The 72,089-nt window shown below is 44.8% G+C and overlaps 1 long non-coding RNA gene and 1 pseudogene across 11 annotated transcripts; one reads left to right on the forward strand and one right to left on the reverse strand.

The window, feature by feature from the left end:
* Nucleotides 1-13,377: 13,377 nt before the first annotated feature.
* On the reverse strand, nt 13,378-48,483 carry LOC123171295 (2-oxoglutarate-dependent dioxygenase DAO-like; annotated as a pseudogene).
* A 410-nt stretch (nt 48,484-48,893) lies between these two features.
* LOC123165409 (uncharacterized) lies at nt 48,894-54,649 on the forward strand. 11 transcript variants are annotated; one of them, XR_006482965.1, is made up of 8 exons: nt 48,897-49,276; nt 49,369-49,579; nt 49,639-49,813; nt 50,164-51,531; nt 51,756-51,820; nt 51,901-52,037; nt 52,528-52,664; nt 53,244-54,099. It is a non-coding gene; the product is annotated as an uncharacterized lncRNA (long non-coding RNA). The 11 variants fall into 11 exon arrangements; XR_006482966.1 differs by having other exon boundaries at nt 49,369-49,411; nt 49,493-49,813; XR_006482968.1 differs by having other exon boundaries at nt 48,898-49,276; nt 49,695-49,813.
* The last annotated feature ends 17,440 nt before the right edge of the window (nt 54,650-72,089 follow it).

The following is a 72,089-nucleotide window of genomic DNA, read 5'->3' on the forward strand; positions in this document are numbered from 1 at the left end:
ATTAATCTATTCGGTAAAGTCATTTGAAGCACTCTTAGTTCAGAACAGAAATCATCTAAATTAACATCTGACGAGCTACCATGAGAATACGTATTTGAAAATTTAGTGCAACATTCTGTAAGTTCTTTATCATCCAAAGACTTCAACTTTTTGGAGTTGAACAAGAAACCAAATATACTTTCAAATGACTTCAAATCCTCAAATCTTTTGGTTAGTGAAGCAATCGCTACATCTATCATGACTAGAAAATATTTAACTCTAAACGACTCCTCCTCGGCTGCTTGTGCTTCTGCATTTATAACATTTTCTTCATCGTCATTATTTTCATCAAAGTGTCTTTTTCTCGTAACACGACGTTTCGTCAGAAATCTAGGTTCAATATCCATGGCAGATGCAATAGATTTTGCAATATTTAAGCTAGATGTAAAGCCATCAGTTCTGTACTTCTGGAAAAATGAGATTGCACCTTCAATTTGCTTAAGGGTAATGTCAATGCAAACAAATTTAGACTGCAACTTCTTACTTATAGTGTTTATGGTAAATAAAACGTCATGCCAAATGACCATACCAAGTAAAAGTTCAAAATTCTTAAGTGCAGTAACCAAAGAATGTGCATCGCTCTTAGTTTTTGGGTCATCACTAGAAGTTCTTTCCAATTCCAATAAAGCTAACAATATCTGAGGAGCTTGATACCGAATAGCATGGACACTTTTTATTCGACTCTCCCAGCGAGTATCACACAAAGGTTTCAAAGTTAGATCTTTAAATTTATTAACCAATACCTCCCATCTTTTAGTAGAACCCGAAAACAATGTATAAATTCGTTGCACAACTCCAAAGAAGGTCATAGCTTTGCTACATGATTTTGCCATGTCACAAAGTGTAAGATTGAGGCTATGACAGGAACATGGCATGTACAATGCTCTAGGATTTATTTCAAGCAAACGTGTTTTAACACCTTGATGTTTTCCTTTCATGTTAGAACCATTATCGTAGCCTTGACCTCTAACATCATTAACATTCAAATCAAGAGATTTAAGGGCGCCTACTAACTCATTGAAGAGTCCTAGTCCAGATGTATCATCTACCTTCAAGAACTCCAGAAAATACTCTTCTATTTTTGTAGTGTTACTGGACATGTTTACACACCTCACAATTAGAGTCATTTGTTCTTGATGGCTTACATCAGGGGTACAGTCTAGAATTACAGAGAAATATTTGGCATCCTTAATTATCCTTATGATAGTGTTTTTAACACCTTGTGCAAGAATATCAATCAGCTCATTTTGAATCTTATGGCCAAGATAGTGATGATGAATTTCACTATTTTGAATACGCCTAATATGGTCCTGCATTATAGGATCAAATTCTGCCATCATTTCTATTATTCCCAAAAAGTTACCATTGTTATCTTGATAAAGTTTCTCATTCGATCCTCGAAAAGCCAAATTATGTTTAGCAAGAAACTTCACAGCAGCAACAATTCTTATTAAAACTTGTCTCCATCGCTCTTTTTCTTTTGCAATTTCTTGCTGCAAATTTTTGTCAATTGTTTGATTTTTATTTAGTCTCAGCCTTACCTCATTCCAAGTATTCATGTTAGTGATATGCTCAATACTATTCTCATGAAGTTTGAGCCTCTGGCTAAGATGTTGCCAATCACTTAGTCCCTCAGATGCTAACAGACTTTTGTTACCTTCCGATTTGAACAATTTGCAGCAAAAACAGTAAACTTTATTCGCATCCTTAGAGTACACCAACCATTTCCTATCACTAACCTCCCCATTACTTAGATTTCTTGAGTAGTAGGCATTTGAAAAATGCCTACCGTTATCATCTGGATGATACACAAGATTTAAATCCCTTGTAGGCCCTTTCTCTATTAGAATGTCTCTTGATTTATTGTCAAGAATTTCCCAAGTTCTAGGGTCATAAATATCTAAACTAGAAGATTTGTGTTCATCTTCTTTAGGATTTTCAGTATCAGAAACATTTTCATGGCCACCCAAATTTGTAGAATCGTCAATGTCAACATTTTCCTCGACTAAGTTTTCATCAAATTGTTCTTCTTCAACACTATGAACAGCTAATACCTCTGGATTCTCGGCAGTGGATTTTTTAAAAACGAAATTATGAATAGCACCCTTTTGAGTTCCAATGAATTCATCTACAAGTTTCTTCTTTTTTCTTTTCGCACAACCAGATAAATGCTTTTTTTGCAACATGGTTACAGAAAAATGGAGAGAGAACACCTGAAATCTTGTCTTCTTGAATCCTGTTCTTGGCTTGGAGTAAATAGAAGAAATCCCAGTATCCCACGCTGCTCTACACTGCTCTAGATTGCCATGGCCGGCCCTAGAATCAAGCAGGTTAAACATCAGCACATCAATCCATCATAAACAGAAAATAGACAAGGGGAAAATTGAGATGCAAAAAAAAGGGGGGGGGGAGGGAATTGAGATGCAAAAAATTAGGAGGACGTGCCTGGACTCCACCTCCACGTCTCCACTATCCACCGCCGGACAGTTGGATCTTGACCGGCTCGCCTCTGCGGATTCGTGTTCCTGCCAGGGCACAGGGTGTGTCGCCGCTGGCCGGCTTGCCTCTGTGGATCCCTTCGCCGGGGCCCTTGGGGTATTTGTAGGATGCAAAGAAACCCACTGAAGTGTGATACTAACGGAAAATACATTAATTAGCTTGGGGAGTTGGGGTCGTGGCCTCTTAGGAACTCGGGCAAGGGGCAATGAATTGGATTTGGGGAAGAGGAAGAAGTTGAGAATGGGAAGGAGTCGAGCCAGAGTTAAGGAGACGATTGGTTTGCAGCTGGCGGCGTGTTTCTGGGGGACTGGCAGAGACGGCGTGGCTGCTCCCTTCTTCATGGGCTGGGCTATTTCGCCTGTGTACTAGTACTATTTTTCTTTTTGTGAATATACTGTATATACTATACATGCACAAGGTATGGGCCCCTGCTCGGGCTGGGCCCTAGGCCGTCGCACTCGCCGCCATGGCCCAGGGCCGGCCCTGCATGGTCTTGATATAGGGAAAGAATGTCCATGGTCTCATCTCGGAGGGAATACGCCACGTGATAAAGTCCTGGTGTAAATCTCGCTGATCTCGGTGTTGATCATGCATGTTCAAAACGATGGATATCTACCTGCACCAACCAGCAAGTAAGTTATAAGTACGACGACCCAGTATTTATTTTTGCTTTACTATTATTTTTTGTTTCTTACAGATTTGGGGAGGTTATGCATCACAATGATGGAACAGATGTGGGGCTACCTATATGCTCAATACATGGTGGTCCATATTCGATACCAACAATCATGTAATTAGCTGACCAGGGTAATCTTCCTATGTTTTTTGTATTGTGTTATTTTCTCAGTCATTTTTTCAATTCTTTCAAAAAGAATGCGTGTTGAATTGGCTGCATGTTTGTCCATATATAGGAATCTTTTGGGCTCACTACGAACTTGATTACCTTATAGAAATATTATTGCATATCTAATTATCTATTATAAATCAATAAAGGCCTCACCATCACCTTGATTCCCCTAAAGAAACCAACTGGCACAGACTGCATGTAGGTGGTCGAAGGGCTGCATGCTAGGCAATCTGCTCTTCGACCATGCATTTAAGATCGGGCAGAAAGCTCAGCACATGTTTCACTTAGGTCTGAAGATTGGATAACATCAGTGCAGATGGTTTAGGTTCTCCAAAATTATCGACAAGTTGGGATCGATATATCCATCTGCAGTGCCGAACATGGTTGGTGATCCATTTTCTTTGCCTTCTGTGCTGACAATAATTTTATATGTATCTGACCAATATTTCTCTCCATAACAACAGTTTCATTTTAATATTTTTGCTTGTGGATGAGAGATGGGAACCAAATAATGATGGTTCGAATTATTCAGAAGTAATACTGGAAAGTCGATAACGAAAAAGTAACTCCAGCAGTAAAAATACTCGGTTTTAGATATCTTCTGCTGGTGGATGGAGTAGTTAATCCTTTAAAAGGATCCTCACAGATCTTCTACTATTCCTTTTGTATATTCCGTTAAGATATTTTTCCTTTTTCATACAGCGGGGTGCTACTAATGGCAGCCAACCTGGAGGTGTATGTGTTCAGTACACTGATGGAGATCAAAATGCAAAATTATCCAGCACCCTGGCTGCAGGAGGGAAATGCTGGAATTTTATCTATTTATGGGCCTAGCCCAATAATAATTTCAGAAATTTCTAATAAATCCTAGAGGCCCACGCAGCCCATTCGTGCAAGGCAAGAGGTGGAACAAAAGTTTAGTCCCACATTGCTAGTTTAGAGGGAGTTGGACCTCTTTATAAGGGAGGTTCTTTCCCCACTTCTATGAGCATGAGAACAAGAGGGACATCCACTCGCGCTCCTCCTCCTCCGCCTCGTCCCGACGCGCCGCGGGTTGCGTGTTGCGCCGATGTCTAAATTTTTGCCACGCACGACGGGTATACGAAAGGTCACGCGGGAGCTGAAACGTTTTCTGTAGTGGACACTGAATTCGAACGGCGCGCCTCTTCGGCCGCTGCCTGTTCGTTTCGTCTCCCTCAGTTGCTTCACCTCCCGCCGCAGCCTGTTCGCGTCCTTCTCCTGTGCCTATATAAAAGAGGTCGCTCCTCTCCAGAGAGACACACCAGAAGCTCCTTTTCCTCTCGCCACAAAGTTCCGAGCACTGCGCTGCTGCTACGTTCTTCCCCATCCCGGCTTGCGGCGTGCACCGCAGGTCGGGACAGTAGGCCTCTGGAACCGCACCTTTTGAGTCCTGTACGGGAGAAGGGTGATAAGGTTTTTGGGGAGCGCTCCACGCGACTACTGGCTTCTTCATCACGGACTCCGACGACTACTTCCCCGACGACGACTTCTTCCCCGACGTCGACTACCTCAGCAACGACATGGCTGGAGAGGATGTCGACCCCAAGTCCAGTGCTTCTGCTGCTGCTGTCCCGTACGTGTTCTTACTCTTTCTGTCACAGTTCTTTGCTCTAGTTTCTGCCCTACATATGATAGGTTCTACTTCATATATATGCAACTTCATCTAGTGTCTGTTCTAGATGTGTTTAGTTCAAGTTCATATATGCAGATGCTATTTACTTTCTCTCCGTCAGATTGCATGACTTGCTTTATCGCGGCTATATTAGTCATGCTTTATCTAGTATTTCTGTTAATAAAATAATTTTGTAAATTGCTCATATTTCCAACAATCCAAAAATCTTATTATAGGCAATTTACCCCAAGTGGTTTTGCTGCTTCCATGAGACCTCCTATGTTTGAGGGTATCCACTAAAAGAGGTGGCGCGTGAGAGCAGTCTTATGGTTTCAAACCATGAGTTGCTATGACGCCACTCTTGGCAAACCTGAAGGGGAGCTTGATGCTCAACAAGCACAAGCTTTTCAGAAAATGGATACTCTTTTTAAGGCTGCTCTCTTGAGTGTTCTTGGTGAGAACATGGTTGATGCTTATGCATCAATTGATAATGGAAAAGATATGTGGGATGCACTCGAGGCCAAGTTTGGGGTCTCGGATGCTGGCACGGAGCTGTACATCATGGAGCAATTCTATGATTACAGGATGACTGAAGAGCGCTCCGTGGTTGAGCAAGCTCATGAGATACAGTCAGTTGCTAGAGAACTTGAGCACTTCAGTTGTATGCTACCGGACAAGTTTGTTGCCGAAGGTATCATCAATAAGCTTCCTCCTTCATGGAGGAACTTTGCTACCTTACTGAAGCATAAGAGGTAGGAGTTTTCTGTTCTGGATCTCATTGGCACTCTTGATGTGGAAGAAAAGGCAAGAGCAAAGGACACACGTGCTCGAGGTATTGAGGGAGGATCTAGTGCCAATCTGGTACAGAAGAAGAACTTCCAGCCCCACAAGTTCAAGAACAAGGGCAAGTTTGATGGTAAAGCAAAGTTTAATGGGAAGAACAAGGCTGTGCAACACACGAACTTCAAGAAGAAGAATGACAAGAAGAAAGGTGCTTGTCATGTGTGTGGGGATCCTGATCATTGGGCTCCTAGTTGTCCTAATCGCTATGACAAGCGTCACCCTGGGAAAGGCGGCAAGACCGCTAATGTTGTCATTGGAGACACTGACATGAAGGATGCTGGGTATGGTATATTCCCCACTATTCTTTCAGTATGTCATTCTCCTGATTGGTTGATTGACACGGGTGCTAATGTGCATGTATGCGGTGATATTTCCATGTTTTCGTCTTGTCAGACCGCAGGGACTTCAACCGTGCTGATGGGCAACGGTTCAAGTGCTTCTGTTTGTGGTGTTGGCACGGTCGATCTGAAGTTTACTTCGGGGAAGATCGTGTGGCTGAAGAACGTGCATTATGTCCCCTCCGTCAATAAAAATCTTGTTAGCGGATCTCTTCAGTGTAGAGATGGCTACAAGCTTGTCTTTGAGTCGAATAAATTTGTAATATCCAAGTATGGAACCTTCGTTGGTAAAGGCTATGAGTCAGGAGGTCTGTTTCGTTTATCCTTATCAGACGTTTGCAATAAAGTTGTTAATCATATTTGCAACAATAGTGAATCAAATGTGTGGCATTCACGTCTTTGTCATGTTAACTTTGGTTGCATGTCGCGACTAGCGAAGTTGAACTTAATCCCTAGTTTCACCACTGTCAAGGGATCTAAGTGTCAAGTGTGTGTGCAAACTAAGCAACCTCGTAAGTCTCACACGACTACGAAAACGAGAAATCTTGCACCACTCGAGCTCATACATTCAGATCTATGTGAAATGAATGGTGTTTTGACAAAAGGTGGAAAGAAATATTTCATGACATTAATTGATGACTCCACTAGATACTGCCGTGTGTATCTTCTGAAATCTAAGGATGAGGCTTTGAACTTTTTCAAGATCTATAAAGCTGAAGTGGAAAACCAACTTGATCGAAAAATCAAGAGGCTTAGGTCCGACCGTGGTGGAGAGTATTTTTCCAATGAATTTGATGCTTTTTGTGCGGAACATGGTATAATCCATGAGAGGACGCCTCCCTACTCACCTCAGTCAAATGGGGTGGCCGAAAGAAAGAACCGTACTCTAACTGATTTGGTTAACGCCATGTTAGACACATCGGGTCTCTCCAAGGCATGGTGGGGGGAGGCGATATTGACGGCATGTCATGTCCTAAACCGAGTCCCCACAAAGAACAAAGAGATAACTCCATTCGAGGAATGGGAGAAGAAAAGGTTAAAACTCTCTTATCTGCGAATATGGGGTTGTTTGGCGAAAGTCAATGTTCCAATTCCAAAGAAGCGGAAGCTTGGACCAAAGACTGTGGATTGTGTTTTCCTGGGATATGCTTTTCATAGCATTGGCTATAGATTCTTGGTTGTAAAATCCGAGGTACCTAACATGCATGTCGGTACGATCATGGAGTCGAATGATGCGACTTTCTTTGAAGATATTTTTCCCATGAAGGATATGTCTACCTCGTCTAATCAGGAGATACCTAGTTCATCGAATCAGGAACTAGTTACAATTACCGAACCTGCCATTTCGATGGAACACTTTGAAAATTTTGTGGTGGAGAACAATGAAGTTCCTACTAGAAGCAAGAGACAGAGGATTGCAAAGTCCTTTGGTGATGATTTTCTTGTGTATCTCATAGATGACACTCCCAGTTCTATTTCAGAGGCCTATGCATCTGAAGATGCTGACTACTGGAAGGAAGCGGTTCGTAGGGAGATGGATTCCATCTTGGCGAATGAAACTTGGGAGATAACTGATCGTCCTTATGGGTGCAAACCTATAGGATGCAAATGGGTATTCAAGAAGAAGCTTAGGCCTGATGGTACTATTGAAAAGTACAAGGCTCGGCTCGTGGCTAAGGGTTATACCCAAAAGGAAGGTGAAGACTTCTTTGATACTTACTCACCTGTGGCTCGACTGACCACTATTCGAGTTCTACTTTCACTAGCTGCCTCACATGGTCTTCTCGTTCATCAAATGGATGTTAAGACTGCTTTCCTAAATGAAGAGCTGGACGAGGAAATTTATATGGAACAACCAGATGGGTTTGTAATAGATGGTCAGGAAGGAAAAGTGTGCAAGTTGCTGAAGTCTTTGTATGGACTCAAGCAAGCACCCAAACAGTGGCATGAGAAGTTTGAAAGAACTTTAACAGTTGCAGGCTTTGTTGTAAACGAAGCTGACAAATGTGTGTACTATCGCCATGGTGGGGGCGAGGGTATTATCCTTTGCTTGTATGTTGATGACATACTGATTTTCGGAACAAATCTGAATGTTACAAGGAGGTCAAGGATTTCCTATCTCGCTATTTTGAGATGAAGGATTTAGGAGTGGCTGATGTCACTCTGAACATCAAGTTGTTGAGAGACGATGATGATGGGATTACATTTCTTCAATCTCACTATGTGGAAAAGATCATGAGTCGCTTTGGCTATAGTGACTGCAAGCCCTCTCCAACACCATATGATGCGAGTGTGTTACTTCGAAAAAATCGAAGAATTGCTAGAGATCAATTGAAATATTCTCAGATTATTGGCTCGCTTATGTACTTAGCCAGTGCTACAAGACCTGACATCTCTTTTGCTGTTAGCAAACTGAGTAGGTTTGTCTCAAAACCAGGAGATGTGCATTGGAAAGCTCTAGAGAGAGTTTTGCGTTATTTGAAAGGCACTGCGAATTATGGAATTCACTACACTGGGCACCCAAAGGTGCTTGAAGGGTATAGTGACTCAAACTGGATCTCAGATGCTGATGAGATAAAGGCCACGAGCGGTTATGTATTCAGTCATGGAGGTGGCGCTGTTTCTTGGAAGTCTTGCAAGCAGACCATCTTAACGAGGTCAACAATGGAAGCAAAACTCACAGCACTAGATACAGCTACGGTCGAAGCAGATTGGCTTCGCCGGCTCTTGAATGACTTGTCGGTTGTTGAGAAACCTGTACCGGGTATCCTTATGAACTGCGACAATCAAACTGTGATCACGAAAGTGAGCAGCTCAAAGGATAACATGAAGTCATCAAGACACGTTCAGAGAAGGTTAAAGTCTGTCAGGAAAATGAGAAACTCCGAAGTTATTGCATTGGATTATATCCAAACGTCTAAAAATCTGGCAGATCCTTTTACTAAGGGTCTATCACGTAATGTGATAGATAATGCATCGAGGGAGATGGGTATGAGACCCACAATATGAGTTGTTCACAGTGATAACCTATTCTTTGTGATCGGAGATCCCATGAATTAGATGTGGAAGACAAGCTGTTGATCAACTGAGAGGAGAGTATCCTTACTATTAACAATACCACTTCATGAAGATGCAATACTCTCCTAAACTGTATGGCAGGTTGATGTATATCTTAATGTGTTCTAAGTGGTTCATTTAAGCAGAGATGTTGTCCTGCAGAACATCTTTTGAAGAACACACCTATATGAGTCTGATTGTTAAACGTCGCAATCTATGAGAGTAGGGTTCTCTCTAGTAAACTCATGAAAGGTCTCGGAGTATGATGCATAAGCTCCACCCGCCGGGAAGACCCACGGTAGCCACGTATCGGTCAAGGCTTTATGTGAAGCTAGATTCGCAGAAAACTTGCCGTTCAAGGCCCAGTCCACTGTTCAAGTTGCTTACTAGTGTAGCATAGAGTTCTAGGTGGAAGTTCAACTTAACAGTCTCCACTGCAGTACCGGTATATAAAATAGTGTTTTGGAACTAAAGGCAAATTCTATGTGCCTCTAGGATCTGGTGGGGATTGCTGGAATTTTATCTATTTATGGGCCTAGCCCAATAACAATTTCAGAAATTCCTAATAAATCCTAGAGGCCCACGCAGCCGATTCGTGCAAGTCAAGAGGTGGAACAAAAGTTTAGTCCCACATTGCTAGTTTGGAGGGAGTTGGACCTCTTTATAAGGGAGGTTCTTTCCCCACTTGTATGAGCATGAGAACAAGAGGGACATCCACGCGCGCTCCTCCTCCGCCGCCCGCCTTGCCACGCCTCGTCACGACGCGCCGCGCCGCGGGTTGCGGGAATGAGCTGATGTCTAAATTTTTGCACGCACGACGGGTATACAAAAGGTCACGCGGGAGCTGAAACGTTTTCTGTAGTGGACACTGAATTCGAACGGCGCGCCTCTTTGGCCGCTGCCTGTTCGTTTCGTCTCCCTCAATTGCTTCACCTCCCGCCGCAGCCTGTTCGCGTCCTTCTCCTGTGCCTATATAAGAGAGGTCGCTCCTCTCCAGAGAGACACACCAGAAGCTCCTTTTCCTCTCGCTACAAAGTTCCGAGCACTGCGCTGCTGCTACGTTCTTCCCCATCCCGGCTTGCGGCGTGCACCGCAGGTCGGGACAGTAGGCCTCCGGAACCGCACCTTTTGAGTCATGTACGGGAGAAGGGTGATAAGGTTTTTGGGAGCGCTCTGCGCGACTACTGGCTTCTTCATCACGGACTCCGACGACTACTTCCCCGACGACGACTTCTTCCCCGACGTCGACTACCTCAGCAACGACATGGCTGGAGAGGATGTCGACCCCAAGTCCAGTGCTTCTGCTGCTGCTGTCCCGTACGTGTTCTTGCTCTTTCTGTCACAGTTCTTTGCTCTAGTTTCTGCCCTACATATGATAGGTTCTACTTCATATATGCAACTTCATCTAGTGTCTGTTCTAGATGTGTTTAGTTCAAGTTCATATATGCAGATGCTATTTACTTTCTCTCCGTCAGATTGCATGACTTGCTTTATCGTGGCTATATTAGTCATGCTTTATCTAGTATTTCTGTTAATAAAATCATTTGGTAAATTGCTCATATTTCCAACAGGAAATGGTGAAGAAAACGATCAGATTGAGTGTCGATTTCGGGCAGAAAAGGATCGACGAACTGGGATTAATATGGTATTCAACAGGCAACCGCATGGACTGAAACTAGAAGGAAGAAAATAGCAGGATTGATTATAAGGTTTAGTTGCTTCGATCTCCCTCCTCTATATGGCGCTTCTGTCCCCCTACCCATGTGTCTATATTAGGGAGATAGGATATCGAATAGCAAAAAGCAGATAGCCAATATAATATGCTCAACCATGTATTGGTGTTTTAATGCACGCCTTGCATGCATGTCTAGATTTTTCTTTTTATTTCACCAGATGGAATAGCAAAGAGGTGCAAAGAAAGATCGAATATCAAAGAGAAAATGATGTAACCTTTAAGAAGATGAGCATCAAGTATTGCTGTGGTGGCGGTTGGTGTGTACCATCACCACTAGGTTTCACCTTCAGAGTTCATTTTCCCTTCTAATTTTCTTATTGTGGGATGTAAGTTGTTATCCATTGAGATTACCTATCAAAAAAATTTCTTCGTTGAGATTTCACATTTGTCTTACAGGAATTTCTAGACGCAAAAGACAACCTCTAGGATTTAAAGCTTCAGATTTTATATTTCACGTTCAGAATACAAAATTCAGTGCGTTGGAATTGCATCATACTGATTTATAGTGATGATTGGGAGTCCTAGCAAGTATTAAAATTAGTATTGCACGACAAGTGGGAATTAACCTGCTTTCAGAAGACAAAATGAGTCCTGAGTAAGTATAACATGGACGCCCTGAAGATTGTGTTTATATATAGGAAGTTGATTTCCGTCATAGCACGACAATACTGTGTTAGGATACAAATGAAACAAGAAAGTGTGAATGATATTCTTAAATACATGCAGTGAAACTTAAATTAGTTGTTTAAGATTGTCAAGAAAATATTCTGGTGAATATAAGAAGTTAGCAGTTTTCCATTACCTGTGTACGCCGATATTTTTGTGTTATTTTCGTTCAGATGATATACAAAATACTCGGTTCGCATCAAAGCATGGTAGTTGCATAATATGTACTATAATAATCTAAAAAGCATGTTGGCTAATGCTTTGGTCATGATGTTCGTTAATATGATTCTTTATATGCAGCAACATTACCCAATAGACTGGCACATTACATTGAGATTCTGATAAGATTTACTATTTGTTAATTAGTACTGCAACACTATGTTTGAGATAAGATTTTTTGTACAGAGCCAAGTGTAGAAAGAACATTATTTCTATTATTTGGTATCTTCGAATTGTATGTGATGAAATGACTAACATTAGGAGTTTTATGTAGTACAGATTATCATTCTGTGGTACCACTTTGGGATTATCTTATGGCATGCTACTATAACATCACTATCTGTTTTGGACTATATGTTATAGTATGATATTGGTTTCTTAATAGTTCAATTTATGTAAAGAGCAATATATACTAGCCCGTGTGAATGCACGGGCCGTCGGCTAGTTGTAAATAATGGCGGGCAGGACATGTCACCCGTCACTGTTAATTTTTCAAAAGAGCAGTGGTGGTTGACAGGACATGCTCGTCGCAGTTACGGGCATATGTGTGGCGAGCGTTGGCCAGCAACCGCTACAACTAGGCTCTTTCAAATATTCTCACTAGCTGAAAACTGTAGTGGCGAGTGCGAGAAAAGTGCCCGTCTTTGGCGTGTGGGTAAGCAGTAGGCGCCCGCCACAACTGTATTTTGGCAAGCGCGTCAATTAAATCAAATTTTGGATAAGTTTGATGTGACGGGTGCTTGTTATTGCCTGCCACTGCTCTCGACGGACAATTCCACTTCTGCGCCCGCCCGTAACCGTCCACACACCAACATTCATTTCCACTGTTTCGTCTTTCTCTCTGCCATTTCCTCTCCTTCATCCCCTTCCTCGCCGTCCTGCGGCTCGACCGCCACCGCCGTCCCTTCGACCAGCTGGCGGCGCCTTCCACGTGTCTGACGCCGTGAGCACCACCGGATATTTGCTCGCCCCTCCGACGGCGAAAGAGCAGATAAGACATTCTCCTCTCATGGTTGGTCCGCTATCACATGCCCATCCACCTCGATGTAATCCTGGCGAGTTGATGGCTTTGTTAATTCAAAACCGGACGAGGTTCGAGCCTTTTCTATGGCAGGGCCTGTGCCTTTCCCCTAAATGATCGAGGGATGAAATTCTTTGTGCGAGTCCGTTAGCAAAGGCGTGAAACAGCTTAGTGTCCCTATCCATTCTCAGTCTCACTGCCACCTATTTCCTTGCCCTGCCGCCGCCACCTCCGGTGGACGAACACTAGATGTGAGGTGAGAATAATAATTGGCTTATATATAAGAGAGAATGACCGTTGTGAGCAAAAGAAAGCCAGATAACTGTGCTTCAGGGGAGACCATAGTTTGCAGTTTTCACCTGTTGCAATTCGCACAAGATTTTATTGATTGAAAACAACAACAATTCACAGCCTCACTCAGCTGTGTGAACAGCTAGCTGATCATTACACTCTCGAGCCTAAACATGCCCCGCCAGATACCTAAGCCACGCCGCCATTCGAGCGAGCGCGCTCGCCGGTGGACAGCCGGAGCTTCCGGTAGTCGTCGTAGTAGAACGGCTGGAACCGGCGCGGGTATTGCGCGTTGACGAACGCCTCCGGCGCTTCACACCCTGTCGTCCTTGGGCGCGAGCAGGAACAGGGCGATGGAGATGTGCGGCACCGCCGCCACGCACTTCACCCGGTGCTTCACGGTGTGCAGCCTCCCGTTGCTCCACGCCTGAAGCACAAGACGGGTTGCTCACTCGGACAAAGAGTCTCAGCGCACCGGACGGAAACGAAGACGCCAAGAATTTTTGTTAAACATAGGATTTGTGGAAACTGGCTCAACCCTCTTGGGGTGGCCTATCACATATATTTATAAGGTTACACAATATACAGATTACACAGTTGGGCTACGTTACAAAGTCTAACACCCTCCCTCAATCTCAACTGACTCGTGATGCATCTAGGAGGTTGAGATTGCGCCTACAGACCTCGAACATGGGAGAAGGTAGAGGCTTGGTGAAGATGTCGGCAAGTTGATCCTTCAAAGAGATAAACTTGATCTGTAGTAGGTTCTGTGCAACACGTTCCCTCACAAAATGATAGTCAATTTCAATGTGTTTGGTTCGTGTATGGCACACCGGGTTTGTCGAAAGAAACGTAGCACCGATGTTGTCACACCAAAGAACTGGAGGATGCGACTGGGAGGTTCCCAGCTCTCGAAGTAAAGACTCGGTCCAGATAAGCTCAGCAGTCACATTGGCAACTGCTTTGTACTCGGCTTCTGTGCTGCTGCGAGAAACAGTGGTTTGCTTGCGTGCACTCCAGGCGATCAAATTAGGATCCAAAAATACAGCATATCCCCCCGTGGATCGCCTGTCATCCGGACACCCAGCCCAATCAGCATCTGAAAACGCAGATAGAACGGCAGAGGAACTAGGTCGCAGATGAAGACCATAGGAGACAGTGAGACGCACATAACGAAGAATGCGCTTCACAGCAGACCAGTGCACATCAGTAGGTGAATGAAGATACTGGCATACCCTGTTAACCGCAAAGGAAAGATCAGGGTGTGTGATCGTCAGATACTGCAGGCCACCAACAATACGCCGATACTCCGTGGCATCCGTAGGAGACAGAATAGTACCAGCAGTAGCCGAGAGCTTGTCAGTGGAGGACATTGGTGTGGGGGATGGCTTACACTTGAGCATACCAGCGCGCCGCAAGAGGTCAAAGGAGTACTTCTTCTGGGTGAGAGCTAAGCTGCCGCGAGACTGATGCGCAACTTCAATACCCGAGAAGAAGTGTAGCTGTCCCAAATCCTTAACCGCGAAATCTCTGCCAAGTGCAGTCACAAGAGAGTCAGCAGCCGTTGCAGAGGAGCTGACCAGAATGATATCATCCACGTACACAAGCAAATACACAGTCACACTGGGGCGCTGAAATAAGAACAATGAGCTGTCAGCTATCGACGAAACGAAGCCATGAGTACGAAGAGCCGAAGCAAGGCGAGCATGCCAGGCACGGGGCGCCTGCTTCAGTCCATAGAGAGCCTTCGTCAGACAACAGAGATGATGAGGCTGAGCGTGATCAACAAACCCTGGTGGCTACCACATGTAAACCTCCTCTTCAAGCAGCCCATGAAGAAAAGCATTCTGCACGTTGAGCTGTCGAAGAGACCAACCACGAGAGACTGCAAGAGACAGGAGAAGCCGAATAGTAGTAGGTTTTACAACGGGGTTGAATGTGTCCTCATAGTCCAGACCCTGACGCTGTTTAAACCCCTTAGCCACAAGACGCGCCTTGTAGCGCTCAATAGATCCATCTGCATGTCTCTTGACTTTAAAATGTTGGAAATATGCCCTAGAGGCAATAATAAATTGGTTATTATTATATTTCCTTGTTCATGATAATCGTTTATTATCCATGCTAGAATTGTATTGATAGGAAACTCAGATGCATGTGTGGATACATAGACAACACCATGTCCCTAGTAAGCCTCTAGGAGACTAGCTCGTTGATCAATAGATGGTTACGGTTTCCTGACCATGGACATTGGATGTCGTTGATAACGGGATCACATCATTAGGAGAATGATGTGATGGACAAGACCCAATCCTAAGCCTAGCACAAGATCGTGTAGTTCGTTTGCTCAGAGCTTTTCTAATGTCAAGTATCATTTCCTTAGACCATGAGATTGTGCAACTCCCGGATACCGTAGGAATGCTTTGGGTGTGCCAAACGTCACAACGTAACTGGGTGGCTATAAAGGTGCACTACAGGTATCTCCGAAAGTGTCTGTTGGGTTGGCACGAATCGAGACTGGGATTTGTCACTCCGTGTAAACGGAGAGGTATCTCTGGGCCCACTCGGTAGGACATCATCATAATGTGCACAATGTGACCAAGGAGTTGATCACGGGATGATGTGAGTTACGGAACGAGTAAAGAGACTTGCCGGTAACGAGATTGAACAAGGTATAGGGATACCGACGATCGAATCTCGGGCAAGTAACATACCGATAGACAAAGGGAATTGCATACGGGATTGATTGAATCCCCGACATCGTGGTTCATCCGATGAGATCATCGTGGAACATGTGGGAGCCAACATGGGTATCCAGATCCCGCTGTTGGTTATTGACCGGAGAACGTCTCGGTCATGTCTGCATGGTTCCCGAACCCGTAGGGTCTACACGCTTAAGGTTCGATGACGCTAGGGTTATAGGGAAAGTATGTACGTGGTTACCGAATGTTGTTCGGAGTCCCGGATGAGATCCCGGACGTCACGAGGAGTTCCGGAATGGTCCGGAGGTAAAGATTTATATATGGGAAGTCCTGTTTTGGTCACCGGAAAAGTTTCGGGTGAAATCGGTAATGTACCGGGACCACCGGGAGGGTCCCGGGGGTCCACCAAGTGGGGCCACCAGCCCCAGAAGGCTGCGTGGGCCAAGTGTGGGAGGGGACCAGCCCCAGGTGGGCTGGTGCGCCCCCCCACCAAGGCCCAAGGCGCATGGGAGAGTGGGAGGGGGCAAACCCTAGGTCCAGATGGGCCTTAGGGCCCATCTAGTGGGGCGCCCCCCTCTCCTCCCCTTGGCCGCCCCCCTTGATGGGATCTAGGGCTGGCCGCCTCCTCTTGGGGGTGGAAACCCTAAGGGGGGCGCAGCCCCCTCCCCCCCTATATATAGTTGAGGTTTGGGCTGCCCAAGACACACGAGAACGTCTCTCTTTCGGTGCAGCCCTACCCCTCTCCCTCCTCCTCCTCTCCCGCGGTGCTTGGCGAAGCCCTGCGGGATTGCCACGCTCCTCCACCACCACCACGCCGTCGTGCTGCTGCTGGATGGAGTCTTCCCCAACCTCTCCCTCTCTCCTTGCTGGATCAAGGCGTGGGAGACGTCACCGGGCTGCACGTGTGTTGAACGCGGAGGCACCGTTCTTCGGTGCTTAGATCGGAATCAACCGCGATCTGAATCGCTACGAGTACGACTCCCTCATCCGCGTTCTTGCAACGCTTCCGCATCGCGATCTACAAGGGTATGTAGATGCACTCCCCTTCCCCTCGTTGCTAGATTACTCCATAGATTGATCTTGGTGATGCGTAGAAAATTTTGAATTTCTGCTACGTTCCCCAACAGTGGCATCATGAGCTAGGTCTATGCGTAGTTTCTATGCACGAGTAGAACACAAAGTAGTTGTGGGCGTAGATGTTGCCAATTCTTCTTGCCGCTACTAGTCTTATCTTGTTTCGGCGGCATTGTGGGATGAAGCGGCCCGGACCGACCTTACACGTACGCTTACGTGAGACAGGTTCCACCGACTGACATGCACTAGTTGCATAAGGTGGCTAGCGGGTGTCTGTCTCTCCCACTTTAGTCGGAACGGATTCGATGAAAAGGGTCCTTATGAAGGGTAAATAGAAATTGGCATATCACGTTGTGGTTTTACGTAGGTAAGAAACGTTCTTGCTAGAAACCTATACAAGCCACGTAAAAACTTGCAACAACAATTAGAGGACGTCTAACTTGTTTTTGCAGCATGTGCTATGTGATGTGATATGGCCAGAAGATGTGATGAATGATATATGTGATGTATGAGATTGATCATATTCTTGTAATAGGAATCACGACTTGCATGTCGATGAGTATGACAACCGGCAGGAGCCATAGGAGTTGTCTTTATTTTTTGTATGACCTGCGTGTCATTGAATAACGCCATGTAAATTACTTTACTTTATTGCTAAGCGCGTTAGCCATAGAAGTAGAAGTAATCGTTGGCGTGACAACTTCATGAAGACACAATGATGGAGATCATGATGATGGAGATCATGGTGTCATGCCGGTGACAAAGATGATCATGGTGCCCCGAAGATGGAGATCAAAGGAGCAAAATGATATTGGCCATATCATGTCACTATTTGATTGCATGTGATGTTTATCATGTTATGCATCTTATTTGCTTAGAACGACGGTAGTAAGTAAGATGATCCCTCACTAAAATTTCAAGAGACGTGTTCCCCCTAACTGTGCACCGTTGCGAAGGTTCGTTGTTTCGAAGCACCACGTGATGATCGGGTGTGATAGATTCTAACGTTCGAATACAACGGGTGTTGACGAGCCTAGCATGTACAGACATGGCCTCGGAACACATGCAAAACACTTAGGTTGACTTGACGAGCCTAGCATGTACAGACATGGCCTCGGAACACAAGAGACCGAAAGGTCGAACATGAGTCGTATAGTAGATACGATCAACATGGAGATGTTCACCGATGATGACTAGTCCGTCTCACGTGATGATCGGACACGGCCTAGTTTGACTCGGATCATGTATCACTTAGATGACTAGAGGGATGTCTATCTGAGTGGGAGTTCATTAATCAGATGAACTTCATTATCATGAACATAGTCAAAAGGTCTTTGCAAATTATGTCATACGCTTTAGTTCTACTGTTTAAGATATGTTCCTAGAGAAAATTTAGTTGAAAGTTGGTAGTAGCAATTATGCGGACTGGGTCCGTAAACTGAGGATTGTCCTCATTGCTGCACAGAAGGCTTATGTCCTTAATGCACCGCTCGGTGTGCTGAACCTCAGCGTCGTCTGTAGATGTTGCGAAACATCTGACATACACGTTTTGATGACTACGTGATAGTTCAGTGCGTAATGCTAACGGTTTAGAATTGTGGCACCAAAGACGTTTTTGAAACGTCGCAGAACATATGAGATGTTCCGAAGACTGAAATTGGGATTTCAGACTAGTGCCCACGTCAAGAGGTATGAGACCTCTGACAAGTTTCTTAAGCCTGCAAACTAAGGGAGAAAAGCTCAATCGTTGAGCATGTGCTCAGATTGTCTGAGTACCACAATCGCTTGAATCGAGTGGGAGTTAATCTCCCAGATGAGATAGTGATGGTTCTCCATAGTCACTGCCACCAAGCTAGTAGAGCTTCGTGATGAACTATAACATATCAGGGATAGTTATGATGATCCTTGAGCTATTCGCGATGTTTGACACCGCGAGAGTAGAAATCAAGAAGGAGCATCAATTGTTGATGGTTAGTAAAACCACTAGTTTAAGAAGGGCAAGGGCAAAAGGGATACTTCATGAAACAGCAAGTCGTTTGCTGCTCTAGTGAAGAATCCCAAGGTTGAACCCAAACCCGAGACTAAGTGCTTCTGTAATGAGAGGAACGGTCACTGAAGCAGTACTACCCTAGATACTTGGTAGATGAGAAGGCAGGCAAGGTCGACAGAAGTATATTGGATATACATTATATGAATGTGTACTTTACTAGTACTCCTAGCAGCACCAGGGTATTAGATACCGGTTCGGTTGCTAAGTGTTAGTAACTCGAAATAAAAGCTGCGGAATAAACGGAGACTAGCTAAAGGTGAGATGACGATATGTGTTGGAAGTGTTTCCAAGGTTGATGTGATCAAGCATCGCATGCTCCCTCTACCATCGAGATTTGGTGTTTGCGTTGAGCATGATTGGATTATGTTTATCGCAATACGGTTATTCATTTAAGGAGAATAATGGTTACTCTGTTTATTTGAATAATACCTTCAATGGTCTTGCACCTAAAATGAATCTCGATCGTAGTGATACACATGTTCATGCCAAAAGATATAAATAGTAATGATAGTACCACATACTTGTGGCACTGCCACTTGAGTCATATTGGTATAGAACGCATGAAGAAGCTCCATGTAGATGGATCTTTGGACTCACTCGTTTTTGAAAAGATTGAGACATGCGAACCATGTCTATTGGTATATATGCATGAAGAAACTCCATGCAGATGGATCGTTTGGACTCACTTGATTTTGAATCACTTGAGACATGCAAATCATACCACATGGGCAAGATGACTGAAAGCCTCGTTTTCAGTAAGATGGAACAAGAGAGCAACTTATTGGAAGTAATACATTTTGATGTATGCAGTCCAATGAGTGCTGAGGCATGCAGTGGATATCGTTATGTTCTTACTTCACAGATGATTTGAGTAGATGCTGAGTGTATTTACTTGATGAAACACAAGTCTGAATTATTGAAAGGTTCAAGTAATTTCAGAGTGAAGTTGAAGATCGTCGTGACAAGAGGATAAAATGTCTGTGATATGATCATAGAGATGAGTATCTGAGTTACGAGTTTGGCACACAATTAAGACATTGTGGAAAGTGTTTCACAATTAATACCGCCTGGAACACCATAGTGTGATGGTGTGTCCGAACATCATAACTGCACCCTATTGGATATGGTGCATACCATGATGTCTCTTATCGAATTACCACTATCGTTTATGGGTTAGGCATTAGAGACAACCGCATTCACTTTAAAAGGGGCACCACGCAATTCCGTTGAGACGACACCGTTTAGAGAAACCTAAGTTGTCGTTTCTTAAAAGTTTGGGGCTGCGATGCTTATGTGAAAAAGTTTCAGGCTGATAAGCTCGAACCCAAAGCGGATAAATGCATCTTCATAGAATACCCAAAACAGTTGGGTATACCTCCTATTTCAGATCTGGAAGCAAAAGTAATTGCTTCTAGAAACGAGTCCTTTCTCGAGGAAAAGTTTCTCTCGAAAGAATTGAGTGGGAGGATGGTGGAGACTTGATAAGGTTATTGAACCGTCACTTCAACTAGTGTGTAGCAGGGCACAGGAAGTTGTTCCTGTGGCACCTACACCAATTGAAGTGGAAGCTTATGATAGTGATCATGAAACTTCGGATCAAGTCACTACCAAACCTCGTAGGACGACGAGGATGCGTACTACTTCAGAGTGGTACGTGATCCTGTCTTGGAAGTCATGTTGTTGGACAACATGAACCTACGAGCTATGGAGAAGCGATGGTGGGCCCATATTCCGACAAATGGTTAGAAGCCATGAAATCCGAGATAAATGGATCTTTGAGAAGAAGACGGACGTGGACGGTAATGTTACCGTCTATGAAGCTCGACTTGTGGCAAAGAGTATTTCCACAAGTTCAAGGAGTTGACTACGATGAGATTTTCTCATCCGTAGCGATGCTTAAGTCCGTCGGAATCATGTTAGCATTAGCTGCATTTATGAAATCTGGCAGATGGATGTCAAAACAAGTTTCCTTACCAGTTTTCGTAAGGAAAGGTTGTATGTGATACAATCAGAAAGGTTTTGTCGATCCTAAGGATGCTAAAAGGTATGCTAGCTCCAGCGATCCTTCCATGGATTAGAGCAAGCATCTCGGAGTCAGAATATACGCTTTGATGGAGTGATCAAAGTTTTTGGGTTTATACAAAGTTTGTTAGAAACTTGTATTTACAATAAAGTGAGTGGGAGCGCTACAACATTTCTGATAAGTATATGTGAATGACATATTGTTGATCCGAAATGATGTAAAATTTCTGGAAAGCATAAAGGGTTGTTTGAAAGGAGTTTTTCAAAGGAAGACCTGGATAAAGCTGCTTACATATTGGGCATCAAGATCTATAGAGATAGATCAAGACGCCCGATGATACTTTCAAAGAACGCACACCTTGACATGATTTTGAAAGAGTTCAAAATAGATCAGCAAAGAAGGAGTTCTTGGCTGTGTTACAAGGTGTGAGTATTGAGTAAGACTCAAGACCTGACCACAGCAGAAGAGAGAGAAAGGACGAAGGTCGTCCCCTATGCTTTAGACGTAGGCTCTACAGTATGCTATGCTGTGTACCGCACATGAAGTGTGCCTTGCCATGAGTTGGTCAAGGGGTACAATAGTGATCCGGGAATGGATCACATGACAGCGGTCGAACTTATCCTTAGTATCTAGTGGACTAAGGAATTTTCTCGATTATGGAGGTGAAAAGGAGTTCGTCGTAAAGGGTTACGTCGATGCGAACTTTGACACTAATCCGGATGACTCTGAGTAGTAAACCGGATTCGTATAGTAGAGCAATTATTTGAAATGGCTCCAAATAGCGCGTGGTAGCATCCACAAGATGACATAGATATTCGTAAAGCACACACGGATCTGAAAGGTTCAGACCCGTTGACTAATAACCTCTCTCACAAGCATAACATGATCAAACCAGAACTCATTGAGTGTTAATCACATAGTGATGTGAACTAGATTGTTGACTCTAGTAAACTCTTTGGATGTTGGTCACATGGTGATGTGACCTGTGAGTGTTAATCACATGGTGATGTGAACTAGATTATTGACTCTAGTGCAAGTGGGAGACTGTTGGAAATATGCCCTAGAGGCAATAATAAATAGGTTATTATTATATTTCCTTGTTCATGATAATCGTTTATTATCCATGCTAGAATTGTATTGATAGGAAACTCAGATACATGTGTGGATACATAGACAACACCATGTCCCTAGTAAGCCTCTAGTTGACTAGCTCGTTGATCAATAGATGGTTACGGTTTCCTGACCATGGACATTGGATGTCGTTGATAACGGGATCACATCATTAGGAGAATGATGTGATGGACAAGACCCAATCCTAAGCCTAGCACAAGATCGTGTAGTTCGTTTGCTCAGAGCTTTTCTAATGTCAAGTATCATTTCCTTAGACCATGAGATTGTGCAACTCCCGGATACCGTAGGAATGCTTTGGGTGTGCCAAACGTCACAACGTAACTGGGTGGCTATAAAGGTGCACTACGGGTATCTCCGAAAGTGTCTGTTGGGTTGGCACGAATCGAGACTGGGATTTGTCACTCCGTGTAAACGGAGAGGTATCTCTGGGCCCACTCGGTAGGACATCATCATAATGTGCACAATGTGACCAAGGAGTTGATCACGGGATGATGTGAGTTACGGAACGAGTAAAGAGACTTGCCGGTAACGAGATTGAACAAGGTATAGGGATACCGACGATCGAATCTCGGGCAAGTAACATACCGATAGACAAAGGGAATTGCATACGGGATTGATTGAATCCCCGACATCGTGGTTCATCCGATGAGATCATCGTGGAACATGTGGGAGCCAACATGGGTATCCAGATCCCGCTGTTGGTTATTGACCGGAGAACGTCTCGGTCATGTCTGCATGGTTCCCGAACCCGTAGGGTCTACACGCTTAAGGTTCGATGACGCTAGGGTTATAGGGAAAGTATGTACGTGGTTACCGAATGTTGTTCGGAGTCCCGGATGAGATCCCGGACGTCACGAGGAGTTCCGGAATGGTCCGGAGGTAAAGATTTATATATGGGAAGTCCTGTTTTGGTCACCGGAAAAGTTTCGGGTGAAATCGGTAATGTACCGGGACCACCGGGAGGGTCCCGGGGGTCCACCAAGTGGGGCCACCAGCCCCAGAAGGCTGCGTGGGCCAAGTGTGGGAGGGGACCAGCCCCAGGTGGGCTGGTGCGCCCCCCCACCAAGGCCCAAGGCGCATGGGAGAGTGGGAGGGGGCAAACCCTAGGTCCAGATGGGCCTTAGGGCCCATCTAGTGGGGCGCCCCCCCTCTCCTCCCCTTGGCCGCCCCCCTTGATGGGATCTAGGGCTGGCCGCCTCCTCTTGGGGGTGGAAACCCTAAGGGGGGCGCAGCCCCCTCCCCCCTATATATACTTGAGGTTTGGGCTGCCATACACACACGAGAAAGTCTCCTTTTGGTGCTGCCCTACCCCTCTCCCTCCTCCTCCTCTCCCGCGGTGCTTGGCGAAGCCCTGCGGGATTGCCACGCTCCTCCACCACCACCACGCCGTCGTGTTGCTGCTGGATGGAGTCTTCCCCAACCTCTCCCTCTCTCCTTGCTGGATCAAGGCGTGGGAGACGTCACCGGGCTGCACGTGTGTTGAACGCGGAGGCACCGTTCTTTCGGTGCTTAGATCGGAATCAACCGCGATCTGAATCGCTACGAGTACGACTCCCTCATCCGCGTTCTTGCAACGCTTCCGCATCGCGATCTACAAGGGTATGTAGATGCACTCCCCTTCCCCTCGTTGCTAGATTACTCCATAGATTGATCTTGGTGATGCGTAGAAAATTTTGAATTTCTGCTACGTTCCCCAACAGTGGCATCATGAGCTAGGTCTATGCGTAGTTTCTATGCACGAGTAGAACACAAAGTAGTTGTGGGCGTCGATGTTGCCAATTCTTCTTGCCGCTACTAGTCTTATCTTGTTTCGGCGGCATTGTGGGATGAAGCGGCCCGGACCGACCTTACACGTACGCTTACGTGAGACAGGTTCCACCGACTGACATGCACTAGTTGCATAAGGTGGCTAGCGGGTGTCTGTCTCTCCCACTTTAGTCGGAACGGATTCGATGAAAAGGGTCCTTATGAAGGGTAAATAGAAATTGGCATATCACGTTGTGGTCTTACGTAGGTAAGAAACGTTCTTGCTAGAAACCTATACAAGCCACGTAAAAACTTGCAACAACAATTAGAGGACGTCTAACTTGTTTTTGCAGCATGTGCTATGTGATGTGATATGGCCAGAAGATGTGATGAATGATATATGTGATGTATGAGATTGATCATATTCTTGTAATAGGAATCACGACTTGCATGTCGATGAGTATGACAACCGGCAGGAGCCATAGGAGTTGTCTTTATTTTTTGTATGACCTGCGTGTCATTGAATAACGCCATGTAAATTACTTTACTTTATTGCTAAGCGCGTTAGCCATAGAAGTAGAAGTAATCGTTGGCGTGACAACTTCATGAAGACACAATGATGGAGATCATGATGATGGAGATCATGGTGTCATGCCGGTGACAAAGATGATCATGGTGCCCCGAAGATGGAGATCAAAGGAGCAAAATGATATTGGCCATATCATGTCACTATTTGATTGCATGTGATGTTTATCATGTTATGCATCTTATTTGCTTAGAACGACGGTAGTAAGTAAGATGATCCCTCACTAAAATTTCAAGAGACGTGTTCCCCCTAACTGTGCACCGTTGCGAAGGTTCGTTGTTTCGAAGCACCACGTGATGATCGGGTGTGATAGATTCTAACGTTCGAATACAACGGGTGTTGACGAGCCTAGCATGTACAGACATGGCCTCGGAACACATGCAAAACACTTAGGTTGACTTGACGAGCCTAGCATGTACAGACATGGCCTCGGAACACAAGAGACCGAAAGGTCGAACATGAGTCGTATAGAGATACGATCAACATGGAGATGTTCACCGATGATGACTAGTCCGTCTCACGTGATGATCGGACACGGCCTAGTTTGACTCGGATCATGTATCACTTAGATGACTAGAGGGATGTCTATCTGAGTGGGAGTTCATAATCAGATGAACTTCATTATCATGAACATAGTCAAAAGGTCTTTGCAAATTATGTCATACGCTTTAGTTCTACTGTTTAAGATATGTTCCTAGAGAAAATTTAGTTGAAAGTTGGTAGTAGCAATTATGCGGACTGGGTCCGTAAACTGAGGATTGTCCTCATTGCTGCACAGAAGGCTTATGTCCTTAATGCACCGCTCGGTGTGCTGAACCTCAGCGTCGTCTGTAGATGTTACGAAACATCTGACATACACGTTTTGATGACTACGTGATAGTTCAGTGTGTATTGCTAACGGTTTAGAATTGTGGCACCTAAGACGTTTCTGAAACGTCGCAGAACATATGAGATGTTCCGAAGACTGAAATTGGGATTTCAGACTAGTGCCCACGTCAAGAGGTATGAGACCTCTGACAAGTTTCTTAAGCCTGCAAACTAAGGGAGAAAAGCTCAATCGTTGAGCATGTGCTCAGATTGTCTGAGTACCACAATCGCTTGAATCGAGTGGGAGTTAATCTCCTAGATGAGATAGTGATGGTTCTCCATAGTCACTGCCACCAAGCTAGTAGAGCTTCGTGATGAACTATAACATATCAGGGATAGTTATGATGATCCTTGAGCTATTCGCGATGTTTGACACCGCGAGAGTAGAAATCAAGAAGGAGCATCAATTGTTGATGGTTAGTAAAACCACTAGTTTAAGAAGGGCAAGGGCAAAGGGGATACTTCATGAAACAGCAAGTCGTTTGCTGCTCTAGTGAAGAATCCCAAGGTTGAACCCAAACCCGAAACTAAGTGCTTCTGTAATGAGAGGAACGGTCACTGAAGCAGTACCACCCTAGATATTTGGTAGATGAGAAGGCAGGCAAGGTCGACAGAAGTATATTGGATATACATTATATGAATGTGTACTTTACTAGTACTCCTAGCAGCACCAGGGTATTAGATACCGGTTCGGTTGCTAAGTGTTAGTAACTCGAAATAAAAGCTGCGGAATAAACGGAGACTAGCTAAAGGTGAGATGACGATATGTGTTGGAAGTGTTTCCAAGGTTGATGTGATCAAGCATCGCATGCTCCCTCTACCATCGAGATTTGGTGTTTGCGTTGAGCATGATTGGATTATGTTTATCGCAATACGGTTATTCATTTAAGGAGAATAATGGTTACTCTGTTTATTTGAATAATACCTTCAATGGTCTTGCACCTAAAATGAATCTCGATCGTAGTGATACACATGTTCATGCCAAAAGATATAAATAGTAATGATAGTACCACATACTTGTGGCACTGCCACTTGAGTCATATTGGTATAGAACGCATGAAGAAGCTCCATGTAGATGGATCTTTGGACTCACTCGTTTTTGAAAAGATTGAGACATGCGAACCATGTCTATTGGTATATATGCATGAAGAAACTCCATGCAGATGGATCGTTTGGACTCACTTGATTTTGAATCACTTGAGACATGCAAATCATACCACATGGGCAAGATGACTGAAAGCCTCGTTTTCAGTAAGATGGAACAAGAGAGCAACTTATTGGAAGTAATACATTTTGATGTATGCAGTCCAATGAGTGCTGAGGCATGCAGTGGATATCGTTATGTTCTTACTTCACAGATGATTTGAGTAGATGCTGAGTGTATTTACTTGATGAAACACAAGTCTGAATTATTGAAAGGTTCAAGTAATTTCAGAGTGAAGTTGAAGATCGTCGTGACAAGAGGATAAAATGTCTGTGATATGATCATAGAGATGAGTATCTGAGTTACGAGTTTGGCACACAATTAAGACATTGTGGAAAGTGTTTCACAATTAATACCGCCTGGAACACCATAGTGTGATGGTGTGTCCGAACATCATAACTGCACCCTATTGGATATGGTGCATACCATGATGTTTCTTATCGAATTACCACTATCGTTTATGGGTTAGGCATTAGAGACAACCGCATTCACTTTAAAAGGGGCACCACGCAATTCCGTTGAGACGACACCGTTTAGAGAAACCTAAGTTGTCGTTTCTTAAAAGTTTGGGGCTGCGATGCTTATGTGAAAAAGTTTCAGGCTGATAAGCTCGAACCCAAAGCGGATAAATGCATCTTCATAGAATACCCAAAACAGTTGGGTATACCTCCTATTTCAGATCTGGAAGCAAAAGTAATTGCTTCTAGAAACGAGTCCTTTCTCGAGGAAAAGTTTCTCTCGAAAGAATTGAGTGGGAGGATGGTGGAGACTTGATAAGGTTATTGAACCGTCACTTCAACTAGTGTGTAGCAGGGCACAGGAAGTTGTTCCTGTGGCACCTACACCAATTGAAGTGGAAGCTTATGATAGTGATCATGAAACTTCGGATCAAGTCACTACCAAACCTCGTAGGACGACGAGGATGCGTACTACTTCAGAGTGGTACGTGATCCTGTCTTGGAAGTCATGTTGTTGGACAACATGAACCTACGAGCTATGGAGAAGCGATGGTGGGCCCATATTCCGACAAATGGTTAGAAGCCATGAAATCCGAGATAAATGGATCTTTGAGAAGAAGACGGACGTGGACGGTAATGTTACCGTCTATGAAGCTCGACTTGTGGCAAAGAGTATTTCCACAAGTTCAAGGAGTTGACTACGATGAGATTTTCTCATCCGTAGCGATGCTTAAGTCCGTCGGAATCATGTTAGCATTAGCTGCATTTATGAAATCTGGCAGATGGATGTCAAAACAAGTTTCCTTACCAGTTTTCGTAAGGAAAGGTTGTATGTGATACAATCAGAAAGGTTTTGTCGATCCTAAGGATGCTAAAAGGTATGCTAGCTCCAGCGATCCTTCCATGGACTAGAGCAAGCATCTCGGAGTCAGAATATACGCTTTGATGGAGTGATCAAAGTTTTTGGGTTTATACAAAGTTTGTTAGAAACTTGTATTTACAATAAAGTGAGTGGGAGCGCTACAACATTTCTGATAAGTATATGTGAATGACATATTGTTGATCCGAAATGATGTAAAATTTCTGGAAAGCATAAAGGGTTGTTTGAAAGGAGTTTTTCAAAGGAAGACCTGGATAAAGCTGCTTACATATTGGGCATCAAGATCTATAGAGATAGATCAAGACGCCTGATGATACTTTCAAAGAACGCACACCTTGACATGATTTTGAAAGAGTTCAAAATAGATCAGCAAAGAAGGAGTTCTTGGCTGTGTTACAAGGTGTGAGTATTGAGTAAGACTCAAGACCTGACCACAGCAGAAGAGAGAGAAAGGACGAAGGTCGTCCCCTATGCTTTAGACGTAGGCTCTACAGTATGCTATGCTGTGTACCGCACATGAAGTGTGCCTTGCCATGAGTTGGTCAAGGGGTACAATAGTGATCCGGGAATGGATCACATGACAGCGGTCGAACTTATCCTTAGTATCTAGTGGACTAAGGAATTTTCTCGATTATGGAGGTGAAAAGGAGTTCGTCGTAAAGGGTTACGTCGATGCGAACTTTGACACTAATCCGGATGACTCTGAGTAGTAAACCGGATTCGTATAGTAGAGCAATTATTTGAAATGGCTCCAAATAGCGCGTGGTAGCATCCACAAGATGACATAGATATTCGTAAAGCACACACGGATCTGAAAGGTTCAGACCCGTTGACTAATAACCTCTCTCACAAGCATAACATGATCAAACCAGAACTCATTGAGTGTTAATCACATAGAGATGTGAACTAGATTGTTGACTCTAGTAAACTCTTTGGATGTTGGTCACATGGTGATGTGACCTGTGAGTGTTAATCACATGGTGATGTGAACTAGATTATTGACTCTAGTGCAAGTGGGAGACTGTTGGAAATATGCCCTAGAGGCAATAATAAATAGGTTATTATTATATTTCCTTGTTCATGATAATCGTTTATTATCCATGCTAGAATTGTATTGATAGGAAACTCAGATACATGTGTGGATACATAGACAACACCATGTCCCTAGTAAGCCTCTAGTTGACTAGCTCGTTGATCAATAGATGGTTACGGTTTCCTGACCATGGACATTGGATGTCGTTGATAACGGGATCACATCATTAGGAGAATGATGTGATGGACAAGACCCAATCCTAAGCCTAGCACAAGATCGTGTAGTTCGTTTGCTCAGAGCTTTTCTAATGTCAAGTATCATTTCCTTAGACCATGAGATTGTGCAACTCCCGGATACCGTAGGAATGCTTTGGGTGTGCCAAACGTCACAACGTAACTGGGTGGCTATAAAGGTGCACTACAGGTATCTCCGAAAGTGTCTGTTGGGTTGGCACGAATCGAGACTGGGATTTGTCACTCCGTGTAAACGGAGAGGTATCTCTGGGCCCACTCGGTAGGACATCATCATAATGTGCACAATGTGACCAAGGAGTTGATCACGGGATGATGTGAGTTACGGAACGAGTAAAGAGACTTGCCGGTAACGAGATTGAACAAGGTATAGGGATACCGACGATCGAATCTCGGGCAAGTAACATACCGATAGACAAAGGGAATTGCATACGGGATTGATTGAATCCCCGACATCGTGGTTCATCCGATGAGATCATCGTGGAACATGTGGGAGCCAACATGGGTATCCAGATCCCGCTGTTGGTTATTGACCGGAGAACGTCTCGGTCATGTCTGCATGGTTCCCGAACCCGTAGGGTCTACACGCTTAAGGTTCGATGACGCTAGGGTTATAGGGAAAGTATGTACGTGGTTACCGAATGTTGTTCGGAGTCCCGGATGAGATCCCGGACGTCACGAGGAGTTCCGGAATGGTCCGGAGGTAAAGATTTATATATGGGAAGTCCTGTTTTGGTCACCGGAAAAGTTTCGGGTGAAATCGGTAATGTACCGGGACCACCGGGAGGGTCCCGGGGGTCCACCAAGTGGGGCCACCAGCCCCAGAAGGCTGCGTGGGCCAAGTGTGGGAGGGGACCAGCCCCAGGTGGGCTGGTGCGCCCCCCCCACCAAGGCCCAAGGCGCATGGGAGAGTGGGAGGGGGCAAACCCTAGGTCCAGATGGGCCTTAGGGCCCATCTAGTGGGGCGCCCCCCCTCTCCTCCCCTTGGCCGCCCCCCTTGATGGGATCTAGGGCTGGCCGCCTCCTCTTGGGGGTGGAAACCCTAAGGGGGGCGCAGCCCCCTCCCCCCTATATATAGTTGAGGTTTGGGCTGCCCAAGACACGAGAACGTCTCTCTTTCGGTGCAGCCCTACCCCTCTCCCTCCTCCTCCTCTCCCGCGGTGCTTGGCGAAGCCCTGCGGGATTGCCACGCTCCTCCACCACCACCACGCCGTCGTGCTGCTGCTGGATGGAGTCTTCCCCAACCTCTCCCTCTCTCCTTGCTGGATCAAGGCGTGGGAGACGTCACCGGGCTGCACGTGTGTTGAACGCGGAGGCACCGTTCTTCGGTGCTTAGATCGGAATCAACCGCGATCTGAATCGCTACGAGTACGACTCCCTCATCCGCGTTCTTGCAACGCTTCCGCATCGCGATCTACAAGGGTATGTAGATGCACTCCCCTTCCCCTCGTTGCTAGATTACTCCATAGATTGATCTTGGTGATGCGTAGAAAATTTTGAATTTCTGCTACGTTCCCCAACAGTGGCATCATGAGCTAGGTCTATGCGTAGTTTCTATGCACGAGTAGAACACAAAGTAGTTGTGGGCGTAGATGTTGCCAATTCTTCTTGCCGCTACTAGTCTTATCTTGTTTCGGCGGCATTGTGGGATGAAGCGGCCCGGACCGACCTTACACGTACGCTTACGTGAGACAGGTTCCACCGACTGACATGCACTAGTTGCATAAGGTGGCTAGCGGGTGTCTGTCTCTCCCACTTTAGTCGGAACGGATTCGATGAAAAGGGTCCTTATGAAGGGTAAATAGAAATTGGCATATCACGTTGTGGTTTTACGTAGGTAAGAAACGTTCTTGCTAGAAACCTATACAAGCCACGTAAAAACTTGCAACAACAATTAGAGGACGTCTAACTTGTTTTTGCAGCATGTGCTATGTGATGTGATATGGCCAGAAGATGTGATGAATGATATATGTGATGTATGAGATTGATCATATTCTTGTAATAGGAATCACGACTTGCATGTCGATGAGTATGACAACCGGCAGGAGCCATAGGAGTTGTCTTTATTTTTTGTATGACCTGCGTGTCATTGAATAACGCCATGTAAATTACTTTACTTTATTGCTAAGCGCGTTAGCCATAGAAGTAGAAGTAACCGTTGGCGTGACAACTTCATGAAGACACAATGATGGAGATCATGATGATGGAGATCATGGTGTCATGCCGGTGACAAAGATGATCATGGTGCCCCGAAGATGGAGATCAAAGGAGCAAAATGATATTGGCCATATCATGTCACTATTTGATTGCATGTGATGTTTATCATGTTATGCATCTTATTTGCTTAGAACGACGGTAGTAAGTAAGATGATCCCTCACTAAAATTTCAAGAGAAGTGTTCCCCCTAACTGTGCACCGTTGCGAAGGTTCGTTGTTTCGAAGCACCACGTGATGATCGGGTGTGATAGATTCTAACGTTCGAATACAACGGGTGTTGACGAGCCTAGCATGTACAGACATGGCCTCGGAACACATGCAAAACACTTAGGTTGACTTGACGAGCCTAGCATGTACAGACATGGCCTCGGAACACAAGAGACCGAAAGGTCGAACATGAGTCGTATAGAGATACGATCAACATGGAGATGTTCACCGATGATGACTAGTCCGTCTCACGTGATGATCGGACACGGCCTAGTTTGACTCGGATCATGTATCACTTAGATGACTAGAGGGATGTCTATCTGAGTGGGAGTTCATTAATCAGATGAACTTCATTATCATGAACATAGTCAAAAGGTCTTTGCAAATTATGTCATACGCTTTAGTTCTACTGTTTAAGATATGTTCCTAGAGAAAATTTAGTTGAAAGTTGGTAGTAGCAATTATGCGGACTGGGTCCGTAAACTGAGGATTGTCCTCATTGCTGCACAGAAGGCTTATGTCCTTAATGCACCGCTCGGTGTGCTGAACCTCAGCGTCGTCTGTAGATGTTACGAAACATCTGACATACACGTTTTGATGACTACGTGATAGTTCAGTGCGTAATGCTAACGGTTTAGAATTGTGGCACCAAAGACGTTTTTGAAACGTCGCAGAACATATGAGATGTTCCGAAGACTGAAATTGGGATTTCAGACTAGTGCCCACGTCAAGAGGTATGAGACCTCTGACAAGTTTCTTAAGCCTGCAAACTAAGGGAGAAAAGCTCAATCGTTGAGCATGTGCTCAGATTGTCTGAGTACCACAATCGCTTGAATCGAGTGGGAGTTAATCTCCCAGATGAGATAGTGATGGTTCTCCATAGTCACTGCCACCAAGCTAGTAGAGCTTCGTGATGAACTATAACATATCAGGGATAGTTATGATGATCCTTGAGCTATTCGCGATGTTTGACACCGCGAGAGTAGAAATCAAGAAGGAGCATCAATTGTTGATGGTTAGTAAAACCACTAGTTTAAGAAGGGCAAGGGCAAAAGGGATACTTCATGAAACAGCAAGTCGTTTGCTGCTCTAGTGAAGAATCCCAAGGTTGAACCCAAACCCGAGACTAAGTGCTTCTGTAATGAGAGGAACGGTCACTGAAGCAGTACTACCCTAGATACTTGGTAGATGAGAAGGCAGGCAAGGTCGACAGAAGTATATTGGATATACATTATATGAATGTGTACTTTACTAGTACTCCTAGCAGCACCAGGGTATTAGATACCGGTTCGGTTGCTAAGTGTTAGTAACTCGAAATAAAAGCTGCGGAATAAACGGAGACTAGCTAAAGGTGAGATGACGATATGTGTTGGAAGTGTTTCCAAGGTTGATGTGATCAAGCATCGCATGCTCCCTCTACCATCGAGATTTGGTGTTTGCGTTGAGCATGATTGGATTATGTTTATCGCAATACGGTTATTCATTTAAGGAGAATAATGGTTACTCTGTTTATTTGAATAATACCTTCAATGGTCTTGCACCTAAAATGAATCTCGATCGTAGTGATACACATGTTCATGCCAAAAGATATAAATAGTAATGATAGTACCACATACTTGTGGCACTGCCACTTGAGTCATATTGGTATAGAACGCATGAAGAAGCTCCATGTAGATGGATCTTTGGACTCACTCGTTTTTGAAAAGATTGAGACATGCGAACCATGTCTATTGGTATATATGCATGAAGAAACTCCATGCAGATGGATCGTTTGGACTCACTTGATTTTGAATCACTTGAGACATGCAAATCATACCACATGGGCAAGATGACTGAAAGCCTCGTTTTCAGTAAGATGGAACAAGAGAGCAACTTATTGGAAGTAATACATTTTGATGTATGCAGTCCAATGAGTGCTGAGGCATGCAGTGGATATCGTTATGTTCTTACTTCACAGATGATTTGAGTAGATGCTGAGTGTATTTACTTGATGAAACACAAGTCTGAATTATTGAAAGGTTCAAGTAATTTCAGAGTGAAGTTGAAGATCGTCGTGACAAGAGGATAAAATGTCTGTGATATGATCATAGAGATGAGTATCTGAGTTACGAGTTTGGCACACAATTAAGACATTGTGGAAAGTGTTTCACAATTAATACCGCCTGGAACACCATAGTGTGATGGTGTGTCCGAACATCATAACTGCACCCTATTGGATATGGTGCATACCATGATGTTTCTTATCGAATTACCACTATCGTTTATGGGTTAGGCATTAGAGACAACCGCATTCACTTTAAAAGGGGCACCACGCAATTCCGTTGAGACGACACCGTTTAGAGAAACCTAAGTTGTCGTTTCTTAAAAGTTTGGGGCTGCGATGCTTATGTGAAAAAGTTTCAGGCTGATAAGCTCGAACCCAAAGCGGATAAATGCATCTTCATAGAATACCCAAAACAGTTGGGTATACCTCCTATTTCAGATCTGGAAGCAAAAGTAATTGCTTCTAGAAACGAGTCCTTTCTCGAGGAAAAGTTTCTCTCGAAAGAATTGAGTGGGAGGATGGTGGAGACTTGATAAGGTTATTGAACCGTCACTTCAACTAGTGTGTAGCAGGGCACAGGAAGTTGTTCCTGTGGCACCTACACCAATTGAAGTGGAAGCTTATGATAGTGATCATGAAACTTCGGATCAAGTCACTACCAAACCTCGTAGGACGACGAGGATGCGTGCTACTTCAGAGTGGTACGTGATCCTGTCTGAGATATCATGTTGTTGGACAATACTGAACCTACGAGCTATGGAGAAGCGATGGTGGGCCCATATTCCGACAAATGGTTAGAAGCCATGAAATCCGAGATAAATGGATCTTTGAGAAGAAGACGGACGTGGACGGTAATGTTACCGTCTATGAAGCTCGACTTGTGGCAAAGAGTATTTCCACAAGTTCAAGGAGTTGACTACGATGAGATTTTCTCATCCGTAGCGATGCTTAAGTCCGTCGGAATCATGTTAGCATTAGCTGCATTTATGAAATCTGGCAGATGGATGTCAAAACAAGTTTCCTTACCAGTTTTCGTAAGGAAAGGTTGTATGTGATACAATCAGAAAGGTTTTGTCGATCCTAAGGATGCTAAAAGGTATGCTAGCTCCAGCGATCCTTCCATGGACTAGAGCAAGCATCTCGGAGTCAGAATATACGCTTTGATGGAGTGATCAAAGTTTTTGGGTTTATACAAAGTTTGTTAGAAACTTGTATTTACAATAAAGTGAGTGGGAGCGCTACAACATTTCTGATAAGTATATGTGAATGACATATTGTTGATCCGAAATGATGTAAAATTTCTGGAAAGCATAAAGGGTTGTTTGAAAGGAGTTTTTCAAAGGAAGACCTGGATAAAGCTGCTTACATATTGGGCATCAAGATCTATAGAGATAGATCAAGACGCCTGATGATACTTTCAAAGAACGCACACCTTGACATGATTTTGAAAGAGTTCAAAATAGATCAGCAAAGAAGGAGTTCTTGGCTGTGTTACAAGGTGTGAGTATTGAGTAAGACTCAAGACCTGACCACAGCAGAAGAGAGAGAAAGGACGAAGGTCGTCCCCTATGCTTTAGACGTAGGCTCTACAGTATGCTATGCTGTGTACCGCACATGAAGTGTGCCTTGCCATGAGTTGGTCAAGGGGTACAATAGTGATCCGGGAATGGATCACATGACAGCGGTCGAACTTATCCTTAGTATCTAGTGGACTAAGGAATTTTCTCGATTATGGAGGTGAAAAGGAGTTCGTCGTAAAGGGTTACGTCGATGCGAACTTTGACACTAATCCGGATGACTCTGAGTAGTAAACCGGATTCGTATAGTAGAGCAATTATTTGAAATGGCTCCAAATAGCGCGTGGTAGCATCCACAAGATGACATAGATATTCGTAAAGCACACACGGATCTGAAAGGTTCAGACCCGTTGACTAATAACCTCTCTCACAAGCATAACATGATCAAACCAGAACTCATTGAGTGTTAATCACATAGAGATGTGAACTAGATTGTTGACTCTAGTAAACTCTTTGGATGTTGGTCACATGGTGATGTGACCTGTGAGTGTTAATCACATGGTGATGTGAACTAGATTATTGACTCTAGTGCAAGTGGGAGACTGTTGGAAATATGCCCTAGAGGCAATAATAAATAGGTTATTATTATATTTCCTTGTTCATGATAATCGTTTATTATCCATGCTAGAATTGTATTGATAGGAAACTCAGATACATGTGTGGATACATAGACAACACCATGTCCCTAGTAAGCCTCTAGTTGACTAGCTCGTTGATCAATAGATGGTTACGGTTTCCTGACCATGGACATTGGATGTCGTTGATAACGGGATCACATCATTAGGAGAATGATGTGATGGACAAGACCCAATCCTAAGCCTAGCACAAGATCGTGTAGTTCGTTTGCTCAGAGCTTTTCTAATGTCAAGTATCATTTCCTTAGACCATGAGATTGTGCAACTCCCGGATACCGTAGGAATGCTTTGGGTGTGCCAAACGTCACAACGTAACTGGGTGGCTATAAAGGTGCACTACAGGTATCTCCGAAAGTGTCTGTTGGGTTGGCACGAATCGAGACTGGGATTTGTCACTCCGTGTAAACGGAGAGGTATCTCTGGGCCCACTCGGTAGGACATCATCATAATGTGCACAATGTGACCAAGGAGTTGATCACGGGATGATGTGAGTTACGGAACGAGTAAAGAGACTTGCCGGTAACGAGATTGAACAAGGTATCGGGATACCGACGATCGAATCTCGGGCAAGTAACATACCGATAGACAAAGGGAATTGCATACGGGATTGATTGAATCCCCGACATCGTGGTTCATCCGATGAGATCATCGTGGAACATGTGGGAGCCAACATGGGTATCCAGATCCCGCTGTTGGTTATTGACCGGAGAACGTCTCGGTCATGTCTGCATGGTTCCCGAACCCGTAGGGTCTACACGCTTAAGGTTCGATGACGCTAGGGTTATAGGGAAAGTATGTACGTGGTTACCGAATGTTGTTCGGAGTCCCGGATGAGATCCCGGACGTCACGAGGAGTTCCGGAATGGTCCGGAGGTAAAGATTTATATATGGGAAGTCCTGTTTTGGTCACCGGAAAAGTTTCGGGTGAAATCGGTAATGTACCGGGACCACCGGGAGGGTCCCGGGGGTCCACCAAGTGGGGCCACCAGCCCCAGAAGGCTGCGTGGGCCAAGTGTGGGAGGGGACCAGCCCCAGGTGGGCTGGTGCGCCCCCCCCCACCAAGGCCCAAGGCGCATGGGAGAGTGGGAGGGGGCAAACCCTAGGTCCAGATGGGCCTTAGGGCCCATCTAGTGGGGCGCCCCCCCTCTCCTCCCCTTGGCCGCCCCCCTTGATGGGATCTAGGGCTGGCCGCCTCCTCTTGGGGGTGGAAACCCTAAGGGGGGCGCAGCCCCCTCCCCCCTATATATAGTTGAGGTTTGGGCTGCCCAAGACACACGAGAACGTCTCTCTTTCGGTGCAGCCCTACCCCTCTCCCTCCTCCTCCTCTCCCGCGGTGCTTGGCGAAGCCCTGCGGGATTGCCACGCTCCTCCACCACCACCACGCCGTCGTGCTGCTGCTGGATGGAGTCTTCCCCAACCTCTCCCTCTCTCCTTGCTGGATCAAGGCGTGGGAGACGTCACCGGGCTGCACGTGTGTTGAACGCGGAGGCACCGTTCTTCGGTGCTTAGATCGGAATCAACCGCGATCTGAATCGCTACGAGTACGACTCCCTCATCCGCGTTCTTGCAACGCTTCCGCATCGCGATCTACAAGGGTATGTAGATGCACTCCCCTTCCCCTCGTTGCTAGATTACTCCATAGATTGATCTTGGTGATGCGTAGAAAATTTTGAATTTCTGCTACGTTCCCCAACAGTGGCATCATGAGCTAGGTCTATGCGTAGTTTCTATGCACGAGTAGAACACAAAGTAGTTGTGGGCGTAGATGTTGCCAATTCTTCTTGCCGCTACTAGTCTTATCTTGTTTCGGCGGCATTGTGGGATGAAGCGGCCCGGACCGACCTTACACGTACGCTTACGTGAGACAGGTTCCACCGACTGACATGCACTAGTTGCATAAGGTGGCTAGCGGGTGTCTGTCTCTCCCACTTTAGTCGGAACGGATTCGATGAAAAGGGTCCTTATGAAGGGTAAATAGAAATTGGCATATCACGTTGTGGTTTTACGTAGGTAAGAAACGTTCTTGCTAGAAACCTATACAAGCCACGTAAAAAACTTGCAACAACAATTAGAGGACGTCTAACTTGTTTTTGCAGCATGTGCTATGTGATGTGATATGGCCAGAAGATGTGATGAATGATATATGTGATGTATGAGATTGATCATATTCTTGTAATAGGAATCACGACTTGCATGTCGATGAGTATGACAACCGGCAGGACCCATAGGAGTTGTCTTTATTTTTGTATGACCTGCGTGTCATTGAATAACGCCATGGAAGTTACTTTACTTTATTGCTAAGCGCGTTAGCCATAGAAGTAGAAGTAACCGTTGGCGTGACAACTTCAAGAAGACACAATGATGGAGATCATGATGATGGAGATCATGGTGTCATGCTGGTGACAAAGATGATCATGGTGCCCCGAAGATGGAGATCAAAGGAGCAAAATGATATTGGCCATATCATGTCACTATTTGATTGCATGTGATGTTTATCATGTTATGCATCTTATTTGCTTAGAACGACGGTAGTAAGTAAGATGATCCCTCACTAAAATTTCAAGAGAAGTGTTCCCCCTAACTGTGCACCGTTGCGAAGGTTCGTTGTTTCGAAGCACCACGTGATGATCGGGTGTGATAGATTCTAACGTTCGAATACAACGGGTGTTGACGAGCCTAGCATGTACAGACATGGCCTCGGAACACATGCAAAACACTTAGGTTGACTTGACGAGCCTAGCATGTACAGACATGGCCTCGGAACACAAGAGACCGAAAGGTCGAACATGAGTCGTATAGGAGATACGATCAACATGGAGATGTTCACCGATGATGACTAGTCCGTCTCACGTGATGATCGGACACGGCCTAGTTTGACTCGGATCATGTATCACTTAGATGACTAGAGGGATGTCTATCTGAGTGGGAGTTCATTAATCAGATGAACTTCATTATCATGAACATAGTCAAAAGGTCTTTGCAAATTATGTCATACGCTTTAGTTCTACTGGTTAAGATATGTTCCTAGAGAAAATTTAGTTGAAAGTTGGTAGTAGCAATTATGCGGACTGGGTCCGTAAACTGAGGATTGTCCTCATTGCTGCACAGAAGGCTTATGTCCTTAATGCACCGCTCGGTGTGCTGAACCTCAGCGTCGTCTGTAGATGTTACGAAACATCTGACATACACGTTTTGATGACTACGTGATAGTTCAGTGCGTAATGCTAACGGTTTAGAATTGTGGCACCAAAGACGTTTTTGAAACGTCGCAGAACATATGAGATGTTCCGAAGACTGAAATTGGGATTTCAGACTAGTGCCCACGTCAAGAGGTATGAGACCTCTGACAAGTTTCTTAAGCCTGCAAACTAAGGGAGAAAAGCTCAATCGTTGAGCATGTGCTCAGATTGTCTGAGTACCACAATCGCTTGAATCGAGTGGGAGTTAATCTCCAGATGAGATAGTGATGGTTCTCCATAGTCACTGCCACCAAGCTAGTAGAGCTTCGTGATGAACTATAACATATCAGGGATAGTTATGATGATCCTTGAGCTATTCGCGATGTTTGACACCGCGAAGAGTAGAAATCAAGAAGGAGCATCAATTGTTGATGGTTAGTAAAACCACTAGTTTAAGAAGGGCAAGGGCAAAGGGATACTTCATGAAACAGCAAGTCGTTTGCTGCTCTAGTGAAGAATCCCAAGGTTGAACCCAAACCCGAGACTAAGTGCTTCTGTAATGAGAGGAACGGTCACTGAAGCAGTACTACCCTAGATACTTGGTAGATGAGAAGGCAGGCAAGGTCGACAGAAGTATATTGGATATACATTATATGAATGTGTACTTTACTAGTACTCCTAGCAGCACCAGGGTATTAGATACCGGTTCGGTTGCTAAGTGTTAGTAACTCGAAATAAAAGCTGCGGAATAAACGGAGACTAGCTAAAGGTGAGATGACGATATGTGTTGGAAGTGTTTCCAAGGTTGATGTGATCAAGCATCGCATGCTCCCTCTACCATCGAGATTTGGTGTTTGCGTTGAGCATGATTGGATTATGTTTATCGCAATACGGTTATTCATTTAAGGAGAATAATGGTTACTCTGTTTATTTGAATAATACCTTCAATGGTCTTGCACCTAAAATGAATCTCGATCGTAGTGATACACATGTTCATGCCAAAAGATATAAGATAGTAATGATAGTACCACATACTTGTGGCACTGCCACTTGAGTCATATTGGTATAGAACGCATGAAGAAGCTCCATGTAGATGGATCTTTGGACTCACTCGTTTTTGAAAAGATGAGACATGCGAACCATGTCTATTGGTATATATGCATGAAGAAACTCCATGCAGATGGATCGTTTGGACTCACTTGATTTTGAATCACTTGAGACATGCAAATCATACCACATGGGCAAGATGACTGAAAGGCCTCGTTTTCAGTAAGATGGAACAAGAGAGCAACTTATTGGAAGTAATACATTTTGATGTATGCAGTCCAATGAGTGCTGAGGCATGCAGTGGATATCGTTATGTTCTTACTTCACAGATGATTTGAGTAGATGCTGAGTGTATTTACTTGATGAAACACAAGTCTGAATTATTGAAAGGTTCAAGTAATTTCGGAGTGAAGTTGAAGATCGTCGTGACAAGAGGATAAAATGTCTGTGATATGATCATAGAGATGAGTATCTGAGTTACGAGTTTGGCACACAATTAAGACATTGTGGAAAGTGTTTCACAATTAATACCGCCTGGAACACCATAGTGTGATGGTGTGTCCGAACATCATAACTGCACCCTATTGGATATGGTGCATACCATGATGTTTCTTATCGAATTACCACTATCGTTTATGGGTTAGGCATTAGAGACAACCGCATTCAGGGCACCACGCAATTCCGTTGAGACGACACCGTTTAGAGAAACCTAAGTTGTCGTTTCTTAAAAGTTTGGGGCTGCGAAGCTTATGTGAAAAAGTTTCAGGCTGATAAGCTCGAACCCAAAGCGGATAAATACATCTTCATAAGAATACCCAAAACAGTTGGGTATACCTGCTATTTCAGATCTGGAAGCAAAAGTAATTGCTTCTAGAAACGAGTCCTTTCTCGAGGAAAAGTTTCTCTCGAAAGAATTGAGTGGGAGGATGGTGGAGACTTGATAAGGTTATTGAACCGTCACTTCAACTAGTGTGTAGCAGGGCACAGGAAGTTGTTCCTGTGGCACCTATACCAATTGAAGTGGAAGCTTATGATAGTGATCATGAAACTTCGGATCAAGTCACCACCAAACCTTGTAGGACGACGAGGATGCGTGCTACTTCAGAGTGGTACGTGATCCTATCTGAGATATCATGTTGTTGGACAATACTGAACCTACGAGCTATGGAGAAGCGATGGTGGGCCCATATTCCGACAAATGGTTAGAAGCCATGAAATCCGAGATAAATGGATCTTTGAGAAGAAGACGGACGTGGACGGTAATGTTACCGTCTATGAAGCTCGACTTGTGGCAAAGAGTATTTCCACAAGTTCAAGGAGTTGACTACGATGGGATTTTCTCATCCGTAGCGATGCTTAAGTCCGTCGGAATCATGTTAGCATTAGCTGCATTTATGAAATCTGGCAGATGGATGTCAAAACAAGTTTCCTTACCAGTTTTCGTAAGGAAAGGTTGTATGTGATACAATCAGAAAGGTTTTGTCGATCCTAAGGATGCTAAAAGGTATGCTAGCTCCAGCGATCCTTCCATGGACTAGAGCAAGCATCTCGGAGTCAGAATATACGCTTTGATGGAGTGATCAAAGTTTTTGGGTTTATACAAAGTTTGTTAGAAACTTGTATTTACAATAAAGTGAGTGGGAGCGCTACAACATTTCTGATAAGTATATGTGAATGACATATTGTTGATCCGAAATGATGTAAAATTTCTGGAAAGCATAAAGGGTTGTTTGAAAGGAGTTTTTCAAAGGAAGACCTGGATAAAGCTGCTTACATATTGGGCATCAAGATCTATAGAGATAGATCGGGACGCCTGATGATACTTTCAAAGAACGCACACCTTGACATGATTTTGAAAGAGTTCAAAATAGATCAGCAAAGAAGGAGTTCTTGGCTGTGTTACAAGGTGTGAGTATTGAGTAAGACTCAAGACCTGACCACAGCAGAAGAGAGAGAAAGGACGAAGGTCGTCCCCTATGCTTTAGACGTAGGCTCTATAGTATGCTATGCTGTGTACCGCACATGAAGTGTGCCTTGCCATGAGTTGGTCAAGGGGTACAATAGTGATCCGGGAAAGGATCACATGACAGCGGTCGAACTTATCCTTAGTATCTAGTGGACTAAGGAATTTTCTCGATTATGGAGGTGAAAAGGAGTTCGTCGTAAAGGGTTACGTCGATGCGAACTTTGACACTAATCCGGATGACTCTGAGTAGTAAACCGGATTCGTATAGTAGAGCAATTATTTGAAATGGCTCCAAATAGCGCGTGGTAGCATCCACAAGATGACATAGATATTCGTAAAGCACACACGGATCTGAAAGGTTCAGACCCGTTGACTAATAACCTCTCTCACAAGCATAACATGATCAAACCAGAACTCATTGAGTGTTAATCACATAGAGATGTGAACTAGATTGTTGACTCTAGTAAACTCTTTGGATGTTGGTCACATGGTGATGTGACCTGTGAGTGTTAATCACATGGTGATGTGAACTAGATTATTGACTCTAGTGCAAGTGGGAGACTGTTGGAAATATGCCCTAGAGGCAATAATAAATTGGTTATTATTATATTTCCTTGTTCATGATAATCGTTTATTATCCATGCTAGAATTGTATTGATAGGAAACTCAGATACATGTGTGGATACATAGACAACACCATGTCCCTAGTAAGCCTCTAGTGACTAGCTCGTTGATCAATAGATGGTTACGGTTTCCTGACCATGGACATTGGATGTCGTTGATAACGGGATCACATCATTAGGAGAATGATGTGATGGACAAGACCCAATCCTAAGCCTAGCACAAGATCGTGTAGTTCGTTTGCTCAGAGCTTTTCTAATGTCAAGTATCATTTCCTTAGACCATGAGATTGTGCAACTCCCGGATACCGTAGGAATGCTTTGGGTGTGCCAAACGTCACAACGTAACTGGGTGGCTATAAAGGTGCACTACAGGTATCTCCGAAAGTGTCTGTTGGGTTGGCACGAATCGAGACTGGGATTTGTCACTCCGTGTAAACGGAGAGGTATCTCTGGGCCCACTCGGTAGGACATCATCATAATGTGCACAATGTGACCAAGGAGTTGATCACGGGATGATGTGAGTTACGGAACGAGTAAAGAGACTTGCCGGTAACGAGATTGAACAAGGTATCGGGATACCGACGATCGAATCTCGGGCAAGTAACATATCGATAGACAAAGGGAATTGCATACGGGATTGATTGAATCCCCGACATCGTGGTTCATCCGATGAGATCATCGTGGAACATGTGGGAGCCAACATGGGTATCCAGATCCCGCTGTTGGTTATTGACCGGAGAACGTCTCGGTCATGTCTGCATGGTTCCCGAACCCGTAGGGTCTACACGCTTAAGGTTCGATGACGCTAGGGTTATAGGGAAAGTATGTACGTGGTTACCGAATGTTGATCGGAGTCCCGGATGAGATCCCGGACGTCACGAGGAGTTCCGGAATGGTCCGGAGGTAAAGATTTATATATGGGAAGTCCTGTTTGGTCACCGAAAAAGTTTCGGGTGAAATCGGTAATGTACCGGGACCACCGGGAGGGTCCCGGGGGTCCACCAAGTGGGGCCACCAGCCCCAGAAGGCTGCGTGGGCCAAGTGTGGGAGGGGACCAGCCCCAGGTGGGCTGGTGCGCCCCCCCCCCACCAAGGCCCAAGGCGCATGGGAGAGTGGGAGGGGCAAACCCTAGGTCCAGATGGGCCCTAAGGCCCATCTAGTGGGGCGCCCCCCCTCTCCTCCCCTTGGCCGCCCCCCTTGATGGGATCTAGGGCTGGCCGCCTCCTCTTGGGGGTGGAAACCCTAAGGGGGGCGCAGCCCCCTCCCCCCTATATATAGTTGAGGTTTGGGCTGCCCAAGACACATGAGAACGTCTCTCTTTCGGTGCAGCCCTACCCCTCTCCCTCCTCCTCCTCTCCTGCGGTGCTTGGCGAAGCCCTGCGGGATTGCCACGCTCCTCCACCACCACCACGCCGTCGTGCTGCTGCTGGATGGAGTCTTCCCCAACCTCTCCCTCTCTCCTTGCTGGATCAAGGCATGGGAGACGTCACCGGGCTGCACGTGTGTTGAACGCGGAGGCACCGTTCTTCGGTGCTTAGATCGGAATCAACCGCGATCTGAATCGCTACGAGTACGACTCCCTCATCCGCGTTCTTGCAACGCTTCCGCATCGCGATCTACAATGGTATGTAGATGCACTCCCCTTCCCCTCGTTGCTAGATTACTCCATAGATTGATCTTGGTGATGCGTAGAAATTTTTGAATTATTGCTACGTTCCCCAACATAAAAACCCACTTCGAATCAATGATGTTGACGCGAGGTGGAGGAGGAACCAATGTCCAGGTCTCATTATGCATAAGAGCGTGGTAGTCTTCCTCCATAGCAGCCCTCCAGTGAGGAATACTCATAGCGGCCTCATGACTGCGTGGTTCAGCGGTGGGATCTGCAACAGCATGAGCAAGACAAGCAGACAGGTATGTGACAGTTCCATCATGACGCTGTCTGGGAAGAACGATACCGCTGCGACTGCGAGTATGCGGACGTTGCGGTGCAACGATGACAGGAGCAGGCGGCACCGATCCTTGAGGCGTCGGTGAAGGAGGATCGGGCGACGGGGGCCCAGGCGAGGGCCAAGGCGAGGCGACGAGAGGCTCAGCCGACCCAGGTGAGAGGGGCGGCAAAGACGTACGGGCGGGCGACGTAGGCGATGACGGAGGCGAAGCCGGGCATGGAGACGGTGATGAGGACCGCTCGAGCCTCTCGGATGAGGCCATCGGTGACGTGGGCCGCGCAGGGGCAGCCGTGACGAACATCGGCCCAGGTACGGAGGCCATCGCAGGCGCCGGCCCAGTTGCATGGGCAGGCGTGGTTCCAGAGGCGGGGTCGAAGGCGGGAGGCGGTGCATGCACGCGCACCGGCCGATCGACGTGCGTCTCAAGAGATGCATCAGGGAGTAGTTCCAAGCGAGCACCGCGTCCAATTCCTGCACCATGTTTAGGTAACAACACAGGCGAATATGCAACATCTTCAAATTGGCCAAGCATAATAGGAGATGAATGCATAGATGGAGGTGTGGTGGGTTGCTGCGGCATGGCGGAGAAGGGGAAGACGTTCTCATCAAAGACAACATCACGGGATATGTAGACACGATTTGTTGGCACATGAAGGCACTTGTAGCCTTTATAGAGAGAACTATAACCCAGGAACACACATTTTTTCGACCGAAATTCAAGCTTTCTGTGATTATATGGACGAAGATGAGGCCAACAGGCACACCCGAACACCTTAAAGAAGGTATAGTCAGGAGTTTCATGTAAAAGAAGCTCAATAGGAGTTTTCATATTCAGAACACGCGTAGGTAGTCTGTTGATAAGAAAACACGCGGTAGCAAAGGCATCACTCTAAAAGCGAAACGGTACGGAGGCATGAGCCAGGAGTGTGAGTCTGGTCTCAACTACATGTCGATGTTTGCGCTCAACAGCGCCATTCTGCTGATGTGTGTGAGGACATGATAAACGATGAGAGATCCCAAGCTTATTAAAGAAAGTGTTGAGGTTGCGATATTCGCCCCCTCCCCCAATCGGACTGAACATGAATAATTTTATGCTTGAGAAGACGTTCAACATGCACTTGAAACTGAATGAATATATCAAACACATCAGATTTGCGCTTAAGAAGATAAAGCCAGGTAAAGTGACTATAGGCATCAATAAAGCTAACATAGTAGTTGTGACCACTGACAGATGTTTGTGTGGGACCCCACACATCGGAAAACACAAGCTCAAGAGGACTCGTTACTTCCCGAGTAGAGGAAACAAATGGTAACTGATGACTCTTGCCTTGTTGACAGGCATCACACACGGACATCTCCTTATTGCTAGACTCAATAGGCAGCTCATGACAGTGAAGTATATGGCGAACTATGGGGGTGGCGGGATGACCAAGGCGAGAGTGCCACTGGGACGGCGACACACGAACACCGCTGAAGACGCGCGGGGCGGATGGATCCTCCAAGCGGTATAAGCCATGGCTCAGGCGGCCGCTAAGCAGAATTTTCCGGGTGGCTCGGTCCTTGACAAAAAGATCAAACGGGTGAAATTCACATAGGACATTGTTATCAAGAGTGAGTTTTGGAACAGATAACAAATTAAGAGTCACCGAGGGGACCCGTAAAATATTACGAAGATGAAGCTGCCTAGATGGATGACTAGTTAAGAGAGATGCTTGACCAACGTGAGAGATGGGCATACCTACACCGTTGGCGGTGTGAACCTTGTCGTGACCGTAGTAGGGCTGGTGAGTGGACAGCTTGGCGAGCTCATTCGTCATATGATTCGTGGCGCCGGTGTCCATATACCATGCGGGATCAATCGGGTACGACGGCGTAAAACCTTGGTCGACGCGTGTGTCCTTGCCCTTGGCGGCAACATGGGCAGCAGGAGGGCCAAAATCTGCCATGGCAAATTGGCGCTCATTGCCTTTGCCATCATTACCGATGCCGAGGAAGCTCCACTGAAATCGTTTGTGGCACTTGGAGGCGAGATGCCTCTCACGGCCGCAAAGCTGGCACCGCACGGGGCCCCCACCCGAGGTTGGCGCAGGGGGGTGGCAATCCGGACAGGCGAAGAGGGCGCAGGTGGGCGCTGGCCACGCGACGCCCAAAAGGCCGCTGGCTGGTCGGCGATGGTGGTGACGGACCGGCGAGCTTCGATGCGTTGCTCGGTGAAGAGCAGACGGGAGAAGAGCTCATGCGGAGGAAGCGGCGACTTGGCGTTGTGGACGGCCTCGGCAAGGTTGTCGTACTCGGCATCGAGACCCTTGATAACGTAGCCGGCGAACTCCTCATCACTCAGCGGTCGACCAATAAAGGTCAGTGTGTCCGCCAAGACCTTGATTTTGTTGAAGTATGTTGTGGCAGATGAGTCCATTTTCTTGATGTCATCGAGCTTGCTGCGAAGAGCCATCGAGTGGGCGGTGGAGGTCTGGGCAAACGCATGTTCCAGAGTCGTCCACACATCCAAGGAGGAGGCAGCAAAGAGGCAAAGGCCAGCGACCCCGTCTCCTAGGGAGCCCTGGATGGCGAAGAGGATCGCTTGGTCTTGCTGCACCCACACACGGTGCGTCGGGTTGATGGCCGGACCGTGGACAGTGGGGATAACCTGCGGCGGACACGGCAGGGAACCATCGACATAGCCAAGGAGGGAGCGGCTGCGGAGCAGCGGTAGAACCTTGGCACGCCAAAACAGATAGTTGTCTGGCGTGAGACGAGTGGTGATCAGGTTGTCGAAGTGAAAAGGCCCGGAGAGCATGGCGGCGTCGGTGGTAGCAACAGCGGACGCCGCAGAGGCTGCGGGTGCCACAGCCGCGAGCGGATCAACGGAGGCCCCCGAGGCCGCCGGCAGGATGGCGAGTGTCGGGGACGAACCAGCGAGGGCCGCGGGTGGCGCCATAATCGCGGCGGTGGAGACCGCCACCGTCGACGTCGCGGGAGATGGCGGGATCGGAGCCGAGAACATCGAGCCAACGGTGGTGGTGCCGAAGAATTGGGGCCTCGGCGACGCACCGGCGTGGGCGGGGAGATTGAGAAGGGCGGCCAGCGAGGCGGGGAGGGCCCCGGAGCTGGCGGAACCGGAGGCTGAAGCGGTCATGGCAGCTGCGGCGACGGCGGCCCTAGGGTTGGGGGCACAGCGGCGGCGGCGGCGGCTGAGGTGGAGTAAGACCTAGGGTTTAGGCTGATACCATGTTAAACATAGGATTTATGGGAACTGGCTCAACCTTTTAGGGGTGGCCTATCACATATATTTATAAAGTCTAACAATTTTACAGCTGAAACGAATCTATGGTACCGTACCGTATCGACGTCGTCGATGTTGACGAGGAGCGAGCCGGGGACGGGGTCGACGCGGACGAACTCGTCGGTGGCGGGGTCCAGCACCTCGAGGCCGCCGAGGTAGTTGTCCTCCTGGAGCACGGTGAGGAAGCCGGAGTCCGTGTGGATCTGCACGCCTGAGGAGCCCACGGTGTCGTGCGTGTAGTTGTACTTGTTGATGCGGAACTGGCACGCCGGTCCTCGAACGGGTGGCCCTCCAGGCCGAGACTCGCGGCCACCTTGCCGGCGACGTCCACGATCAGCTCGTGCATCGCCTCGGCGTAGCTCCTGACGGTCTCCCTGCGACAGATTGCGCGTGTTGAGAGCAAATTTGGAGGATCGAAATTCGTTTGGGGACCAAGAAAGGTGGCGCGGCGATCGATTTCTTCGTCCGACCTGGCGTGGCGCGGCACGTCGAGGCTCAGGCGCTCGCACGCGTCCCACAGCCGCGCCGGCGAGCCACAGCTGGACCAGCGGGATCTCCACCATCTGCACCGCCTTACTAGTTGAGCCGATCTCGTCGACTTGCGTGGGGGACTCTGATCTCCACGGAGTTTTAGTATTTAGAGGCCGGCGGCCGGCCGTGAAAGGGACGCTGGGGGCAGGCCGGCCGCTTGTCGGGACGACCGCACCCAAACTGGCGGCACGGAGCAACGAACAAGCTTCCGTTTATAGAGCCTCTATAATAGAGGTTGGTGACAGAATCAGCCGACACATATCAGTGCACGTCAAATGCTGCCATTTCTGTCTTATTATTGGACTGTCTAGTGCGCGATTGTCCCAGTTTTTTTAGAACAGTTCAAGGTTAGTCATTTACGTACAAAGCTCATCAAACGCCACGGTAAAACATAGTACTAGTTAAATACCAGTGCGTTGCTACGGGATCAACCATTAACAGTCGCACAAGAGGCGAGCTCTCGCGATGGCCACGTAGGCACTGGACCCCGCGAGGACCGCCCCATCTCTCTCGTCGTCACCCCGCACCCCGTTCCCCAAATTCTTCTCCTCTCCCTCGTTTGCCGCCGCCAGCACTCATCGGCGCCCTCCCCCACAGCCGCCGCCGCCGCCGCCACCAGCGTCCCCCCTCACAGCCTGCGCCCCACCCCTTCTCTCCTCCCCTTATCCCGACCACCAGGCGACCTCCTCGCCTCCACTTCGCCCCAGATCGAGAAGCAGGTCGGGATCCACGGCCACGGCGGCGTGAGCGCCTCGATTTAGGTTTAAGCCGCGTGACGAGGGTGCTCTCTGCAGCGCTAACCCAAGTGCCGACGCCACGGACAAGGTGCCCTCTCCATCACTTCCCTCTCTGTATTTTTGATTTGGAGTTGGTGCTCTGTTCCTGTTCGTGAAGCGCCCTCTCTTCTCTGCTGCAAGGTTCGTCAAGCATCTTTGCTCGTGGAAACCGAGCAGGCAGGAGGTACCAATATCTCCTCTCGTCTGGTTTTCTTCACCCCCCTATGTGATGGGTGCCATCTGTTTTTGTGCATGCTTCATGGAGAGGAGAAGCTGCTCCGATCCCATCTGCTGAAGGAGGATGCCCACCATCCAAGGTGCTCGACATCACCGCCATCTGTTGCCTGCCAAGGTAACCTCTATAATCTGTTCTGTTGGCGGAAAGTTCGGGACTAAGTTTGTATTGTGTAGCTTCTCCCTGTTGCTTTTTGCACTGAAAAAGGAAGATAGTGCTTTGAACAAAACAGCCATCTGTAGTTCAGTCAGCCTCAATGCAATGCATGGGTGGTGTCGCAACCAAAGCAAGTTCCAGAACAATATAAAGGCCTGAAAGATCAAAGTAATTACCCTGCTAAGAAAATACCAGGTAAGATCAGTTTACTTGCGCAAGCTAAAAATAAAATGAATCAAAGCAAGGAGGGGTATCTTAATTAGCAAATCATTGAAGAAAATCGTAGCTGTTCATTCTCACTGAATTCTTGAGTTCAGATCTCATAAGAAAGAAGCACACTGATAAAACTACATGTGCCCTTGTGAGTTCACTTATCACATAAGAAATGTGAATAAAAATGTTTGTGTGAGTATAGATAACAGGAGTAATAATTTACCAAATACTTCGGGAGAGGATGCCCGGTTGGCTTGTCAAGCGAAACTATTTGTGCATCTGTAGATGATTTCCCATTTTCTGAGAGTGAACTGAACTGAACTACTTTGCAGAGCGAAGATGTCTGTCTGATAGGCAAAGCAGACATAGCAAAGCTTCTTGTACGTATTCGGAGAGGATGCCTGTTGATGATCAGACTGGTAGCGCACGTTTACGGACACCAGTGGGCAGAACCGCAGAAGTCACAACATTGGACGCAAACGCAATCAGCAACGGCGACCAGACGTGCAGTGACCCGACGATTGGCGACGTCTGCAGTACTGGGCGAGTGACGGACGACTGACAAAGTGATGATTCAATTGATCTGATGGATTCAGGGATAGTTGGCTTGTCTGCCCGTTGGCCTGAAATCCCACTTCTGATCTTCTCTGAAACCAAAGGACGGACTGTTGGAGAAGCCCAAAGGCAGTACTGCCGGACCTAGGAGAAGGCGTTGCGGCTGGGTCGTCCAACATGGAGTGGGGCAACGTTCTTGTAGCTGCCACCTCATCTATTATGGAGCCTGCATGATTTTAATTGGAGGGAAGATGGGTGTTTTCATCTGTGGCGTAGTATATACCTGGCGTTCATCTTCAGGGCACAGCGTGGCTGGTTCTGGTGCCGGCGAGTTGACGCTCGAACGCCGTCCAGTTATTATATATCAAGGAGTTACGGCCGGGGATCGCCGGCGGCGCACGTTCTCGCCTGTCTTGCTCAAGGACTGCAGAGATGGAGAGTCTATGTTGGGCTGCTCCTCCTCGTATGATAGGTGGTGCGGTGGTGGTCGCACAGCTGAGATATCCATGGAGGAAGGGGCAAGATCTCTGTTGGGTGGATGCTTGAGCATGTATTGGAGGGAGATGGGACTCCACCGTTCATCCATTCTACAGCGGATGGATATTTATTTATGAGTATGACCCATGTACAGCTCAGTTACAGAAGATGAAGATGAAGGGATGCGTTTGGAGGAGAAATTAAATCACAATATCACATTCACGGCAGGAAAACAGAATGCACCGTGAAAGCTTATGTGGTAATGATGCTGATGCAAGACCATGAAAGCTGATGTGGCATGATGGTGATGTGGATAGTGTGCATGTTGAGAGAATTGTTAGTAGTGGGGATCAACTTTTTAAGAATGTAGGATGATGGAATCGGGAAAGTACTTGTGCATTAAATGAAGTGCTAATCATTTTTAGTTAGATGGCTATTGTGTTCTTTGTCTACCTATTGTTGATTATACTTACAGGGCCTAGATCAATATAAAGCTGTGGGATGCACTGCAGAAGGATTTGAATGCTGGAAGTAAGAGGGTGAGATGGATAGATAGAGAACCTTATGCTTACTGGAAAGGGAATCCAGAGATCGCAACTATAAGGCAAGAGCTTATCAAGTGTAATGTTTCCAGTAAACAAGAATGAAATACAGGGATCTACAAACAGGTACTTGTTTGTGTTTACGTTGCACTGCACTCTGTTATACTTGAAGGGAGTGTTAACATTCCATTTATTTTCACAAGTAGAAAATCCTATTATATCTTGTCAAATCTTGTTGCTTTTAGAATTCTTCTAATCCTTCCGATCTGTAACATAGCCTTTTCCCGAAGAAAATAATTTTGATGATGCCTATTGCTGATTATAGTGTTTACTTTTGCCTTCTCGTTTAGGATTGGATCAAAGAGAGCAAGGCAGGATACAAGAAATCATATTTGGCCAGTCTATGCACCCATAGGTTTGTTTTCTTCCATTAAAAGTTAGGTAGGGACTTGTTTGTTCTGTCGTTGGTACTGAAATTGTTGTGTTGGGTGATAGGTACAAGATCTACATTGAAGGATCAGCATGGCCAGTTAGTGAGAAGTATATCATAGCTTGTGATTAAACAAAATACTACGATTTCTTTTCAAGGGTGTTGATGCCCACTCAGCATTATTGGCCAGTTCGAGATGACAGTAAGTGTAGCTCGTCCCATCCACCCAACAGATTGCAATCTATTCAATACTTTTGATCTAGATGCTAATATGGCGATAGCCTTTTAAGTGACTTATATGTCGTGTTTGCTGGCTTCTCCACTCATGCAATAGCCCAGAGGATCACTGACCGTGTGTCACTGCAATGTGTAATATATATTCTTTTTGCCTTGTTCCTATATGTACATTTCAAGAAAATGCACACATGTTCTTGCTGCATTTGACAATAACTTCAGGTGAACAAATGGCTTTCTTTTGTTCCATTGTGTTCTCTGTATTTCCTTCTACCTTTTCCTATCTGTACATTTGCTGCATACATGTTGTGACTATATGTATGGGACTGACATAGTAAGTTTTCCCCTTTATAGGAAGCTTAAGAATTAAGTTATCTGATGGTGAGTTATTTGTGGTTTCAGGGTTATAGCATGTTCAGTTCATCACTGAGATATCTCCTCTGGTTACCTTTTTTCAGTGTGCTATGTGCATCTAGCTGGTGGCCACCAGCTAAAAAGGTGAGAGCAGCCATGAAGGACTTGCCAGTCGAACTAAAGTGAGAGCGGCCATGAAGAAAGCTCAATTTGTGGTCGAAGGCTGCAAAAAATTATTCCAGTGAGCAGTCTAGCCAATTAATTACAGTTAGTCCTTTAAGTTAGATTTAGTATTAGCTGAATTACTTGCTTCTATTGACAGTGAAAAAAGTTACCATAATTTTAGTAAAAATTGAAGGTCAAAAGAAAGTAAATTATTGTATCACTATTTATTGTTGCCTTTATTACTACTCTTCTATGTACCCAGAGAGTTTGAATACATTGCAATAGAACTATTGGGTGATTATACAAAAGAAGACATGACTTCATGTCTGACAGCACTGTTGTGATGGTGTAGTGTTAGTTACTCATGCAAGGAAGACCTTTTGTAGTGTATGTTTGCCCTTGTTTTAGCAGGCACTCTCTGGTTTTCATTATTTTTCTTTATGAAAATATAAATATGCGAGTACCTTCTGTATATAATATCACCGTTCACTCACACTACTAATACTGGAGGCACATGTATGTTCTCAATCAAAGAGTTTGGCTTTTAGATTTTACATGTTAACTAGAGTAGGGAACTTGCACGAGTCTGTGTAACAATTTTGAACTCAAATTGAAAGGTTCATCTACTAAAGCACTATGTTTTTCTATTTTATAGGAGTTTGGAACACTCCTGTAGCATGCCATCACGACCGCTTGCCTATCAGGAGTTTCGTGCTTCATAGGCAATCTTCCTGTCCTTCTTCCCCCACTGTCTCTAACGGCCATCTCCCTCTAGATCTCCATTCTTTGAGCACATGGGGATGTCTTGATTATCAATGCTTTAGTCTATGCCACTGTTGTTTTTAACATACTGACTGGCCGTATCCTACTATAACTTCAGTTGACACATTGTGATCATCCTCCATAAATATTTTGTAGATCCAGGCTTAAATATAAAATGTCCTACTCTATAATAATGCTGCTCGTCTACTCTAGGATCACGCTAATTGCTAAGTAGTTGATGAATACATAAATTATATATCTTTGATATTTGTTGTTGAACTAATTAGTACCGATGTGCCTTCAAGTTCTGATGCAATTTAGAACATCTCTCTTTAAGCAAAAGTCTTGTTGACGCTAATTTTTTTTTTGTAGCTCTGAATTTAGGAATCATTTGTCCTCAGCAGCGTGTTCATGATTTGGCAAGATGTCTAGCTATCTAACATATAGTATTACTTTTCCTTTTTACAAACTCAAAGTTGTTGGTCTTGTTGTCTTACTGATTAGAAGCAATAATACACATTTTCCTGGTGACGTGACTTGATATTCTGATAGACGGGGTCGCGTGTAATAGAATTGATGCATATAGTTTGAATGCACTGACCTATTCTGCTGCTTTCCCATTTTTTGTGCGTATGATATTGTAGCACTAGCATGTTTCATTTGGATCAGTGAGATACACATTCTCTCTTTCCTTCTCTAATATGTAATTCGAGTGTGTTACTTTGCCTTTTCTATTGCCAATACAAAAGCATTAGAACTTAATTTATTTGCCTTCCATAAGATGGCATTGTTTTTTTGAGTGCAGGGATTCAAATATGATTAGTACTGTGTTTTCATGGTCATTCAAGTTGGGTGCTGAGTGGATACTATGGTAAGCTTAATTAAATAACTATCAATACTATGTAAATTGTAGTTCAACAAATACTTAGTCACTACTATGTAAATTGTAGTTCAACGGATACTCCATCTGTAAATGCGTCAAAACTTCCCTTCGAAATTCGTATCCTCAAGTTTCAAAGCATTTGATTTGTGAAGCATAGGTCGATTGCCATATGACTGAGAAAAACGTGATCCATTTTTGTACAAAGCTATATGCACAGTAGTCATATAGAGACGATAACAAATACGGCAACATGATTAGTGCACACAGTCCCGCCTCGAGAGACGCGCCTGGGGCGCGTCCCAACCACTAGTATATTTGAAGAATGGTGGCGTGTGACCGTTTTATCTCGGCCGTGGTGACGTTGACTGTGTTGTGCTAACGTTGGTGGCTAATTATTGTAGGTGCATGTAAAGCGATATATTATGGGCTGTTCTGAATAGAATCTCCACTATTAGAGGAAATATAGTTGGAAAACAATTCCTACTACTAATTATCAGCTACATGTCTATGCGTTGTCATGGAACGATAATGGTCTTTTCTTAGCGATGCCAACCCAAGAAACTTTGGCTTGAAACTGAGGCAATCTTTTCCTCTCAAGCTTGCGCAATAAGTGAGAATGAAGATAACTAAATGAAAACCATGCTCCAACTAAAACATTCTTGAACCGAGCAGTGCCCTACTTGACGAATGCCACCCCTCCGGTAGATGGCCACCGTAGAGCATCCGACACCCCTCTCTTGTGTAGACGCCCCAGTTGGACGTGCATGTGAGTTCCAGGTTGTCGCACTGCCCCCTCCGCAAAGTCATTTTTACCGGAGCTGGGAGCTACCGGTGGCATTGCAACCAATGGTGTATATATGAAAGTATTTGGTGGAGAGCATCTCTTGTATTTCTGATTTTAGTCAAATCAATGTCAGGATAGTGCAGTACCTTTTTACAGAGGTAGTACGCATGCATGCATGCAACATCTCTCTTCAACATATCCATACATTTTCTCTCTGTTTAAAATTTTAGATGCCCAATATCTTCAACAGTAATGATTTATCACTGAAATTTTTTATATATTCAAATTTCTGAACACATGATCTTTAGAACAAGACCAATAACAAATTTATTTTTTGGTATTTCAATCATATCAAACTTTCAATTTCACTCATTTCAAATTTACTTATTCAAAATAATTGTAATAAGTACTGAAATGATTGAAACCGTTTTCTGAAGAAAACAATCATGCATATGAAACATATTTCAATGTGAACTTGTTATTTCAGAGATGCGACACCAGTGAAATATTTTTTTTTAAATGACTAAAATCAGGTTTCTGAAATAAGTGAAATTTGTTTCATGAAGCAAGTGAAATTGTTTTTTCAATTCATAACTTTTTGAATTGTGTGAAATAGGTTTTGGAAATATGTTTCAAGATATTTCATAAATACGAAGTGAAATTAGTATTAGAGATTTTCTTTGTAAATAGTGAATCAGTTTTCCAAATCAGTGAAATGTGTTTTTTCAAACTAGTGAATTACTGATTTTGGAATGAGTGGAATTATATTCTTTGAAATGAGTGAAACAGTAAAAGTACTTTTTGAGATATATTTTGTAATGAGTAAAAACTGTTCTCCAATTCAGTGAAATGCTTTTCTTCAAATATTCTTTGAAATGAGTGGAATTATATTCTTTGAGATATATTTTGTAGTGAGATATATTTTGTAATCGGTTTTCTGAAACAAGTGAAATATATTTTTTCAATTGAGCTAGTGTAATGTGTTTTCCGAAATGAGTGAAATAAGTTGTTTCAAAAGAGTGAAATAAATCTTTTTTGTTGTGAAACAACTTTTTTCAATGTTCGAAACTGATTTTTCTGCTGAGTGAAATACGTTTCTATTTCTTTTCGTAAATAAGAAGTTGAATTAGTTTTTGAGATATAATTTGTAATGAGTGAAATTAGTTTTCCAAATCAGTGCAATGTGCTTTTTCTGAAATACTTATTTTGAAACGGCTGAAATTATATTCTTTGAAATGAGTGAAATAGTTTGGAAATATTACTTATTAAAAAATATTCAAATTAGTTTTTTGAAATTAGTTCAAAAATTGAAATATTTTTTATGAAATACCGAAACATTCTTATGTTATTTGAAAGATAATTGAAATATGTAAAATAAAAAGTAGTTCAAATATATCCAAGATTGATCTTGTTTTGAAGGCCTTGTCACCAAATATTCGAATATATAAAAAGTTTCAAAAATGAACATTTGGTTCAAAACATATCAAGTATTGAAAAATATGAGGATGGAAATTAATCCATGTGAGATGTATGGGAACAGAGACTGCATGCATGCATCGTTCGTCTCCACTCTAACTCTCTCTCCTTTGTAAAAAGGCTGAAAAGACATGCAGTATCAGTCTTGTCAGTTGTATTCAACTAGTATAATAGAGAGAATCAATTTACAAGTTTATACGGAGTCAACAGCACGCATCTTGAGAAAGCTGATGGATGGTGGATAGCCCACCGGTACATCCCGCCACCGGTAAATTTACTTATTCGCTGCCCCCTCTCGCATGCGGGATTTCCACGAAGGCTCAGCAATGACCGACACCCTCAATGTTCGACCCCACTCGTGGCGTCGAGTTGACTCCCCTCCCTCTGACGAGCAACTCGTGTGGTGCAGTGAATCCGTAGCTTGGCGATAAATAGATGGTGAAAAGGAAATGGGAAACGAGAGAGATAGAGGAGATAATATTGCCCCCCAGTGAGTCATTGGATGGCTCACGCCTGCCTTTGCTTTTCGTTCGACACCTAGCATGTGGCCACTCGGAGACTACAAATAACACGCGCTCTCCTATTAGCAGTTATGTAAAAACAATGATGGAATTTTATGTACCCTTGCACCTCTATTCCTTGGCAACAATGCCATTTACCAATAGTAAAAAAATAATATCATTACCAAATACTCTCTCAAGATGAAACAATGATGGTTCTTTTTGACATAACAACCATTATTAGAAAAATAATTCTTATATATATATAAAAAGGCCCTAAGCTATTTTTCTGGTCTCCTTTTTTGACGATCACCGAGTTGAATAGTCGAAAGCAGTAATTTCATTTTTTATTAATACTCTCGTCATTTATCCTTGCTCTAGCATTGCTGGCCCCTTCTAAAATTTTAATAGATCTATTAAATGTTCTTCGTGTACCACCAGATATAATGAGATATTGCATGTCTGAATTAACTAATGAAATCATTCTCACCTACCACGAGCGTGTGTTGTATTAAATTTCTTATTTACGAATAATGAAAGATGCATGTACTGCAGTACCCCTCCCCCCATATACATATATATCTGAAAAATGAAACTAAAACAAAGGCGCGATAATAAATACGGTATATAACAAAAGGAAAAAATGAACTCATACAATATTACAATCAGTTAAATCCTATCCAAATGCAATGGCATCTCTTAACACAAAAAGTGAAGCGAACCAACCGGTGGTTGAGATGGTTAGGTGGACAGTGGTATCCCCAACCCACCAGGGTTCAAATCCTGGTGCTCGCATTATTCCTGGATTTATTTCAGGATTTCCGGCCATGCGCTTTCAGTGGGAGGAGACGTTCCCGTCAACGACGAGGCGCCTACGGTGACTTCGTAAATTTCAAGATGATATGCCGGCTCAGTCTCTCGGAGATGCTCATAGGGGTAGGGTGTGCGCGCTTGTGTCTGTACTGATGCTCAAAAAAAAGTTAGTTAACTGGACCGAACCAAGTTCCCAACCCAAAAAAAAAAACACAAAAAGTGAAATAAATCAACTAATCAAAAGATTGTCCTTGTTATCTATCTTGCTATTGTTGCTTGTTTGAGTTACAAAGAGTATTTTTAAATGAATGAAGGTACTTTCGATTCTATATCTTCTAGGCAACATGATCAACATTGTACTCAGTAGCATCTCCCTCCTCTAACAACTAAGCTTCTGCCCTACTTTACTTCACATATTCTTTGTTCAAGTTCAGAAATTGCCATATAGATTTCATTACAAGGACTCCTAATTTCTCTTGTCCTATAACGCCTTCAAGCTGCCAATATGTGCCCATAAAGGCTGTATGTGGACAGAATGTACTGGCACATTATGAAATAGTTACCTGCACAAACCAAGAATCTTAGGCACCTTTATGCTCTCTTTTGTACAAAATCAGTGATCAGGGCCCCAGGGAGGCGGGTTTGCACCGAACCAGATAAAGGATTGTCGGGTTTAGTTTTGCAATAGCATATACGTGCAGGTAATCCCTTCCTTCTGCATGTCCCAGATATTTGTGAAGAAATATTATAAGAGGTTCATATGACAAATCAGCTGATCAAAGAACAATGCCACAAGGAGGGCTAATTCAGCAAATATAACTCGCCATGACAGCGTAAATCCGAGCATTCTTGCTCCTGCTTCCTGTACACTTCTGTATAGATTTGATCGTATCCTTCGCTTTCCTTGTGATAATAATAGGGAGAAAAAAAAAGGAATCATTCTAGGTAAAAATATATATTTACAAATTATTCTGCACCTGCTATAGTTCAACCACGCTCTCCCGCAATAAATGGAAAACTCCCCAAAGGGAGATGTGGCATCACCACATGGGAGACTCCAACTCCGGTAAGTAGAGTTTGGTGCACGTCACTCTTTACTACGACAACAGAAATTGCAAGCTACTTTGGGTGCCAATGTATTTACTTTGTTAAAGCTCAACTATAGGTTGATGCTCTAATATTGAGTTGAACTTATGTAATTTATTGTGTTTGTTGTTTCCATTGTCCAAAAGGGACTTCCGAACTTGCATTCACCATAAGTGTCAACTTTTGCAAAAGGTTCACAAGGCCCAATGTGTAATGAGCTTCCTAAAGAATCAAAGGAAAACACTCACATGATGCTTTTGGAATTCCTAGTAGCAACTGAATAAAAATGAAATTAACTTGATCCAAAAATGAAGTGGGCTTCCAAAGACCACAAAATATGTTGATGCACTAAAATAGGAAAATGAACTGTGGATATACACAACATGACTAACAAGTCTAACTTCCATTTCCGCACTTCATGTCCAAGTCTTGGTGCATAGTGCAATATTGCATAACCCGGCCAGCAAAACTTGAAGGAAAGCAGTAGTAACACCTGAACTGATTGTGATGACATATTATGCCAACTTTGCATATGCCCGCATCACCAGCATTTTCAAATCACTGATAAATCCCAAGCCTATAACAAACTCAAAACAAACCCTACTGTTTCAAACATGAAAAATAAATTTTAGTGTATTTACCACTCAAGGAGGAATGACAAAAAAATATTAGTCTATTTGTCACTCAAGGAGGAATCCCATGTCTACCACAATGCATTGCAGTTTTTTTTTGTTGCCTCTTATAGTTGCAGCACATTGGGGGAGGCCCAAACCCTATCAAGCGGGGAGATGTGTGTTGTGTGGGATGCTTCTTATGGGAGGGGCACTTTTGGGGTTTCTGACCACATGGGCCCGACCCGATTAATCGCTTGTCAGAGCTATAAACTAGCCCATATAATTAATAGCAAGGATAAGGCATAATCTTAGTGGTTACTTACCGAGTAGAGATTAATCGGACGATAAATCGTTGACTGGACGATATTTTCAAAATTGGTATTGGGAGCAATGATGAGTCATGACAACTCATCTAGCAAGAATGGAGATTAATTTATCTTTAACTTTGCATACCAACGGGTCAAATGATGACAGTCCAAACTAACCCATTCGTCACTCAAGTAAGTTAACTTAACTATCTCGCATTACGTGGTGTGACACTAAATGCAACTGTCTGCAATCCCAACAACTTCATCACCTTACCTTCTTCCCGCCATGCTCAACATCTACGCGCATTCACATGGTGTGATTTAGGATAAATACGCAACCACAACTTAGACATAAGATAATCTCAAGAGAATTCACAAAAGATCTATATTATAAGAATGTTTACAAGCATGTAGAAGACATGTGTACCGTGTTAGTGTTGTTCTTCTAAAGTTTTTGACACTTTTTTATGGATTTACTATTCATGCTTGTAGCGGACGCCTCTCTCAATATTAGAGTACATAATTTCTTGAATAACAACATATAATGTTCTGGGTCTAAAATAATGTCAATCTGCATTGAATCTTATCTTGATCTAGTTGTTGAGATGAGTTACTCAATTGGCATATTGACCAACCTGAATCTTAACATTTCTTCAGCACCACCACCTTTCTTGTGCAAAATCACCCGCGGTCAGCTTACCGCCATCACGATTGTAGGGGTTAAATGGGTGAACAATGTTTTGTGTGAAATTCTAAGTCAACTAAGTTAACTTTCCTAACTTAATGTGTCATAATTAGAACTCTAATAAGACGTATCATACTTAATTCCTTTGCGGTTGGCATGACATGCCTTCTGGGTTTTTTTGGTGTAGGATTCTCACAGAGGAGGCAATTGAGTAATCAGAGTACCCTGGCACTAAAAAGTTTGTATCAGCCTATCATGCGCTTAGGGGGACTCTCATGCAAAAACAAAAGGTGATACAACAACCTCTTTTCACGGGTCATATTATCCTGTCACTATCCTTGAGCATATTATGAATAGCAATACCACCCATATTTGGATCACTGATATAACCAAACACAAAAAACATAGCACAATCTCTTTTGTAGTAGTAGAAAGAGAGGCATGCACCAAACTCTACCTACCGGAGTTGAAGTCTCGCGTGTGGCGATGCCACGTCTTCCCTTTAAGGGAATTTTCCTTTTATTGGGGGGGGGGGGGGGACCGATTGAATTATGGTAGGTGCAAAGTATAATTTTCATAGCTCTACTATCGGCTGATGTTTTACTTTGCGGGTCGGAATGATTTTGATGGTGTTAAGTAAACTTGCTTGCTGGTTCTGATCTTCACGAGATGATATGGGGGTGCCCCTGCCCCCCCCCCCCCAGTTGTGTTGTTAGCCGTTAGATGTGGCGGCGGTTGAAACTTTGTTCGCTAGGCCTAATTGTTTGTTCCGCCTTTGCATGGCTATGCTATTTTCCTATATTTTTGTTGTGTTATCTATTGAATTGCCAAACCCAACACACTTTCTGGTCGTATGAAAAAAGAAAGGTTGATGCGCTAATCTTGAGTCGATCTCTTATTTACTTTATTTAGTTGTTGACATCATCCTAAGGCCATGTTCGGTTAATCCCCTCCCACAGGGATTGAAGGGGATCGGGGAGGTTTTAGGGGAATTTTGACTTGTAAGGGATTGAATCCTTTCAAACCTCTCCATTTCCTGCCGAACCGAACAAGGCCTAAAGGGACTCTGGACCTACATACAACAAAAGCCTCGACTCTTGGCTCCTGCTACAAGATTTACAAGGGCCAAAATATAATGAGTTCTTCTGAAGGCTTGAAGCTAACCACTACGAGGTGAAAGATTCCCTACAACAATCTTGTTGTGATTGTTAGGATTTATTTAATCCTATTATTAATCCATGCTTAAGGAAACCGCCAGGCGTCGGTTCCAGACTTGGTAACCGCTAGCGGATCCTTCGGTGGTCGCTGCGAATAGGCGCCTCTCCGGAGGCGTCCCTTGTACCTGTATATAAATGAGATCATCAATAAAGATTTACACACTTGAATCAGATGCTTTGTCTCTCGCTTCTCTCGGTAAACTCAAACAGTGATCACTTATTATGCCAACTTTGCATATGTGCACGTCGCCAAAATTTCAATGTCCCTGATACATCCCAAACCTACAACTCAAAACAAGCCATACTTATTTCAGACATGGCTTAACAAATACCGAGCAATTTTTAACTCACAACATGCACCATTGCAATGCAAGGTTTTGCTGCTTTTATAGCTGTTTAGTTCACAGTGACTTTATTTGACTTGTCCTCGTGAGACTCCCTCTCCTCTATAAATCCCCTGCTTATAAAATAGTGCAAGTTAGAAGAAAATTTGTACTCCCTCCGATCCATGTTAATTGTCAGCCAGTGATCAAGAAACATAAGCGTCATACATGAAGACAACAAATGCATGTTGTAGTTTTCAATAGCGTAGGGTCAGTTTGGCCGAGCAAGATCACAGACCATGCCAACAGCAGCATAGTGGGAAACAGCATAACAAAACAATTTGCCAAAGCGAGAAAAATAGACAGGAGAACTAAAAACAAAGGGCATTCATCCCATCATGAGCATACACTGCGACAGCAATTCTAATCAGACCAAGAACAAAGATACCGCACTCCGAGCATAAACAACATTTTACTTGTCGATTAGATCTGGAGAAAGTAGTTGACACAATAGCATTGATTAGGGGGAGTGTTAGGATTTATTTAATCCTATTATTAATCCATGCTTAAGGAAACCGCCAGGCGTCGGTTCCAGACTTGGTAACCGCTAGCGGATCCTTCGGTGGTCGCTGTGAATAGGCGCCTCTCCGGAGGCGTCCCTCGTACCTGTATATAAATGAGATCATCAATAAAGATTTACACACTTGAATCAGATGCTTTGTCTCTCGCTTCTCTCGGTAAACTCAAACACGTTATCAGCACGCTCTGGCGAGAGCAGGAGGCCACGAGTCCATTGAGCGCTCGTGGCGAGACATCTTCCGGCAACGAGGCGATGCAGCCCGGGCGCCGGCGCTCGACCCCGGTGTCCTCCAGCGCATGGTTTGGTCTCACCCTCTCCTTCCCCTACTCCCAGACGCCGTCAGCAGTGGCCGCATATGCGGCTCTCTCCGGCACGGCCGACAGCGGCGCATCAGCGACCCCGGCCTGCTACGCGAGGCACGGCGGAGTGGCCACCGCCTCCCGACCGGAGCCTGGGCGCCTATGGCGGGGCACAGTCCGGCCTCGACCTCCCGCGCGCGGACCACGGCGCCTTCCCCGTCGCGGCTCGCGGCGGAGCCCACAGCGGCGCACCCGCATCTTCTACGTCCTGGCGACGGCGAAGGCGGCCGATGGAGGCGAGGCAGCGCCCGACGCGGCTCCCGGCATCCGACATGGAGTGCCTGCGGCCACGGCCCTGCCCGTGGCGGAGATGGCGAGGGCTCTCCCTCCGGCTGACTGTGAGCAGCCCGCCCCCGACGGCCGGCCAGGCCCGAGCCCGGCACGAGGCATCCTCTGGCGTGGTTTCCCATGGCACGGACACCTAAGGAAATCAGCGGAGGCGGCGGTACTGCAGCAAGGCCTGCGGCACGGAACGTCGACGGCGCATTCAGGCGGCCTGCAGTGCTGCGGTGCCCGGCGCGGCCAGCCCCTCCCGGGCGGCAGCAACGGTTACGGGAGAAATCCCGACCAGGAACCATACGGGAGAGGAGATCCTTATCTCTTCCGCTATTTTTCATTTTAACCCTCGCATTATATGAAATCCGTATAGTCCTCAATGCTCCATGTGCGTACAGCCGTGACCTCCCAGCATGTATACTGGAGCGCCACAGAAACATGGCAGTATGATGTGGTGAAAAAGGCGATGCGGCCTGAGGATTGTAGCGAATTGTTCGTTCTCCTCTAAATCGATCATGCGCCTTATCCAATACTCACATTCGCTATGTGCTGGTCAATTTGAAAGACCATCAAATCTCAGGTCCGACATGGCTTTCTTCCTGCACGCACGTCATGGGCTATGTTCTTCTGTTAGAACTAAACTGTACAATTGTGTTTTGCATTAAACACTACAGGCCATGTATAGAACTGCATTTAGTCCATTTTCTGTAGAGTTTTAAAATTCCAGAAATATGTGGCTGTTATTTGCTTGATCTATAACATATTCTTTACCGGTACAATGACATTGTTTTACGATTGAGATTAAGTTTTCTCGCATAACAATGTTGATTTGCAATTGAGATTTTTAATTTCTTGCAAAGATAAATTCAGTACCTCTAGAGTACTAATTTGCGTTGAGAATTTTCTTCTCTCGCAAAACACTCTCATTGCGATTGAGATTAATTTTTCTCTAGCAGAATATTAATTCACTTTGCTGAATTATCTTGCAACTTGATACAAGATCATCTCATTTAAGTTAAGACCTATAGAACATCATTACTATTCATTACAATAGTAGTGTATTTCTGTTGAGTATGATGTATTCCAGAATGTATGTATCTCCATGTTTAACACATGTCGAGATTAATACGTCTATTTGCAATTGAAATTTTCAATTTCATGCAAATACAGATGCAAAATTCAAAGTGATTTCGTCAAATTGATGCTTGGGATCACAAGGTAGTCATATGGATCTACTACCTACGCAGATTATCGATGACTACTGATAAAGCCTACATTTTGTCGTTTTGGACATTATGATTGCTTTGCAAAGTGCTCTCTCACACATTTTACTAAGTCGTGACATAAGGCATTATGAGTAAGTATCTACTGATTTCATCAGATTATACTCCCTAGTGCTGCGAGATCTACTCCATTTTGGAGATTATTTTCAAGGTGTCATATTTAGCAATTTGAGATTCACACTAATGGTTTCAAGATAACTTCTTGAAATACCCATTGATTTTGCTAAGTTCATTACAACATCAACCATGATGGTCTTTAATTTACTAAACGTAAATCGATTATCTCTGGTTTACCCATAGCGGTAACATATGGCTATAGAATTTGAGGCATTCGCCCTCAATGGCCACCACTGCCCTATCTGGGCCATGGACATCATGATCACTCTTGTGTCTCGTGGGATAATGTGTGCAGTCCAGGATTCACTTCTGGTCAGGATCACACTGCTAACAGAAAAATGTTGTCTTATACATTATAAGGCATTAGATTCAGATCTCGGCATCTGGTTATTCTGTATTAGTCAGGATCACAATGAACTCAAGGGCAAAGGCTTCGACCTTCAACCCGACATCACCAATGATAATGTGATCCTATGGGCACGGAGAACATGATGGTTGAATATGACTCAACTAACATGTTTGGAGACTTAGACCAGTCTCTCAATCTCCCGAGTGATCAATATAATTAATGTCCATTTACAATGTTGTAACAAGAACATAAGTATTGTTGTCAACATATATTGTATATCACAATATATTGTATCAGCACTTTGGTACAAATACATTTGTATGTATTCTATATATCGGAGTGATTTTCATATTGAGAATCTTCATATCTATATATAGATTTCTACGGGGGTCAATCTGATGAAAGATGATATGTGCCTTGTGGACATATGCACCACAAACTCTATACTCAGGGAAGTGAAATGTTTCCACTCTCGTCGAGAGAAAGGAGATATTTTAAAATCACTAGACGTGATGAGGTATTTGTTGGCTCAACTCGAGTCATATTTACTATCCTTGTGGGTACTCGAGTAACGTAGGGATGCTTTATTGCTTCCCAAGTTTAACTCGTACCCTACTAAACTATAGAGGTATCCGTAAAAATAGTTTCCATAGCGAAACTTATGATGACAACAAAGAGAAATAACTACTCTTTACCATATGCAACGGATATGGCAAGCACATTCTCTATGTATCATCTGGATTGTACTGTTGGAAATATGCCCTAGAGGCAATAATAAATGGTTATTATTATATTTCTTTGTTCATGATAATTGTCTATTGTTCATGCTATAATTGTATTGTCCGGAAATCGTAATACATGTGTGAATACATAGACCACAACGTGTCCCTAGTAAGCCTCTAGTTGACTAGCTCGTTGATCAACAGATAGTCATGGTTTCCTGACTATGGACATTGGATGTCATTGATAACGGGATCACATCATTAGGAGAATGATGTGATGGACAAGACCCAATCCTAAGCATAGCATAAAAGATCGTATAGTTTCGTTTGCTAGAGCTTCTCCAATGTCAAGTATCTTTTCCTTAGACCATGAGATCGTGCAACTCCCGGATACCGTAAGAGTGCTTTGGGTGTGCCAAACGTCACAACGTAACTGGGTGACTATAAAGGTGCACTACGGGTATCTCCGAAAGTGTCTGTTGGGTTGGCACGGATCGAGACTGGGATTTGTCACTCCGTGTGACGGAGAGGTATCTCTGGGCCCACTCGGTAATGCATCATCATAATGAGCTCAATGTGACTAAGGCGTTAGTCACGGGATCATGCATTGCGGTACGAGTAAAGAGACTTGCCGGTAATGAGATTGAACAAGGTATTGGGATACCGACGATCGAATCTCGGGCAAGTAACATACCGATTGACAAAGGGAATTGTATACGGGATTGATTGAATCCTCGACACCGTGGTTCATCCGATGAGATCATCGTGGAACATGTGGGAGCCAACATGGGTATCCAGATCCCGCTGTTGGTTATTGACCGGAGAGGCGTCTCAGTCATGTCTGCATGTCTCCCGAACCCGTAGGGTCTACACACTTAAGGTTCGGTGACGCTAGGGTTGTAGAGATATATGTATGCGGAAACCCGAAAGTTGTTCGGAGTCCCGGATGAGATCCCGGACGTCACGAGAGGTTCCGGAATGGTCCGGAGGTGAAGAATTATATATAGGAAGTCAAGTTTCGGCCACCGGGAAAGTTTCGGGGGTTACCGGTATTGTACCGGGACCACCGGAAGGGTCCCGGGGGTCCACCGGGTGGGGCCACCTATCCCGGAGGGCCCCGTGGGCTGAAAGTGGAAGGGAACCAGCCCTTAGTGGGCTGGGGCGCCCCCCTTGGGCCTCCCCCCATGCGCCTAGGGTTGGGAACCCTAGGGTGGGGGGGCTTCCCCCTTGCCTTGGGGGGCAAGGCAACCCCTTCCCCCCTTTGGCCGCCGCCCCCCCCTTGGAGATCCCATCTCCCTGGGCCGGCGCCCCCCCAGGGGGCCTATATAAAGGGGGGGAGGGATGCATCTTGGTGAGCGTAGGAAAATTTTAAAATTACGCTACGATTCCCAACAGTGGTATCAGAGCCAGGCCTATGCGTAGTTACTATGCACGAGTAGAACACAAAGCAGTTGTGGGCGTTGAGTTTGCCAATTCTTCTTGCCGCTACTAGTCTTTTCTTGTTTCGGCGGCATTGTAGGATGAAGCGGCCCGGACCGACCTTACACGTACGCTTACGTGAGACAGGTTCCATCGACTGACATGCACTAGTTGCATAAGGTGGCTAGCGGGTGTCTGTCTCTCCTACTTTAGTCGGAACGGATTCGATGAAAAGGGTCCTTATGAAGGGTAAATAGAAATTGGCAAATCACGTTGTGGTCATACATAGGTAAGAAAACGTTCTTGCTAGAAACCTACAAACCACGTAAAAAACTTGCAACAACAATTAGAGGACGTCTAACTTGTTTTTGCAGCAAGTGCTATGTGATGTGATATGGCCAGAAGATGTGATGAATGATATATGTGATGTATGAGATTGATCATATTCTTGTAATAGGAATCACGACTTGTATGTCGATGAGTATGACAACCGGCAGGAGCCATAGGAGTTGTCTTTATTATTTTGCATGACCTGCGTGTCATTGAATAACGCCATGTAAATTACTTTACTTTGTTGCTAAACGCGTTAGCCATAGAAGTAGAAGTAATCGTTGGCGTGACGACTTCATGAAGACACAATGATGGAGATCATGGTGTCATGCCGGTGACGAAGATGATCATGGTGCCCCGAAGATGGAGATCAAAGGAGCGTAATGATATTGGCCATATCATGTCACTATTTGATTGCATGTGATGTTTATCATGTTTTTGCATCTTATTTGCTTAGAACGACGGTAGCAAGTAGGATGATCCCTTATAATAATTTCAAGAAAGTGTTCACCCTAACTGTGCACCGTTGCGAAGGTTCGTTGTTTCGAAGCACCACGTGATGATCGGGTGTGATAGATTCTAACGTTCGCATACAACGGGTGTTGACGAGCCTAGCATGTACAGACATGGCCTCGGAACACACGCAATACACTTAGGTTGACTTGACGAGCCTAGCATGTACAGAGATGGCCTCGGAACACGGAGGACCGAAAGGTCGAGCATGAGTCGTATAGAAGATACGATCAACATGGAGATGTTCACCGATCTTGACTAGTCCGTCTCACGTGATGATCGGACACGGCCTAGTTAACTAGGATCATGTTTCACTTTGATGACTGGAGGGATGTCTATCTGAGTGGGAGTTCATTGAGTAATTTGATTAGATGAACTTAATTATCATGAACTTAGTCTAAAATCTTTACACTATGTCTTGTCGATCAAATGGCCAACGTTGTCCTCAATTTCAACGCGTTCCTAGAGAAAACCAAGCTGAAAGATGATGGCAGCAACTATACGGACTGGGTCCGGAACCTGAGGATCATCCTCATAGTAGCCAAGAAAGATTATGTCTTAGAAGCACCGCTAGGTGAAGCACCAATCCCAGAGAACCAAGACGTTATGAATGCTTGGCAGCAGCGTGCTGATGATTACTCCCTCGTTCAGTGCGGCATGCTTTACAGCTTAGAACCGGGTCTCCAAAAGCGTTTTGAGAAACATGGAGCATATGAGATGTTCGAGGAGCTGAAACTGGTTTTTCAAGCTCATGCCCGGGTCGAGAGATATGAAGTCTCCGACAAGTTCTTCAGCTGTAAAATGGAGGAGAATAGTTCTGTTAGTGAGCACATACTCAGAATGTCTGGGTTGCATAACCGCTTGTCTCAGCTGGGAGTCAATCTCCCGGATGACGCGGTCATTAACAGAATCCTCCAATCGCTTCCACCAAGCTTCAAGAGCTTTGTGATGAACTACAATATGCAGGGGATGGAAGAGACCATTCCCGAGGTATATTCAATGCTGAAATCAACGGAAGGGGAGATCAGAAAAGAACATCAAGTGTTGATGGTGAATAAAACCACCAAGTTCAAGAAGGGCAAGGGTAAGAAGAACTTCAAGAAGGACGGCAAGGGAGTTGCCGCGCCCGGTAAACCAGTTACTGGGAAGAAGTCAAAGAATGGACCCAAGCCCGGGACTGAGTGCTTTTATTGCAAGGGAAGTGGTCACTGGAAGCGGAACTGCCCCAAATACTTAGCGGACAAGAAGAAGGCCGGCAACACCAAAGGTATATGTGATATACATGTAATTGATGTGTACCTTACCAGTACTCGTAGTAGCTCCTGGGTATTTGATACTGGTGCGGTTGCTCATATTTGTAACTCAAAGCAGGAACTACGGAATAAACGGAGACTGGCGAAGGACGAGGTGACGATGCGCGTCGGGAATGGTTCCAAGGTCGATGTGATCGCCGTCGGCACGCTACCTCTGCATCTACCCACGGGATTAGTTTTAAACCTCAATAATTGTTATTTACTGCCAGCTTTGAGCATGAACATTGTATCTGGATCTCGTTTAATTCGAGATGGCTACTCATTTAAATCCGAGAATAATGGTTGTTCTGTTTATTTGAGAGATATGTTTTATGGTCATGCCCCGCTGGTCAATGGTTTATTTTTGATGAATCTCGAACGTGATGTTACACATATTCATAGTGTGAATACCAAAAGATGTAAAGTTGATAACGATAGTCCCACATACTTGTGGCACTGCCGCCTTGGTCACATTGGTGTCAAGCGCATGAAGAAGCTCCATGCAGATGGACTTTTGGAGTCTCTTGATTACGAATCATTTGACACGTGCGAACCATGCCTCATGGGTAAGATGACCAAGACTCCGTTCTCCGGAACAATGGAGCGAGCAACCAACTTATTGGAAATCATACATACCGATGTGCGCGGTCCAATGAGTGTTGAGGCTCGTGGAGGATATTGTTATGTTCTCACTCTCACTGATGATTTAAGTAGATATGGGTATGTCTACCTAATGAAACACAAGTCTGAAACCTTTGAAAAGTTCAAGGAATTTCAGAGTGAAGTCGAGAATCAACGTGACAGGAAAATAAAATTCTTACGATCAGATCGTGGTGGAGAATATTTAAGTCACGAATTTGGTACACACTTAAGGAAATGTGGAATAGTTTCAAAACTCACGCCGCCTGGAACACCTCAGAGAAACGGTGTGTCCGAACGTCGTAATCGCACTCTATTGGATATGGTGCGATCTATGATGTCTCTTACCGATTTACCGCTCTCATTTTGGGGCTATGCTTTAGAGACTGCCGCATTCACTTTAAATAGGGCTCTGTCGAAATCCGTTGAGACGACACCGTATGAATTATGGTTTGGGAAGAAACCTAAGGTGTCGTTTCTAAAAGTTTGGGGATGCGATGCTTATGTCAAGAAACTTCAACCTGAAAAGCTCGAACCCAAATCGGAAAAATGCGTCTTCATAGGATACCCTAAGGAAACTATTGGGTATACCTTCTACCTCAGATCCGAAGGCAAGATCTTCGTTGCCAAGAATGGGTCCTTTCTGGAGAAGGAGTTTCTCTCGAAAGAATTGAGTGGGAGGAAAGTGGAACTTGATGAGGTGATAGTCACCCCTTCCGAACCGGAAAGTAGCGCAGCGCGGGAAAATGTTCCTGTGGTGCCTACACCGACTGGGGAGGAAGTTAATGATGATGATCATGAAGCTTCGGATCAAGTTACCGAACTTCGTAGGTCCACAAGGACGCGTTCCGCACCAGAGTGGTATAGTAACCCTATCCTGGAAATCATGTTGTTAAACAACGGTGAACCTTCGAACTATGAAGAAGCGATGGCGGGCCCGGATTCCGACAAATGGCTAGAAGCCATGAAATCCAAGATAGGATCCATGTATGAAAACAAAGTATGGACTTTGACTGACTTGCCCGATGAGCGGCGAGCCATAGAAAACAAATGGATCTTTAAGAAGAAGACGGACGCAGATGGTAATGTGACCATCTACAAAGCTCGACTTGTCGCTAAGGGTTATCGACAAGTTCAAGGGGTTGACTACGATGAGACTTTCTCACCCGTAGCGAAGCTGAAGTCCGTCCGAATCATGTTAGCAATTGCCGCATACTATGATTATGAGATATGGCAGATGGACGTCAAAACGGCATTCCTTAACGGCTTCCTTAAGGAAGAGTTGTATATGATGCAGCCGGAAGGTTTTGTCGATCCTAAGAATGCTAACAAAGTATGCAAGCTCCAGCGCTCAATCTATGGGCTGGTGCAAGCATCTCGGAGTTGGAACATTCGCTTTGATGAGATGATCAAAGCGTTTGGGTTTACACAGACTTATGGAGAAGCCTGTGTTTACAAGAAAGTGAGTGGGAGCTCTGTAGCATTTCTCATATTATATGTGGATGACATAGTATTGATGGGAAATGATATAGAATTCTTGGAAAGTATAAAGGCCTATTTGAATAAGTGTTTTTCAATGAAGGACCTTGGAGAAGCTGCTTATATATTAGGCATCAAGATCTATAGAGATAGATCAAGACGCCTCATTGGTCTTTCACAAAGTACATACCTTGACAAGATATTGAAGAAGTTCAATATGGATCAGTCCAAGAAGGGGTTCTTGCCTGTATTGCAAGGTGTGCAATTGAGCACGGCTCAATGCCCGACCACGGCAGAAGATAGAGAAAAGATGAGTGTCATCCCCTATGCCTCGGCCATAGGGTCTATTATGTATGCCATGCTGTGTACCATACCTGATGTAAACCTTGCCGTAAGTTTGGTAGGAAGGTACCAAAGTAATCCCGGCATGGAACACTGGACAGCGGTCAAGAATATCCTGAAGTACCTGAAAAGGACTAAGGATATGTTTCTCGTTTATGGAGGTGACGAAGAGCTCGTCGTAAAGGGTTACGTCGACGCTAGCTTCGACACAGATCTGGATGACTCGAAGTCACAAACCGGATACGTGTATATTTTGAATGGAGGAGCAGTAAGCTGGTGCAGTTGCAAGCAAAGCGTCGTGGCGGGATCTACATGTGAAGCGGAGTACATGGCAGCCTCGGAGGCAGCAC

The sequence above is a fragment of the Triticum aestivum genome, chromosome 7D, assembly GCF_018294505.1.
Source record: "Triticum aestivum cultivar Chinese Spring chromosome 7D, IWGSC CS RefSeq v2.1, whole genome shotgun sequence".
NCBI lineage: Eukaryota > Viridiplantae > Streptophyta > Magnoliopsida > Poales > Poaceae > Triticum > Triticum aestivum.